The sequence below is a fragment of the Marmota marmota genome, unplaced genomic scaffold (genome assembly GCF_001458135.2).
Source record: "Marmota marmota marmota unplaced genomic scaffold, marMar, whole genome shotgun sequence".
Taxonomy (NCBI): domain Eukaryota; kingdom Metazoa; phylum Chordata; class Mammalia; order Rodentia; family Sciuridae; genus Marmota; species Marmota marmota.
In genome coordinates, this window is record NW_025999853.1 from 32,223,344 (window position 1) to 32,295,432 (window position 72,089).

A 72,089-nucleotide genomic window follows, 5' to 3' on the forward strand; every position below is an offset into this window, starting at 1 on the left:
ACCCTAAGAGTCAGCAAATGTTCCATTTCATACCACCTTCTCAAGTTGATGCCACTCAGCCAGGAGGTCTTCTGTTGGTCTTTCTTGGGGCAGTCTCCTTATGTAGGTGCAATCAGATTGTGGTTTGCATCTCTGTGCTGCTATAACAAAAATGCTGAAGCCTGGGTAATTTATAAAGAAAAAAATTATTTTCTCATAGTTCTGGAGATTGGAAAATTTAATATCAAGGCACTACCTGGCTTGCTCTTTGATGAAGCCCATCATGGCTTCCAAGATGGCTCCTTGTTGCTGCATCCTCTGAAAAGGAGGAATGCTGTAACCTCACATGGAAAATGGTAGAAGGACAGAGGAGCTGAATGCTATGTGAAGCCTCTTTTTTATAAGGGTTTTAACTCATTCAGGAGGTGAGGATTCCTCATGACTTAATCACTTCTTAAAGGCACCACTTCTTAATACCATTGCATGGGCCATTAAATTTTAACATTTGAAATTTGGAAGGTTCTAACCATGGCAGGCTGCAATAATCAGTAGCCCCCTTACATGTCTGGAACCTTTTCAGGGGTGATTGGAAGGCTGGGCTTGTTGGTCTCTTTCTTTCTTTCTTTTCCTGTTTGTAGGATAGGAAAAATAATTTCTCTCTACATTTCATAGTTCTTAGTCGGACAGACTCCTGTAACAAAAGATAGTAACAAGAGAAAAACAGAAGTTTATTAACATGTGTATTTCATATTACATGTGGGAGATATGCGGGAAATTAGTACATTTCAAAGAGGTGAATTTGAGTTCAGGCTTAAATATCATCTACAAGTGAAACAAAGAAAAAGGCTGGGCAGTGACAGGGAGTCCCCCAGGAAAGCATTTTAAAGCAAGGTAAGTTTATTATACAGATTCAAGTCAGAGCCTTCTCTAGTGATCTAGAGTTGTCCTTCTCTTCATGATACAAGCCAACTGTAGCTCATTTTATTGTGCTTTGCTTTATTGTGCTGCAAACCAAACACAGATGTTGTGTATTTTCCCAAGTGAAGGTTTTGCCACACGGACTGGAGCAAATCTATTGGCACCATTTTCCCAACAACATGTACTCACTTGTGTCTGTCACATTTGGGTAATTCTCACAATATATCAGACTTTTATATCCTTATATCAGCTATGGTGGTCTGTGGTCAGTGATCTTTGATATGACTTCTGTAATTTTTGGGGGGATGGCATGCATGGTATCCATAAAACCATGAACTTAATGGATAAGTGTGGTGTGTTCTGACTGCTCCTCTGACTGGCTGCTCCTGTGTCTCTCTCCCTCTCCTCAACCTCTCTATTACCTGAGATACAATATTGAAATTAGACCAGTTAAGGACCCTACAGTGACCTCTAAATATCCAAGTGAAGAGAAGTACAAATGTCTCTCACTTCAAATCAAAAGCTAGAAATAATTTAGCTTAGAGAGGAAGACATGTTGAAAGTCAAGATAGGCTGAAAGCTAGGCCTCTTTTGCACATCAGTTGGCTAAAACAGCCTTGTTGCTCTTATGGAGAAAGCTCAATGGTCAAGACAGAAGATCAAACCAGCCACAATGTTCCTTTAAGCCAAAGAATAATCCTCAGCAGGACCCCAACTCTTTTTAACTTTTCAAAAGCTGAAAGATCTGGGTGTGGTGGCACATGCCTGTCATCCCAGCGGCTCAGGAGGCTGAGACAGGAGGATTGTGATTTCAAAGCCAGCCTCAGCAACTTGGCTAGGCCCTAGGCAACTCAGTGAGACCCTATCTTTAAATAAAATATATATATAGTAAAGGGCCTGGGGATGTGCCTAAGTGGTAAAGCACCAATCCCTGATACAAAAAGAAAAAGAAAAAAGTCTGAAAGGTATAAAGAAGCTGTAGAAGAAAAGTTTAAAGCTAGCAAGTTTTGTTCATGAGACTTAAGGAAAGCAGCTGTCTCCCTAACCTTAAAGTGCAAGCAGGAAGTGCTGATGTAGAAGCTGCAGCAAATTATCCAGAAGATCTAGATAAGATAATGGATGCAGGTGGCTACACTAAACAACAGATTTTCTTTCCTTTTCTTTTTAAATATTTTTTTTAGTTGTTGATGGACCTTTATTTAATTTATTTGTATGTGGTTCTGGTAATCAAACCCAGTGCCTCATACATGCTAGGCAAGCGCTCTACCACGGAGCCACAACCCCAGCCCAAGATAAGAGATTTTATACATAGAAGAAACAGCCTTAAAACGGAAGAATTTTAAAAGCAGAAAGAGGAGTCAATGCCTCAAAAAGTTGAGGCTGACTCTTGTTAGGGGCTAATGCTACTGGTGACTCTTAAGTTGAAGCCAATGCTCATTAAACATTTAATATTCTCAAAGTCCTAGGGGCCTTAAGAATTACACTAAATCTACTCTGCCTGTGCTTTATAAGTGGAAAGACAAAGCCTGGAAGATAGCACATCTGTTTATAGTATTACTGAATATCATAAGCCCATGTTTGAGAACTACTGCTAGAAATAAACAATTCCTATCAAAATATTATTGTTCATCGACAATGTGTCTGGTCACCCAAGAACTCTAATGGAGTTGTAAAACATGATCAATGTTTCCCTTCTTGCTAAAAATATCCATTCTTTAGCCCATAGACCAGGGATAAATTTCAACTTTCAAGTAGTATTATTTAAGAAATATATTTTGTAAGACTTTAGCTGCTATAGACAGTGATCCATTTGATGGGTCTGGAGAAAGTCAAGTCATAACCTTCTGAAAAAGATTTTGTAAGCCATTCATGATTCATGGGAAGGAGTCAAAATATCATTAATAAGAGTTTGGAAGAAGTTGATTCCAACCCTCATAAATGACTTTGAGAGGTCTAAAACTTCAGTAGAAGAACTAACTGCAGATGTGGTAGAGATAGCAAGAGAACTTGATTTAGAAGTGGAGCCCAAAGATGTGACTGAATTGCCACAATCTCATTATAAAACCTTAACCTTCAAGGACTTACTTCTTAATGGATAAGCAAAGTAAAAGGTTATTTTTTTTTTAAGATGGAATTTACTCCTGGGGAAGACACTGTGAAAATTGTTGAACTTGCCACTGGAGGAGGGTCCAAGGAGGTCCCAGAGAAGGAGAACTCAGCTCAGGATGATGGAGTCTGAGATGGAAAATTATTTCAGTATGCATCAGAAATTGAGGCACAGAGACTTATTTAGGAAAGCAAGGAGCATACATTCAAGGAAGAACATAGGATATCTCAAGAATGAGAAGCAATGCCTTTGTCTGGGTCTAATATTTATGGTGGGACAGTAGCTATGGAGCTGAACTAGGGTGGAATTACACAATTTCAGGCCAGTGTTCCTTGGGTTTGCACAATGCCCCCACATCATGCTATCTGCAGGCAAGGGCCAGAGCACAAGGATGTGACCTGGATTCCTTGGGAGTTGCTTGTTTTGCATTCCAATGGTTCATGAGTGTTTTCTGCATCTCAAGGATTCATAGGCTCTTCTCTTAAGAATCAGAGTATCTTTTCTTCCTTCTTCTGTATCCCCATAATCCTATCTCAAAATGACAACAAAGGATGTAGAATGTTACATAATAAACTCAGTTGATCAAGCAGTGGCAGAGTTTGGGAGGACTGACTCCAATTTTGAAATAAGTTCTAGTGTGGGTAAAATGCTGTCAAAGAGCACTGCATGCTACAGAGAAATCTGTAGAAAAGTTGATCTGTGTGGCAAACTTCATTGCTATCTTAAGAAATTGCCACACCTACCCCAACCTTCATCAACCGCACCCGGATCAGTCAGCAGCCATCAAAATGGAGGCAGGACCCTCCACCAGCAAAAAGATGATGACTCATTGAAGGCTCAGATGATGGTTAGCATTTGTGTCATTTGTGTGTGTGTGTGTGTGTGTGTGTGTGTGCGTGTGTGTGTGTGTCTGGTACTGGAGAGAGAGCCCAGGGGTGCTTTACCACTGAGCTACATCCCCATCCATTTTTATTTATTTTAAGACAGGGTCTTGCTAAATTGCTGAGGCTAGCCTCAAATTTGCAATTCTCCTCCTCAGTCTCCCAAGTGACTGGGATTACAAGTATGTGCCACTATACCTGGTGATTGCAGGATTTTTCAGTGATAATTCTTTAATTAAAGTATATGTGTGTGTGTGTGTGTATACACACATATACATATATATTGTTTTTTAGATGTAATTCTTTTGCACCTTTTATATAGTACAAAAATAACTTTAACACGCCCCCCCCAGAAATTGAAAAAATTGTGTAATTCATTTCATTGCAACATTTGCTTTATTGCAGTGAACTGGAACTGAATCCACAATATCTCTGAGGCATGCCTATACAGAGAAGAAGACACCCTTACAAATGTAGGGTGTAGATATAAATTGTCCTTACAAAAGGGCACTTCTACTTCTAATTTCTGAACTTCTTCTTTTTCTGTACTTTCTCAACATAATCAGCTCAAAATAATACAGATAGGCTCCTGAGGTAGAACTCTTCACTTCTTAAGGTTGTTGTATGTCCTGTGACTAAAGTAGCAACCCTTAAATATCCTCAAGGGGGCTGCTGAAAGTAGATGAGATCCAGGCTGAGGAGTTTGCCATATGATGTCACTGAGTGGGGTGAGGCAAGGAAACCCTGTTTCTGGGGACTTGAAGTGAGATGGGAAACAACTGGGTTTAGTGATGAAACTTCTTAGGGATGTGAAGCAACCAGCAAAGGGGTGAGGTGGAGGGAGTCATGAGGGCCATCCTAATCCTAATCCTAATCCTAATCCTAATCCTAAACCACGAGAACAGACCAGGAGTTCCTCAGGTACAGGCAATGGCAGCCACCACCAGCAAGATGTGCCGCTGAACAGACCCGCCCCACCTTGGTGGGCACCAACCTGCCACACCCAAGACAGGATGGGTGGCCTGCCATGGAGACAAAATAAGAACAGGTAGCACACCTGCCCCATCCCCAAGTCCCCAAGTGCCACTAAGATGCAGACCTTCCTCCACACCGAGATGCCATCTTGTGGACAGAGAGGGAAAGGAAAAATCCAGCTCTCGTAGGGAGATTTTTTTTTTTCATTGATAGAATACTCAGCCAACATAAAGTATTTTAACTCAAATACACAATTGATTAGAAAAGTTAAGAAGCTTTTCCTCATTTCTTCCTGTATGGTCTGCTTCCCAGTGGGGTGGGTGCTCATGAGGAATTGATTTGTTATAGAAAATTTTTAAAAGCTACATGTTCCTTGTGCATTTGAGTTTTAGTTTGTGTTCAATTTGTAGCTTCATTCTTCACATATTCCTAAAAAAAAAAAAAAAAGACACGTTTTCTAGGGAGAAGAATTCTGTAGCTCCCCTAGGATGCAGAAATACTTGCAATTAATTTTTAAAGCAAGCATTTATATACATATATATATATGTAAATAAATTATATAAATATATTTCCTCCTTTCTCTGATGCTTTATTTAGAAACTGAGAAAACACAAACTTTAGGTTACTAAGTAACTTCTGGCATCTACCCTTTGAAGAACTTGACTATCAGTAGGCACTTGTCTCTCTAGTCACCTTTCCATGTGGTTTGCTGCTTGTCTGCAGGAGGCTGTCAGCAGCTCTGGCTGCACACGCTGTGCAGAGTGGCCCAGCTGTGTTGGGATCACATCCCAGCTGCTCCTATTCTATGATCTTACCTAGGTTCCCATCTGTCTCAGTCTCAGGTAACTGTCCTGCTGAATTTAAAAAAAAAATAAAAAGAGTAAAGTTCCTCTCCTTCTTACTTCAATAGAGAGAATGTCAGAATTTTTCAAGAGATATTTCTAGTGAAAAGCTAAGAAATAATTTTTAAAAAACCACCAAAGTATAAAAACAAGGATTTGGGGGACTATGATTTATGATCGTAAAGGCGGGGGCCGGGTGCAGGGGGAGCCTCAGCAGAGATTGCCTCAGATGCAAAGCTTCTAGGGCATTCAGCCATGATTTCCTTTTCCTCTTTTTCATCCCACCAGGGAACTCTTGTCCCAGATTTAGAAATATCCCTTCCTCCTTTAGTGTTTTTCAACTAGTGGACACTTAGGCCGTCTGGCCCCAGTAGACATTTGACAGTGTCTGGAGGCACTTTAGTTTTTCACAGCTGAGGGAGGTAGAGGCCATGGATACTTCTAAACATCCTCCAATGCACAGGAGAGACCCCACAACAAAGAATTATACTGTCTGAAATGTCAATTGTACTGAGGTTTAGAACCTCTGCTTTAAGAAAAAGCATGTGGAATAACCTCATTTCAAAATCAGATCCAAGGCTAAGGAGGTAGCTCAGTGGTAAAGTGCAGCCCATAGAAGGCCCTGGGTTAGATCCCTAGCACAGCTTCCTACAAAAAAAATAAATAAATAAAGTCATATCTAATATAACAGTCGCCTGCTGTGGTCAAAAGATGACGTAATTCATTCAGGGGAAGAGAAATAATCCCAATTCTGTAATAATCAATCTGTTCATTCACCTACTGAATGATTATTGGTGTCTACTCTGTCCATGGCACTGCTAAGCAATAAGCAAGGCCCCTTAAGGACAGGGGCAAAAGAAGGCCATTAAACATAAAACTTACACAAATGTATTATTTAGTTATAATTGTGTTAAATATAATTAAAAAATTATGGGCTGGGATAAGAATGTATGGTGAAGGGAAAGTTAGCTCCTCCAAAATCAAAAGAACTTCATAGTTTCTAAAAAATAAAAACTCCACTAAAAAAAATCTTCAGTGTTTTAATCTGTTGAATATTCATTTTGGTGGTGTTCAATGACATCATCTCTTTAGCCTTAGTTTTCTGAAGGAGAACTGTAACTCCTATTTTTTTTTCCAAATGCCAGTTTGAATTTCTATTCCAGGGCAATAGCCTATTGAAATTTGCTGCAGAACACAGTCTTCCCTTCACTAGGGATGCCAGAGTGATCCTGGGAAGTGATGGGGGTTGGAAGGAAATGTGGGACTTTTCTAAGACTAGAGTTTGGAATCAAATGTGATAACTGGAGGTGGAAAGAAAAAGCTAGATTTTTCCGGTGGGCCCGAAAGACCCACAAGTATATTATAAGGGGCGGCAGAGGGAAATTGGACACAGAGAAAAGAGAGGAAGGCAGATAAAAGAGGAGGAGGTAATGTGACCAGGTGGAAATTGGAGGAATGTGGTCACAAGTCATACAGGCAATCACCAGAAGGACAGGGCAAAGAACCGGTTCCCCCTCAGAGCCTCCAGGGGGAGTGCAGCCGGCTTTCCAGGTGATTTCAGCCCAGAGGTAGTCATTCTGAACTTTGGGCTGCCATAACTAGGAAGGAACATATTTCTGATCTTTTCAATCACCAAATTAGGAAATTGTTGTATTTACTTGGCCTTCTATGTATTTATTAATTCAACCTAAGATAGATGCATATCTCAACACATTCTAAATCACTCAGTGCATTATTAATTTTGTCTTAGAGCTTTTAGATCTCTATCAGAGCTTCAATCTACTGGTGAGTCTGATTCACCAGTTTTTTGGTTTTGTTTTGCAGCACTGGGGATTGAATCCAGGGTCTTGCATAGGCACTCAAGCACTGAACTATATCCCCAGCCCATTTTTAATTTTTTTTTTTTTTTGAGACAGGGTCTCACATGTCTGCCCAGGCTGGCCATGAGTTTACAATCCTCCTGTCCCAACCTCCTGAGTCACTGGGATTACAGGGTGCACCACTATGTCTGCCTATTAGGTAATGAACCAGATAATAGAGGAGACGTTGAACAGTGTAGATCAGAGATGCCTATGTTTCTCTGAATTGTGGAGAAGGTTCTAGTTTCCGTTTTACTTCAACCCCAAAGACTTCCTCCTGATCTAAGTAAACCTTCTCTTGCCTGAACACTTGTATTTTAAAGGTTCACTGTCCTATACTGAATAACTGATTTAGAATTACTAGTACAAAAATTCTGTTTTCTTTGTTCTTGTTTTGCATCCTTTTCCAGTTTGTATTCTCTAGCTCTGAATATCTTTATTTATTTATTTTTTTTTGAAGAATGGATTTATATGTGTTTCTCTCCCCTCTCCCTCTGCTTGTTCTTGATCTTAAAAGTTACGTAGAGCAAGCCGCCTCTTTTTACTCTTCTTGTTATTTCCTTCGCTCAGCGGTGTGGAGCTGTGCGGCTGCTCGCCCCTGTTTGAAGCCACCCACACAGTTCGAATCACACTCCCAGCCGCTGACAACACAACCCAATGCCAGTCACAAATGCTTCCCTCCTGAGTTCCACAACCACTATGAAAATGAGGCCATGGGATGTAAGAAGAAAAGAAAATGATGTTTCGTGACTGGAATTTTTAAAAATCTGAAAAATAGGAAATAAAGTAGGTCAGATGATTATTTTAAGATAATCAGTGGTGACAACAGGAACTCAAAGCAAATCTATATCAGAGAATCTGGAAAATCAAAACAAGCCATGTGAGGTCCTTTTATGTAAGTACCTCCTAGTGCTTCAGGGAGAAATGATAGCGAGGACTCTGGAAGGACTGCCAAGCAACAGTCACAGGATCCCAGGTGAGAAAAATGTACTCAGGGCTGTAACTTCATCAGAAATATATATTTGGTCTCTGCTCCCAGTTCCAACTCAGACCCCCTAAAACCCTTATATATCCTGAGTGATAGAGATGCTTGGAGCATCTTTTGTTCTGATATTTGGTCTCTGCCTCTGGTCCTGACAATAGCTGTTAAGCTCCTTGGAAGTTCCTGGGTGATGAGAGCACTTTTGGCTCTAATGAGGGACTCTTGGTGGGCTCCTAGATAGCTTCAAGATGGGGACTGGTCACCAGAAAGCCCAAGCCACAGTTTAAAGCTTGGAATTCCTCCCTCCCTGTCCTTCAGGGTGGAGACCAGCTGAAAGTGAGAGGCTGTCTTGTGGGAGGGAGCATTTATGGGTCTGTGCTGAGTAGTTAGTATCTTAATTGAATTTTAGGACAAGCAATAGATGTCCAGAGAAAGTTGATTGGTATCAAGAAAACCCCCACATTTTTGTTATCAGAAGTATTAAGAGTATATAAAAAGGAATTTTTCTTTAAAAGATTAACAAACTGTCCCACAGATCAATTCTGGCCCACCACCTGCTTTTGTAAATAAAGTTTTATTGGAAAACAGTCACGCCCCTCCATGTGGTCTATGGCTACTTTTGCATCACTATAGCAGAACAGAGTAGTTGTGGTAGAGACATTTGGCACACAAAACCACCTAAAGTATTTACTATTCAAGCTTTTACAGAAGCTGTAGCAGCAATATCAGGTGCAGAAAGTGAACTCCAGCAGTGGGAAAATAGCAAGGAACTCCAAGTATACTGGTGTTACTAGTTTCCTAGGGCTGCCATGACAGATGATCACAAACTGGGCAGCTTCAGACAACAGAACTTGGATACTTCACTCACACTTTGGGAGACCAGAAGTCCATAATCGAGGTTTCAGTAGGGCTGGTTCTTTCTGGAGCCTCTAAGGGATAACCAGTTCCTTGCCTCTCTCCTTATGGACACATCAACCCTGTCTCTGCCTCCATCTTCACATCATAATGTGCTTTGTCTTCTGTGTCTTCTGTATTGCTATCTTTATAAGGACCCATCATTGAAATTAGGGCCCCCCTCCTCAATTCAAGATGAGCTGTTTTGAGAGCTGTAACTGAACTTTACCTACACAATTCAACTTATTGCACCAAGAAAAAAACATCAGCCACCTTGGGGGAAAAGCAGACAGCTCAAGGGATTTGAAGAGACATTGTTATGAATGTCACCCACCCACTCTTCAATGTGGCTCTAGAGACAGTGATTCCAAAAATATTTGCCCGATTTTTGTGTACAGTTTTTACATTTTAAGGAAAACATTTTTAAATCCACAGATAACCCTCTATATTTTAATCTTATACTTTATATTTTACTTTTTTCTCTCTTTTCATTTTGTCTCCTTCACAGTTTTACGGTCTACCTGCATAAAGCCTAGGGGATTTAGGATGTCATGGACCTAAAAGTAGCAAAGACGACAAAAGACTCACAATAAGATCAGGAGAAACTTGGAACCAGAAAAAGTGGTTCTTGCAGCCTCCCTTGGTGACCAAGACAGGGAAGTATCATATTGCAGAGCTGTCAGATAGTGGCACAGAGGGAATCCAGTGAAACCCTTTCAAGTCTGCACAAATCTCTTTCATCTCATCGGGACAGTTGTTTTTTTTAAATTTTCACTTGCAATTTGAGATCAAGGAGGTGTTGCTGCCCTTTGTGTGGCTCATCTTGTCCTTCATTTTGTTTTCATTCCCAGATTCCAGACTACTAATATTGTGCAGATGAAATGTAGGGAGGATTCCTGCCTTTCCCCCTACCAGTATGTACCACTATGACCAGAATTCATTAGCAAGGAAGGGAAGAACCTGCAGTCAAGTTGGCACTCTTGGAGAAATGTCTGAGTGGAAGTGACAGTTCCCCTTTAGGGACTGTCCTTGATTGGCACTAAATCCAACCTAGAGAGAAGGTGTCAGGGAAATCAGAACTCTGGTCTCCCAAGGACCACATCCTTGAGGATGTGTCGATGGAGCCCTAGGCATGAGAGAGGCAAGGCAGCCTCAGTGGTGCCAAATCAGAAATGCCTCATGTTGGTTGCAAACATCTAGAGTAGGTCCTGTTTTCCTGTGTGAACTTTTTGTCTATTAGCTCCAGAATCTGGGACAAATCAAGGCTCTGAGATTTTAAGATTTAGAGATTTTTCTAAAGATTCACTTTACCCAAAGCACACTGTTTCTTCATACTTTCTTCATGCATGACAAAGTTTCCTGTATTTATTAAATGTGACTTGCATTTCTTAAGCTGCCCAAGCCTAAGTCAAAAAGATGTCCATAATCCAAAATAATAAGACAGAATAATGTGCTTCCCCCCCAAAAAAATGTCCATGTCTTAATCCCTGCAACCTGTGAATATGTTACCTTAAATGGCAAAAGTGTTTTTTGCAGATCTGATTACGTTAAGCAACTTGAGATAGAGATTTTTTTCTGGGTTATCAGGCTAAGCCCAATGTAATCACAAGGGTCCTTTGCTAGGGAGGCGGCAGGCCTGGGGAAATGAAAGTAGGTATAAGAGTGATGTGGCCATGAGCCAAGGAATGTGGACAGTTTCTAGACACTGTAAAGGGGAGCTCCTAGGGGAAAATTGGCATTGTGGATACCATGGTGTTAGCTCTATAAGAGCCGTTCTGTACTTCTGACCTCCAAAGCTGTAAGATAATAAATCTCATTGCTTAAAAAGAAATGTACATGGCTGAGGCTGTATTCTGTTTTTTTTTTTATTAGTGCATTACAGTTTTACATAATGGTGGGATTTGTTGTTACATATTCATATGTGCACACATATAACAAGATAAAGTAGGCAATATCATTCCCTAAGATTTTTTTTGTTTAATTAGCATTTTTCTGAATGTACCCACCTGCTCTTCTGAAACTGTGATTCCTCTCAAATTAATATTATGGAGTTTTAGTGTATTGTTATTTATAGACTTAAGAGAAAAAAGAAGAAAAAACCTGTGTTTATATCTCAGTGTCACTATTGCTATCTAAATAACTAGTTGGCTTCTCTTAGCTTCCTTTCTTCATATATAAAGTAGGGATAAAAATATATATTCTTTTCAGAACAGTTAACAGAGTAGACCAAGACTAGTATTTTGTAAAGGCCTGATTACAAGGTTGGTCCTTGACTGGTATCTAGGAAACTAAGTTTCGTGGAGGGTTCTCATTATTCTCTAAATGACACAAGAGATTCATTATGCCTAAACCATAAAACAGGGTGGTTTATGCTGAGCATCTACTTTCATTCTGAGGGTATGGGATTTTGACAGATGCTAGACAGAGAATGTCTAGCTGACGAGTCCCTGAAAAATCCCTGGGCACTGAATCCCTAATGAGCGTCCCTGGTGGGCACTTCACATGTGTTGTCCCAAGTCGCCAGAGGAATTCAGCTCACCCTGTATGCCTGAGGACTCACGGGATCTTGACTCTAGTTTCCTCCAGGTTTTGCCCATGTGCCTATTCTTTTTGCTTCCTTTAAGTCGCATTCTTTACTATAATAAATCTTAGCCTTGGGTAAGACTATATTCTAAATCCTGTGTGTCCACCCAGTGAATCATTGAAATAAAGGAGTTTGTTTGAGGACCCCCTGACACTCCTTTTTGGTAAGGTTCTTGTAAGGATTAAATAAAGTAGATGAGTGAACAGAGTGTCTGCCACACATAAGAGCTCCATGAGCATTGTTCTCATCCATTCAACAGATGTTGAAACCAATCATGGATCGCACCCTGCCCTCTACAGAGTCTCCAACAATAACCAGAAGAAATAACCTTGCCATCATGCAGCTTTCATTTACTGGGAGAAAAAATTAATAAATAAAACAAATAAATAAAATATATAGAGTGTTTCAAGATGATGAATGTTGTGGATAAATATAAGGTCCAGAAGGGGAATACAAAAAATATTTGTTTGAGGGTTTTGCAGTTTTAAGCTGGGTAATCAGGAAAGATCTCACAGAAGAGGTGATTCTTGGGCAAATATGTGAAGGAAGTAATGAAGAGGCTGAGCCACATGGACATCTAACAGGAAAGGGATCTAGCAAAGGGAACAGTAAGTGCAAAGGTCTCGGAGCTAGAATATACCTAGTATGTTTGAAGAACATTGAAGAGGCCAATGTAGCTGAAGCAGAGTAGGTCAAAGGAAAGTGATCAGAGTTCAAAGGGGTAAGGCAGAGAGTTGGGGGATAATATTCAATAGGACTTTGAAGACTATAGTAGTAACTCAAAGATCATTCATGATGGTACCTTTCCTTCAGAGTGATAGGAATTCATTGACTGCTATTGGAGAATCAAATATAGAGGGATGAGAGCAGAAGCAAGGAGACCAGTTAAGAGGTTATCCCAGCAATTCAGTGAGACAGTGATGACTCCATTATGGATGGTCCATTGTGACAGCAGAGTATGGAGAAATGGTCAGACTCTGAATATGTTTTAAACGGAATTTAACAGGATGGATTGAATATAGGGTACAAGAGAGGGTTCGGGATGAGTCTAAAGTGTTGCTCTGAGGGGCATCACCCCTTGTGTTTCTCAATTCGTGTGCTATCTACTCCCTCTTTTCCAGTGGCTTTCTCTCTTTGATGCCTCCACCAAAGGATCATTGATAGCAATATGGCTCCTGGTCTCCATCAGTGTCTACAGAGGTGTAAAACATCAAGGGCCTGGATGTGTGAGCTAAGGTACTACCTCCTGTTATGACCAAAGCAATAAAAACTGCAGGAGTGTGCTGACCTCTGCTCCAAGCTCTCTAGTGAGTGCTATGCTTTTTTTGGTCAATTTTCTCCTGCTCTAGAATTCTGGTAAAAATCTAAAGTCAAATCTAAGTGACAGATTTTGTGTAAAACTCAGAATCACTCCTCTGACTTGTCCATTGGTCTTAAATCCAATTTCTCTCCCTCTTTTTCATCTTATGTTCTTTTCTACCTAGGAAGTGTCAGGGTCACATATAAAACTCAACCCTCCCAAGGTTTCCAGATGTGCCTGAATCCTGAGATGATGAAGTAGGTTGGGGAGGGAGACATCTGTTAGGGACATTCTGGGATCTACTTTACCAGCACTAATTATCCTAACTCACTTCTGTGATGGAAAACAGTTGCATTGCTTTATAGCCACACCAAGGGAAATATTTTAGCAACTGACCTTTTAATGGCAAAACATTGGACTAAAGAAGACAGTACACAATGTTGATTCTCTTCCAGTACTTTTTGAATGACAAAAATAAATCACGTCTACAATTGCATTTCTTCTCATTTTTAACACACATTATGGTGTTAGTGAGTGAAATTGTATAAATATAGTTCTTCCTCTAAGGGATTGTGAGAAATTTCTGGATCAATTATTTAGAAACTTTCACCTGTGGTGAGTTAGAAGTAGCAGCTAGAGCCCCACGCTCTGAAGCACTCCAGAGCAAGAATCAACAAAGGACCTATAAATGTTTCTTTGTCCTTGTTCTGATGAACTATGGATTATGACATCCATATCATATACAAGGCATAATGACAATGGAACAAGACTGGGTTCTATCAAGCAGACCAGAAATCAGGGTTGTTTAAACAAATATGTATTCAAATTATAGAAAAATCACTCTTTGATTCAAATGTATGAAATGTCAAGATCATTGTACTGTCATGTGTATCTAATAAAAAATAAATTAAATAAATTTTTTAAAAATTCACTCTGCCCAACTTCAGGGCAGAGCATAGTCAAAGAAATTTTAAAATAATTAAAGTTGTTGTTCTCCTTCTCCTTCTCCTCCCCATCTCCTCCTCCCCTTCTTCTCTTTCTTTTTTCTCAGTGCTCTACCACTAAGCCACTTCTCCATCCCTCTCTATTTTTTAGTTTGAGACCAGGTCTTTAAGTTTGCTAAGACTAGCCTCAAACTTGTGATCCTCTGGCCTCAGGCTACTGGGTTGCTGAGATTATAGGCATTCACCATCAAACTTGACTAGAATTCAAGTTTTTTACACCATATTCCTGAATGCATTGAAGGAGAAACCAAGATGGCAGAGGGAGATGCTCACACATTGTAGCAGCTACTCAAATGCCCAGGAAAACTCCTCCTTAAGCTATTGTTTCTCTTCTTTATCCTCTTTATCTCATTATTCATCAAAAAGGCCCAGGGCCTATTTGCTGTAGGAAGTCAAACAGATCATGTCAGAATCCTTTTTGGCACAGAGGAAAAGGGAAATGATGAGGAACTGCCACAATTTCTCTTTTCTTTATGTGTCTGAATTAGTGTCGTCTGTTTCCAAATAGTTGCCTTGAGAGACTCCACCCTTTATCACCAATGCCCAATAATTTGGGGATATTAAAAAATAAATATCCATTGCATCCCTTTGAGGTCATATTCTGTGAAAACAGCCCCAACCTGGCACCTGTGTGACTTTTAGGACTTCCATGTCTTTGTTTCAGCCTCCATTGTTCTGAGTGGAGAGAGAACCAACAGGCTGATACCTGTTAGGGGGAACTGATGATACTGGAGACAAGAACTTCTGATTTGGTAATGGTAGGAAAGAGTCTGAGCCAAGTACATGTGACATACACAGGCAAGGCTTTAGCTGGGGCTTGAACTGAAGAGAGATAGCCCTGATGGACAGGGACCAGGCTATTCACCAAACAAAGGAAGATGTAAGCTTTTATTGATTTTTCTGGGGAGGGCTAAAGTCCAGTAATTTTTCACTGGACAGAGGCACAGTTTCAAAAGATATTTTCTTGTGCTGTGGTGTGTTTTCTTGTGCAAACATGTTGGCCTTGAGGATTAGGTAGTTTATCCCAGGAACCAGTGAATGCCATCATTCTACACAAACCTCTTGACCTTGTGGTGAGGTTGGGCTGTAGCTGCTGAGAGAGCCTATGGATGGGGTGGAAGGGGTTTGTCTTCTGTCCTTTAATGGTGATTCCCAATAGTCTCATTCTCTCATTTAGTTTATTTGTGGAAATGTTATGGTAAAGGCATCATGGCCTTTGGGATGCACCTGGTCTTGCTAGTCAATAAGATAGTCTGGGAGAGTAACAGGATAGGAAATTACACATTCCATTCTTTAAATGGACAACATGTCATGAGTTAAGGCCTCAAGAGTTTCCCTCCCTGCCTTTTGTCCCCACAGTGGTCCTAGACTGCCTCACTGGGACCATTCTATAGGACTCTGGTGATGATCAGCAGTACCTGGGGATTCATGACTGTGGGTATAGGTAGGTGCAGGATGAGGGTAAAAGAGGAAAGAAGAAAAGAAAAAAAAATATAGAAGAATGAGATCAAGAGAGTAAAAAGAAGGCAAGATAGAACAGAGGAAGGAATTAAAAAATAAAGTACTTGTTGAAACAGAAATGGATTATGACACTGATTCTCCAACCTCTCAGTGTAATGAAGTATGTGGTTTACAGTAGATTGCCAGCCACTTAGGGAAAGGAGATGGTGCAAGATTAGGGGAACAGAAGGCAGAAGGCTATGAAGAGGGACTACCTAGAGATACTCACTTTAGGTTTTGTTATACACCAAGAAGTTGCCCTATTAATGATTAAACTTTGCTTTAATAAAGTTAGAATATGAAGAAAGCTACTCAGTCTATTAATAAGGAAATCAACTTCTTTCTTTTAAAAGTTCTGATGTCACAAGCCATTATCTGTGATATGGCAGTTGATTATAATAGAATTAATTGTCACATCACAAATGGTAGCTTAAGGGGTAATTGAGTGGACTGAGTGGGTGGATAGGCCTATTATAACTGAGAATACAGTTTGATTAATAGAAAGAAAGGCTAGGGAACAAAAAAATCAAAGAGAAGAGACTTCTTTTAAAAAGAGAGAGATGGGGAGAAAAATCAGTATGGGGAACTCTAAAAAATAGGTTGAAATAATGTATATCATTATACAAAAATGAAAAAAAAATCTAGTTTTTGCTTCAACCCCACCTGTAAATTTAACTGATGGAATAGGCAAAAATTGCCCCTATATGTGGCTGATGTATGTATGTGTGTGAGTACTTTAAAAAAAAAAAAAGAGTCCTGGTTCCTAAACAGGAGCCCCAAACAATAAATCAGCATCCCTCAAAGGCAGAACATGGTATTTTTAAGGTACCCCAGATGATTCAAATGGTCTGTGGAGGCTGAGATCTAGCAATTTAGATAGTCATCCATCAAAACCCACTTTAGTGGTCACCTCTGTTAGAATCCTTCCCTTGCATTACAAGAAGAACACATAGCAAATTGTGTCATTGCAGTTTATGTCTATGTTTCATTGTCTTTTAACCTTCATTACCTGATTGATGGTAAATTATGGCTGAATGCATCGTCATAGACATTTCCAGCCAGGGTCATGGGGAGGGGCTGCCACCATTTTAAAAACAGCATATTCATATGGCACAAAGAGAGATGATGTGACTCATTTAATTGCATTACATAGCTCTGAGTCACCTGGCACTGTGCCAGTCAAAAAAGTTCCAGAACCTGCTGTTTCAGATCTTCAGCCAATAGACATTTTTATCCTGGGAGCCAGGACTGAGGATGCAGCTGACAGAATTAGCACAGGGCTTCTCTCAGGGAAGTCGCTGCTGCTCTGTGCTTATGTAACCATATGTTGTACAAGCATGACCCATGGAATGGGATCCAAACATTGTTCCAGTTTCCTTCCATTGCTTCCAACTCTATTCAGTGGAGACAACTTCTCCTGTCCATGAAGAAAGTCTTGGGCCACTCTCAGTTTGAGTCACTTTTTAGTTGTAAAGCCATCTTATTATAGAAATAATATATTTAGTCTCATATAATAATTAAAAATACAAACTTCAGATCAGGGCTAACCCATCACTCCTTCTCCAGACCTGGCCTGCTTCAGTAGCTTGTATGGGAAGGGATCTGTGGCCCTTCTGCTCTTTTTTCCTATCTCAGCCATGCTACCTGTGATTTCCTCTCTGGCTGAAGTCAAAGTAAGGAAAGGGATGTTGCTGCTCCTCGTCTGAATCAATGAAAATCCCTGGCTGGGACCAAGAGATGTAGCAGATCATTTTCTCATGGGAGGAGGGGCTTTTGTGGGGTCTTCAGTAGCTTCTTGTTGGGCCCCTTACTTTTGCAATTCCCTTGACCTGGGACAATCAGTCCTATTTTTGGTGATATAGGGGGAAAGAAAATGCTTCCTTCTGCCCTTCTAGGTTTTATGGCCAATCTAAGTATTAAATCAATATAAGACAGATGAATAGGAGAAAAACAACTTGAGTTATGTACGTATACATGGGAGCCACACAAAAATATGACTCAAGTAAGAAGCCAGATGATTGAAACTTACATATCATCCTGAGCTATAGAAATGCATAGAGGTCTGGGAATTCTGGGGTGGTTGGTGGAGACAAATTAGGGGAATGGGAGGGAAGAAAATGCATGTTGACTAATATTTGCCTTGTTGTGTAGATAGAAATTTCTCAGGTGATGACAGTTGTCTAAGAGTAGCTCTCTTCCTGATGCAAATATTTTTAGTAATGAAAATTCCATTTATACAAGTAAAATTCCTTTAAATGGGAAAAAATATACTTTATTTTAGCAGATGCTAAAATGAGGGAGAGGCAGAGCTTTTCCTGTGTTGTAGAAATCTCAATTGCCTTTAGCTCAAAATAATCAATGTGCTACAGAAGAATATTTTGGGTGGCACACTTGGAACCCATTCAGTCATCATCTATGTCACCTCCTTCACCCTGCCTCTTTTAGCTGAGGTCTCTGTGTCCCTTCAGGATAGTCTATTGGAGTAGGCAGAGTCCTGACAAAGATTCTGTCCTTTGAGCAAACTTTGAGGTTCCTTTGAATCCTTTCTGGCTAGGCCCAACCTTAGGCTTTCCTCTTCATCCTGACAGATTCCAGTTTGGCAAGAACCCCGCTAAGTCAGTTTGGTGGCAATCCCCCAGCCTTGGAATCTGACTACCCTGGATGTCTTACCCTGGCCCACCTTCAGCAAGTCTTCTGTTGAGCCAGTCTAGCAGGAATCTCCCTTACCCCTGATGCTTCTTCTTAATAATTTTCCCATCCACTGCCTCTCATCTTATTCCTTGACTATGAATCCCTATCCTTTTTGCAGTGAAGTAAGCCCATTCTCTCTCCTCCATTGTAACACACCATTGCAGTGGTCCTGATACCTATCCCCGTGGCCTCTCCCAAACACTGTCTTCTTTATCATCTTTAACAACGTTTGTGAATAATTTCTTTCTTTGATACCCCACACTGCTCTTCTTGCCAGTGACACTCCATGAGAGACACTGATGGTGGCCTTGCCTCCCTATCATTTGAGGTCAGGTCCAGGCCCATCTCTATGGGGCAGCACCATTCTGGCTTCACTCCTCTCCAAGGTGAGAGTCAGACACCATTCACAGTGAACGGTACCTTTCTCGAGCCTGAATGAGACTAGTTCTTTATGTCTCTGGATTTCAGGGAGAACCTCACACCTCTCCATGTCGTTTCCCTGAAGTCCCCATCTTCCAGATATATCATCACTGTCTGGAAGAAACACCTCCACTGTCACAGAGATGCACAAGAGCGACCTAGGCAGACAGATCCAGGCAGACGGCTGAAGAGAGAATGATCCGGGCCACCCTGTCATCCTCAGCAGTCCAGAGCCCTTCTTGCAAACAAAGGCCCAACCCCCACTTCAGCGATACATGCCAAAGGACAACGTGTCAACACCCGACAGGTGGCACAAAACAGCTGCCTCGGGCGGAAACAATTATGACCAGGCTCACAAATTGAACAATTATTTTGGAAGTTTTAGTGTGTGATTGATTGGCCCCATTGTTTTGGGTACATGGCAGAGCACAACCCTCACCTCATGGCCAGGAAGTAAAAGAGAGAAAGAGGAGGAAACCGGGGAACTACAACCCCCTCTAGGACACTACTTCCATGACCTAAGGACACCCACTAGACTCTACCTCTTAAAGTGTCCACCTCTTCCCAACAGCACCATCCTGGGGACCAAGCATTTAACATGGGTCTTTGAGGAACATTTAAGATCCAAACTATAGTAGTTAGAATATGAAATAGTTGTCAAGACTGGCATGACAGTAACGATCCAGGGCTGAGTGGTCATGACAATCTAGTTTACTATGTCCGATCAGTTTAAGGTACATATGTTACCTGCCTATTTCCTATAGGTAACTTGATTTGTGACATATCAGGTTAAGGAATTTTTTCCAGAGTCATATAGCTCGTGATAGACTTGGGTAGGAGACAACTGAAAGTTGATAGGCACTGGCAAGAAAATCTTAAAGGGGCCAGAACCTTTACATCTACCCTGATACAAAACTGGTGTTGAAACAAATTGGAATGGGCTTTCGGCCAGGCTGGCAAAACACAGGTTTGGTGAGTGTGATGAAGGGACAGGTGATGAATGGTCATCAAAATCAGTCAACAAAAGTAAGGATTCAGGAAATTAAAAAGAATATGATGACACAAAATCACATGACAAACCACTGTTGGTATCAGAGAATTTCATCATGAAATCGCAAGATCCTTGCCACAAGGCTGGCAGTCAGGAGTATGATCCCAGTCTTGTTTGGAGGGTTGGCCACTGGTCAGAGCAAAGCAGGACTCATCCTTGAGAGAAGAAGGGGGATATCAGATGAGATCAAAGGTCTGGGATTAATAAATAGTAGGACTCAGTAACATTAATAGAACAGTGTTCTAAAGTCAGAGCAGGTGAAGGAGGTGTTTGGTTGTAGAACTACCTGGGCTTTGTACAGTCCTCCTTATGGGGGTCCTCCTGGGGCCTGGGGCCTGAGGGTGTTACATACCTAAAAGCTTAGTTAGGGACAGAGGTGTGCCTCAGGGTCAGAAAACCAAGCCCAATGATGACATTCCTTTCTCAGCCTTCATTGCCAAGCCACCTATCCACTGTCTTTCACCTGCAAATTCGACCTTCACTTAATTAAAAAAGAAAGAAAGAAAACAAAAACTGACTTAAGCCTGAGTCTCCACTGAGTCTGTTCTTATAAGAACTAAGCTGGAACAGAACAAAGGGAGAATTCTAATTCTTCAGCTTGGCAGCAGGTGAACAAATGAGCCCACAATGCTGTCAAATGCTGTGTGAAACAACAATGGCACTTGTCAGCTGCTACTTTTAGTGGGCACTAAGTTTGATGAAATAGCCCAGTTGTACAAAAATGGGAAAAATAAGTGACAGCTATGGAGAAGGATGGTAATAGACTTGAGTCTGCACCTCTAGATATAAAGTTTCACTGAAATACCATTAAAGGTGACCTTCTTAGATAATTGTGCTTCACTATGAACTGCTAGTTTCTAGGGCATGTTCCTTTTTGTTAAATCGTGAGAGAGATCAATCAGCTAATCTGGGCAATTAAATAAACACCAAAAAGGTCAGCCTGGCTGAATGCATAATAATTACCAATATTTTCTGGACCCCTGCTAAGGGCCAGGTGCCATGCTAGCTGCTTATGTCTCATTGAATTCTCACAACAACTCTAAAAACTAAGTACTATTATTTTTCTATTTGCATGTGAGGGACCCGAGTCTTAGAAAGTAAATTACGATGCCCAAGCACAGATCACTGGTAGGAAGTATAGAGTCTGATTCAGAGCAGCTATGCTTGTTCAAGAGGCAAAGCATCCAAGTTCTCACCAATGAAGCAAGCCAGGCTGTGGTGATGTTGCTAGTTGACAGCCCAATCTCCCTTCACCCTGTCTGTTTTAGCAAGAGAATCCCATGCTCATTCAGGGTAGCAGTATGAAAGAATTCCCAACAATCAGTGTAGTTAATACACTCTATCAATGGCTCTAATTAATGACTTCCCTGAGCCCATTCCCTCTTCAGTGAGACCTGTAATAATAACCATGATGTTCACCAAGCATAAAACTGGCTAACATTGAATCGGTGCTTACTGTTCTGTCAGGTACTATTCTAAGCCCTTTGCATGGATTCTGGCATTGATCAAGTTGTATAATGGTTTCAGTTATTTGCTTCTTTAAAAATTGGTGGTATAGAACTTATATTTTTCCACATAAACTATATTACCATATGATTTATATATTTGTGTGTATAGTTGAAATGTACATATATATGCTGAAGTATGAATTATATATATACATATATAGATAGATAGATATAGATATATAGATATAGATATAGATATAGATATACACACAAGGGGACATGTTCAGAGAAATGCATTGTTAGGTGACTGCTTCGTTGTGTCAATTTCAAAGTGTACTTACACAAACTAAGATGGCCAGGATATCACTAGGCAATATAATCCTATGGGCCATCACTGTTTATGCAACCTATCGTTTACATCACTGTTATGTAGTAAACAGCCACATATAATATTTATAACCTGAAGTTCACATAGAAGCATACATAATCCATAACCTCATGAAACCAATATGCTAATAAGCTTGAGGTCCTATGAATAGAGAGTCATTTGATAAAGCAAAAATAAAAGGAGAGAGAATACATTCACTCTGGGTGACTTTGAAATAGGAGAGTTGGGCTTCTAAGTTTTGTTCTCCTTCTTTGTGTCTCTAGTCTTCCCCCACTGGAGACTTCCCCAGACAGTCCCCAGTGCCCATTATCTTCATGTGGCCCAGGTCCTTCATTGTGATACCTCAGCCTTGATCCAAACGTGCCCATGTGATTCATGATTCAGACCCCAATTTCAATCAAAACTTGCCTTGCTCATGGTAGAAATTTTCAGATAGGAACATTTAGAAGAATATAATCTCTAATTAGGAATTTGTCCACAGAAGTAGAAGAGTACAGATGGTTGGGAGAGAGGGAGCATGTTATTTGGAGGTAGGCATGGCTTCCTATGAAGGTAGCCGCCTCTGGCTCTACACCAAAGCTTCCTCTGGCTCCCCTGAACCCATCCCACTGATCATCAATCTTCCCTGTCCACTTTCAAATCCAGAAACTCTCTAAATCCAGCCATTAGGAGAAAAAAGAAAAAGGAAACAGTTTCTATGGAAGCATCGGATAGGAGGTAGTGATTATTCTCCCTGTTTACAAGTCAGTCTGAGATGGGGTAAAGCATGAAAAGATTTTTAAAACCTGTACACAATTTGACCCAGCAATTTAACATTTAAGGGCTTGTCTTTAAGAAATAAATGAATAAGGTCTGGGGATATAACAGTGGTAGAAAGCTTGTCTAGCATGTGGGAGGGCCTGGGTTTCATACCCAACATGGCAAGAAAAGAAAAAAGTAGATAAGCATATAAGGATGTTTGTCCAAGTCTTTTTTAAAATGAGGATTGCTGGAGATTTTCCCAAAGTGTGTTGTTTAGAAAACTAATTTCTAGAAGTTATTTTTAAAACCCAGAGGAATAGTTGGGGGAACTCTTATTTTTTAAAGAGCATGCCACATGTTTGATGGGGCCTTGTCATTGGTTTTAGACCATTGCTATGGTTACCATGGAGTTTAAATATATATATGTAAGCTCTAAAGTAGCATATTCTATACTTATCCTTTAATGAAAGTTGTATTTATGTGGAGGTTAATGAGAACTTGGTTATACAGCCCCTGCTTTTCATGAAACCCCCCTCCTCATGTGTGCCTCCCTCCCAGTGCCCCACGCAGAATCTGCTAGAAAGAATCTTGTGAGAATCCCTTTCTGAAGGTTCAGAATCATCTGAACTGGTTTCAGCTGCAGTTTGATGCTCTATCTCCTGCAGTACTATAGATTTCCTCACTAAAACAAGATTTGAAATAAACAATTGCAGCACAGTAACTTAAAACAATGAAACCCAATTTAACTTACTTCATTCCAACGTTCTCTATAACCCTTCTGAATCTGTTGTTTGCATTTAAAATTTTAAACAGTGATTAAAAGAACAAGATGCAAAATGTGATATTTTTGTTTGGTAAGTACAAGTTTTAGTCATGTATGACATAGTTTACTGAATTTAAAGTAATAATTTAAAAATGGAACTTCATTCTTCATTATTAATTTTAAAATGAAAGAAAAACTCAAGAATTAAAATTCCTAGTTATTGCGTGACTATTAATAAATATAACCTTATCTTATGCAAGATGAAGGTGTTAAAACCTAATCTGCTTCAAGTGTCAAATATACTATATGTGCTGCTGCTTGTGGGGACAGTTCAGTAATTTGAGTGCTACTAAGTTTTTCTGAGACTTGTGAAAATTGTTGGTGGTAAATCAATTTGTCACTGCATATGTTAGTTCTTTGGGAAAAGAATATCAGGGCAGGTGGATGTGCAATAATAAGTTCAGTCTTCCACTTTACAGTTTGTTACCAATAACCAGGAATAGCATCCAGTTACTGTCATAGGAAATAGTCAGAACTCACAAGAATTCTCAAAACTCTGTAGTAACCAAATGTCTCAGAACCTCAGTTGCTATGCTAAGGATGGTGAAAACATTGAGAGAGCCATGGAATATAAACAATTTTCATGAGCAGATAGGACTCAAAGCAAACTGTTGAGGTAATAATAAGGCATTCAGGAAAAAACCTAAGTTTTAGAGAAGACTTAGACTTTGGCCTGGGTGCTATCAAAATTATTTGGTATTAGGTCATTCAAAATATTTACTGATTCTCCACTGTGTCAGCACTAAGAGTACAAAGATATTTAGGACAGGTTGTGGTCCACATGCCAAAGGAAGGAGACTCCTCACTGGCCCTCAAAAAAAAAAAAAAAAAANCCCACAGTAAACATTTACTTTCATTAAAAAAAAAAAAAAAAAAAAGTAAACAGGTAAGTGGATGAAGCACTTAGTTGTTTTATGTGCCATAAATGAAACAAATGACTTTTCATTATTCCTAGGATAAAGACCAAAATTCTTAATATAGTATATTTGTCTTCCTATAACAAAATACTTGAGGCTGGATACTTCAGCAGTAAAGAGGTTCATTTGGCTCATGATTCTTCTGGCTGGAAGTTCAAACAGCATTGTGCTGGTGAGAGCCCCTTTGGCTATATCACAACATGTCAGAGAAGCAGACAGGTCAACAGCTGCATGCAAAAGAGACCAAGCAAGTGGATAGCTTTACATATTAACAACTCAATCTCTTGAGAACTAATTCACTCCTGCAATTGACTCATGTGAGACTCAACCTACTTTTCCAAACCAGCATTCATCCATTCATTAAGGTAGAGACCTATTATCTTCTATTAGGCTGCATCCCTCAACAACACCACTCTGGGAACCACACTTAGCACAGGAACTTTTGGGGGACAAACCATCTCCAAACCATTCTCTCCAACCACAGCTTACACTTCTCCCTTGCTAGTGCTATCTGTGCCAGCCACAGTCCTCTTTTAGTTCCTCAAATGCACCAAAGCCTTCCTGTTTCAGGGCCTTGGCATATATATTGGCCACGTCCACTTTTACGTTGCTTCAGTTGACTCCTAATGTACCCTTCAGATCTCAGAACAAATATGTTCACTAAAAGACATACCTGATGTTCACCTACCTCCATATGCACGGGGCAACCCAACATATCCACTACTAATGTCCACATCAGACATGCCCATAGTACCCTAGCTTTTTCTTAACTCTCACCACGGCTTGTAATTAGTAATTTGCCTATGTAATCATTTGTTTTTCTGCTTTATTCCACTGCCACTACACCATAAGCTTCACGGGGCAAAGTCTTCTTTGTATTTATATTGTTGAATTCCCAAGTCTTTGCAAACTAAATTTGTGGACTGAATGAATGGAGGCATGCATAAATGAATACATAAGCAGCTAAGAAACCTACTAGTAGGGATGTGCCTCAAGAGAAAGAAAAGCCTGGTCTGTCCAAAGAGCTTCCTCATTCTTAGTTTCATGAGCCTGGGCCGGCTGGTCAAGTTGTTGCTGTTATTTTGAATTTCTGTTTTTAACAGCTCCCCTACTTAAAACCAACAAAACAAAACAAACAAACAAACAAACAAAACAAACCCTTCCTTCTACTTCTTAAATTACACTTTAAATTTTTTCTTTAATCATTTGGGTTTTAGATCCATCTTAATTGCATAGCTTTACATTCCAAAGCTTTCATCTTTTATTTCACTAGCCCTCAATCTTTTTTAAAAAAATGATAAATATTTTGTTTTATTCTGCTTTTATCAACTCCTAATCTTAATTTGAAATACTTAACCTGAGTCTTAAATCCTTTTTGTCTTGCTACTTTCAATTTTTATAAATCCCTTTTCAGCTCTGATTTTCAAATAGGCATAATTTATCTCAATTCTTTTTAATCTATTAATTGACTTATTTGTAATTGATTAATAGATTTAAGCATTCACTAAGCATGGAAACTATCTTTTACTTGCTCTTTTACCCCAGTTGTTCTCGTCTCTTTCCCTTTCTCTCCCTCATACCTCTCCCTCACTCTGCTTCCCCACTTTGTATTTGCACTGGCCAGAAAGAAGTCAATAATGCAAACAGTGGAGAGAGTATGCTTTATGAGCATGGAAAGCTGGCGTCTATCTTTCCCCATCCATTTTCTCTGCATCAGCTTCTTAGGGCCACTTCCTCATATTATTCCTGATTTATTAAGGATGGTTCTCCTGAGATCTCATTGCAGAAGATTTGTTGAACTCAATTCATTCTCTCCAGGGAAACATGTGGTATTTTGCAGTTTAGATATTAATTTGCTGAAACAGTGTTGCTTGTTAATGTCCTTTACCATCTAATCCTTATATGAGTAATTTGGGGGAATCTCTGCCAGATGCATGACCAGGAAGAACTGAATAGAGAATAGGAATCTCAGTTCGATGCCCTCCAGGTCTCAACCAGGTGAGATGCTGACACACCTCTGAATAAATACTTAAAGGATGTTTCAGAGTATAGAATCCCAGCCAGTGTCTTGACACCACTAAGACCAGCTTCCATTCACCACTCTTCCGAAGAGGCTTTCCTTCCCTTCTTGGCAAGTTGAGAGAGGGGGAGTCCTGGGCCCTTGCTGCCCTAAAGTCTCCTTTTTCTCCAGAGGGCCTTTCGAAGCTAAAGAGTGTGGAGCGAGGGCAGTCTCACAGAGTTCTTTAAAGAGGACTCTTTGTTCCTTTGCTGCAGGGTTAGGTCTACTCAAAGGAGTGGATTTCTCGGAGGTAATGGAGAATTCCAATTCCTTTGATATTGGCTCACAGGACATGGCTCTCTCCAGGATGCCAAGAAAGTCTTTAACTCCAGGGATTTTGGCTGAGTTAGTGGGACATTTTGCTCATCTTTCCAGAGGAGAGCTGGATGCCACTGAGGGACATGAGAATACCTATGAGACACCCTGGTCAGTCATATCCCACCTTCTCTCCTCAAATCTAGCATTCTCTCCTCAAACCTACACTTGGAGGTTTCTTACTGTCATATAGATTCTTTTCCTCAAAGAGATCTGATCCACTTCATATTAGTTGATTGGATTAAATGCCTTCCCTCCCAGTTTCAGGGAGAAAACCGCACTCACAGAGTGGACCCTCAGACTCTCTGATCTCACTGTCTTGTCAGACCTAACAACTGTCCTTTGAGAACTGTCCTCTGACCTCTTCACCATCTAACTCCATTCCAGAACCAATGACTCTGATCCACTGGTTCACCTTGGCTTCCTCAACTGTAAAATGGGGTTAATAAAATCCATCTTTTAGGATTCTCCCCAGGAATGCATGACACATTTCCATAAAGCAGTTAATGTAACTATACCAGTGTCTGGTATATATGAGAAGTGGGTAGTAAAGGTGAGCTAGTTTTACTTGACTTATCTTCCTCTTTCCTTTTAAAAATGGATTTGATTCATTTAACAGTTTCTGGCACAGGGAAATGTACTTAAGACACCTGGATCTAGAATCTTTTAAGGGGCTGAGCCTCTAATTGTTTAAAATAATTTGATTGGGATGTCCTGTATTTGTATAAGCATTGAATTTTATTCCCAGTCTGACCCAATGGGAATTATTCTTTATTTCTCACTTCTTGAGCCTAGATGGGCACCCTGCTAGCCACTGGCCCTGAGACAATCCCAAATGTTATGGTGGGACTTACATAACCTTGCACATAGTGGCCCTAGAACATTTCCTATGAGAAAAAATGAGTCATTTCCTGTACCCTAAGCACAGCTAGGTGAGAACAGTAACTTGTTACCTTTCTTACCCAATAGATACCCTTAGCTTCTGCCTCAACCTAAAATCAGATTGGTCATGAAAACATCTACAGCCTTAATTTTTTTTTCTTTTGTGGTGCTAGGGATTGACCCCAAGAGTGCTTTACAACTGAGCTACATCCCCAGTCCTTTTTATTTTGTTTTCAGACAGGTTCTTGTTAAGTTGCCCGGGCTGACCTCAAATTTATAACCCTCCTGCCTCAGCCTACTGAGTGGCTGGTATATCAGGCTATGTACCACCACACCTAGCCCTACAATCTTAATTTAACAGTTTAATTTTATTAGGGAATGCGGAATTATAGTGTTTTATAGATATAAATTAGATACATACTTTTAGGGAACAAATTGCAGAGAAGTCAACAGCTACTTTTCATGTTATATAAGTCTAAAACTGTTAGGGTCTGTAAACAAGTCAAGATGGCATCTGGCATATTGCCAGAGGGAGTGGTTTGTGAAGTAACGCCAGCGAGCCATTAAGTGTGGAGATTCCTTATTTGTTGACTGCTGTATCTAGTTTATGTTAATTAAGATAAGCTGTGTGTAATGTATATATACCCCTCCTGTCCTACAATAAACGGCTCCCACTCCTGCTGTATCAATGTACACAAGTTGCTCGTCACCACCCCCCCCCCGTTATTTTGCCCAGCCAGCTGGGCTGCGGCATAAAACTACTCTAGATCAATTTGAGTAAAGTAGGCCTAAAATAAAGGATCATTTGTAGATGACTGAGATGGCTTTGGAATCATGGAGAAACCCAATTAGTTATTAGAGATGATAATAGTTTCATTTATTGAGATCTTATTAAGTGTCAGTTCAGTTGTTTCCTGGTTGGCTAAACTGACAGTTTTGGTATCTTGAATTCAGGATATTTGTAAGATGTTCTATATTATATTTAAATATTATATTAACCTAGCAAAGGAAATAGAATTAGGGACCCAAATCCTTGTTCTGAGCTGACCACATGTTTGGAAAGGTTGGGGAAGATGCACGTTTGCTAAAGGGCCACTTAAAAGACAAGGTCCTATTCCATACATTTAAAACCGACTGATTTATTACAAATGGACACTGAGTGCAGTAGAAAGGACAGAACTTTAAGTAAGTCTGGTCAACAACGAGAGTGAAAGGCAGGTCACAAAGTTGGAATCAATATTTTTTATACTTATATCCAGTCAGTGACTGGAAAATAACTACTAAAAAGTAGCTAATCCAATAGAAAAATGGGCGAAAGATTTGGACACACTACAAAATGTAATAATCAAGTTTCATTAGTTACAACAAAAGGCATCAGAAAAATGCAGATTACAATGTGATGAAATACATCTCACCTAAATTATTAAAATTAAAAAGATAGGCAATGACCAGTGTGGGAGATGATGCAGAGCACATAAAATTCTAATGGAAAGGCAAATTGGTACAATCACTGTCAAAAACTATTTGGCATAATCTTCTAGAAGTGAACATACACATACTCTATGACCCTGAAATTCTATTCCTAGGCATAAAAACATGTGCATACCTATGTGCACTAAAAAAAATGTTTAATATTTTCATAGCACTACTATTTCTAATAGCCAAAATTAGAAATAACTCATATGTTACTCAATAGAATTGCATTAGTCCGCTTTTTTGGGGGGGTAGTGTGGGGGAGGGTGCCAGGGATTGAACTCAGGGACACTTGACACTGAGCCACATCCCAGCCCTATTTTGTATTTTATTTAGAGACAGGGTCTCACTGAGTTGCTTAGTGCCTCACTTTTGCTGAGGCTGGCTTTGAACTCACGATCCTCCTATCTCAGCCTCCTGAGCCACTGGGATTAAGGTGTGTGCCACCACGCCCCGTGCATGTTTTTCACTACCAAATAAATACTTGAGGCTGGGTAACTTCGTAAAGAAAAGAGGTTTATTTAGCTTCAGTTCTAGATGCTCAGGGGCTTCAGCTCAGCTCTAGTGAGGAACTTATGGTAGACAAAATGTGTAAGAGCAAGTGATTACATTGCTAGACAGGAAACCAAAGAGGTTTTATGAGTCAGGCTCTGGCTTTTATAAAAATTTGTTCTCATAAAACTAACTCAGGGGTCCCATGAGAACTACCTAAAACTCTTCAGATGGTATGCCCTCAATGACTTTAGGATCTAATTAGTTCCCAATTTTTAACATTGCCACATCATCTTCCATGATAATATGGCTTACTTCAGGCCCAGAACAGTGAAGCCAAGTACCACAGACTCTGAAATTATGAACCAAAATAAGTCTTTCCTTGTCTGGATTGTTCTTTTCAGGTACTTGGTCACAGCAATAAAAAACTGACTAACAGAGGACAAACTCAATCATATCCAAACCATAGTAAGAATGAATTGACCAATGGTGCTATGTTTATAAACTTTAATACTACCCACGAATGAACACACACAACTACCTGCAACAACATGGTTAAATCTTATAAACCTAACCATTGAGATGACATTTGCTCTAGGTGTCAAGGAATGAGCAGGAATTTGTGAAGTGTGGTAGGTAGGGAGACAAAGGACAGGGGGATCATTGTAGATGAAGAAGGTAGCACATGCAGGACATAAAAAGAATGATGTGTTATGCCCAGAAGGGAATTTGGCATTAATGGGAAGGAATGGAGGAACGGGAGATTAGACAGGAACTGAAGCCCTAACGTTTGTGACTTTGTCCCCATATCATACGTTGTTTGCAGATACAGTTGTAGCAAATGCCAAATGTCACTCATTGCATCAGAATGTATAAATACAAGTCCTAAAGTTTTAAACATCTTTTTTAAAAATCTGCTTAATAGAAATAGCTTGATTTTAAAAAATAATGGTATCTACATTAGCATACTGGAAGCCCTGAAGAAATCAGCTTGAAATAAAAACAATCTTTGTAGAATATTCTCAGGCTCTAAATTATTTAAGTTGACCAAAATCCAAGCATGAATATAATATGTGCTATGCCAACTACCAAGGACTTTCAAAACTTTTTGCCCTAGAATTAGAGAATAACTTGGTACCTACATCAGCATCCTTGCATGAAACGAGTTTTTAAGGAGGGGAAGTTACAGTCAGGAATACCAATATTATAAGGAGACACCTATTATTTTGATGAGTAGCTGCAGACACAATGTCTGTAGCCTCTCAGAACAGCTCTCTAGTTTGCCAAAGAATCACTTAAAAATGCATAAATGTTCTCTTTGTACTAATGGAACAGATCTTTGCAGTGGTTTCAAAGAGGAGAGAAGGGGGAGAGAAGGAGGGCCATTCCTGTGCCACTTCCCATGGCTTCCACACCAAGATAACCAAATGAGAAAGGCTGCTTGCTCTCCCAGCAGCACCAAGCCAGGAGGGAAGAGTCAGACCACCATCCACTCTGCCTTCCCACTTCTAAATTACACATGACAGTGGAGGCAACAGGGCATGCATTCAAATGCACAAGCTTGAGGTTGGCTCTGGGAATGAATTCAGTAGTGCAGACATAGCTGTGTCCAGCAGGTTACCACACTCCTCTAAGTGACCAGTACAGGTATGAATACTGTGCCCACTCAAGATACTGCGGCAGAATAGGCTGTTGCTGCTTTCAGCTTCAATTCCTGCCAAGGAAGCAGCAGAATGAATCACTTTGGGGCAGATTCCGGACTGCACCAGAGCTATAAATTGAATGCTTTCAATTTATTTATTGCTTTCACTGGCTCTGACATTAGCAGAAAGAGCTGAGTAATCATATAAATGGAATGAAAGAAGAAAATGGAAGGGAATTAATATTGAGCATCTGCTCTGTGCCAGGCACAAACTAAGTCTTTATTTGTTACAGAGGCAGCATAGTGTGGTTGATTCTACATCTACCATTTGCTACCCATGTGAACTTGGACAAGATCCGGCAACTCTCTGAACCTCTGTTTTCTCATGTCTACCATTTAAGGTTGTACAGGAAAGAAAAGAGAATCCATGTTCATGTGGCAAATAATAAATACATTTCAAAAGTAGGTACTTTTAGTTATTGTCATTACTGTCTGGATCATTTAATCCTCCAAACAGCATCATTACCATTTTACAGATGTGGATACTAAGGTTCAGAGAGGTAAGAGGGTTGTCCAGGGAATAAAACCTTGGAACTGTGATTCCAATCCAATCTCACACCAGAACTCGTCTTCCTTACTTCTCTAGACCATTCTACCTTTATCAATCAGTTGTGAAAAAAAGGATTACAGAAATAAGAAGCAGCAAAAATGGGCTGGTTCTCAAATGCGAAATATCCATAAGACAAAAGTTGGAGTGGTGTATTAGTTAGGGTTGTCCAAAGAAAAGAACCAATACGATACATATGACAAATACATGTTATATATTGATTGCATATTATAATATGTAGTATATATGTAATATTATAATTTAGCACAGTGATATGTATACTATATATATACATATATATATAGTATAACATATAGTACACAACCAATATGTAACACAAACACAACATCTACATATATATCATATTGATTCCTCCACAATTGCATGAGCCAATTCCTTAAAACCTCCTGTCTCTCACTCTCTCACTGATGTCTATGTATTCTATTTGAAGCTTGTCTAATAAATGTATATTTTATATGTGTGTGTATGAGTGTACATGTGTGTTTAAAAAAGGATTTTAGGCATTGTCTTACATACTTGCGGATGCTGGCAAGGCAAAATCTGCAGAGCAGGCTGGAGACATGGGGAGAGTCTGAAGGCATTTGGCCCATCCTTGGGTGAACTGTCTTTTTCTCCTAAGGCCTTCAACTGATGGATGAAGCCTACTGGGATATGGAGATGTAATCTGCTTTACTCAGAGTTCACTGATTTAAATGTTAATCCCTTTAAAGCTCGTTCTCTCTCTCTCTCTCTCTCTCTCTCTCTCTCTCTCTCTCACACACACACACACACACACACACACACAGAGCAACATCTAGGATGTTGTTTAACAAGCATGTAGGTACTGTTACCTAACCAAGTAGATATAAAAAATTAACCATCCTAAGCAGGGGTGGTGATCTGTGACAAATACAATACTCAGGACAGAAGGCTGGTGTCTAAGAACTGTCCTTAATTGACTTCAGGTATCAAACTACTTAGGTTTTTTTTTTTTTAAACTGGATATTATTCCCAATTTCTTAAAACCCACCTGCCTTTAGGCAGTTTTGACTATTCAGATGAACTAAGATTACTGTTATTTTTAAATAAAGCAGCGAGGAATGCAGGCTTTCTTAGCAACAAAGACATGTTCCACATATGACAAGAACACAAAACATAAATCAATGTAAGAGGTGGGTAAGTGGCTTGTAGGAGCTAGTGTGGGGAATCAGATCTTGGCTGAGATAAAAACAGAACTTCAGGAAGTAAGGTCCTTTTACCTAATCCAAGCTCCAGGGTGAGCTATTATTTTCAAAGTACAGAAAAAGCTTTACATGTCACCTCTCTGTTCCTTGTTGCTAAGCTATGCGACTTATTCATAGCAAGAGCAGAGTCATTAAAAACATTTATTAAGATATTTTTAAAATATAATGATTAGGGTTTTTTTCCTGAAACAAATAAATGAATAGTTTTGTTATAATTATTATATTATAATAATTCAAAATTATTAACTTCTCAAAATAACATCTGCAATAGAATAAATTTTCTGCTTTCACCTGTGAAGATAAATCTTCTGGATTCTCACATGGTAGGAAGAAAATCCAGAGCTGGTATTGTGGCCTTACAAAGAAACTTTATGAAGAAGTTACATTGTGTTTGACTACTATCCACAGGGGTACCTCCTAACTCACACATGGCTCCCCTCCCAGCACTCTTTCTGGCTTCAAGGTGTTGGGAAGCAGAAGAATTTGTTTTAATCCACTTTCATTCAATCACCAGTCCTCATACTGGGAGAAGCCCTGTAGGATTAGGGAAGTGACCTTCAACCAAGGAATCCATCCAAGGCAACTAGCATGACAGATGGTTGTCTCCTTGACATCCATCTCTCCTTTCTTCCTAGTAATAGCAATGTGCCCAAGTAAAGAACAACATTTCCTAGTTAAAGGAGGGAGCAGTTCATTGTTCCTGGAATAAAGACATAATAGTTGGCATCTTAGCAGTCATTACTGAGTTAGGAGGTACCCTTGCGAGTAGTAGTCAAACACAATGGACCTTCTTCATAAAATTTCTTTATAAGGCCACAATACTAGCTCAGGATTTCCTACTTTCAGAGTCCCTTTATGTCACAGAAGAAATCCTTGTGTGTTTGAACAGTAACAGCCAGATCTGTTTCTTGTAGTACAAATTAGTCCTTACTGAATTATTAACCCTGGTAGTGATCAAAAACTACATACACTTCTGCCACATGCTTCATTGTAGAGTAATAGACCAAAGACTCAGTATTTTTTTAAATCCTTTGGAGTTTGATGCATGGGACAATAATATAAATGATCCAAACAATAAGAAGAAAAGGGTTTTGCTCTCATTATATTTAGTCATAAAATAAAAACCTGTTAGAACTGGAAAAGTACCTTAGAAATCCTTAATCTATCTTTCCACCCCATTATTCATTTTACAGATGAGAAACCAGAAATTCGGTGTTTAATCCAGCAAAGATACTCAACAACTAAGCCAGGGGATATGAACACAAGTCTTCCAAACACCATGGCTATTTTTTTCTTCTGGTTCTATAAATGGGACATAATCTTTACATAATCATCAAAGAAACAGGAAACTTGCACACATTTGAGTACTGTTCATCGGAATACTCTTGGGGTACCCTCTAAAACAGAGCTGCCCAACATGCAGTTGCTCAATTTACAGATGGAATAATCTGAGCTCACACCATAGTGCTCATCCCACACTCCAACATCACGTAATAGTCCCTACCCAGTGTCCAAAGCCCTTTGTTGTCTTACTTTTGGTTTTCAGTGCCAGTTCTTGTTAGCTGAAGGCAAATTACCTACAAGCCTAGCAAAGAAAGGGGCCCATTTGGCAACTATTCATCCTCCTCAGATTTGTGTTCTGGGAAGACATTTTAATTAAGCAGTGGGAGAGCTACTACATTTAGAAGCAGCTCCTAATGGGAAGCAGGGAATTTCAGGACCAACTGAAGTTCTTGGTGCTTGTGTGGCTTTACCATTTAAAAGACAGCCAGTGAATTCTTCTCTGGCACTCCTTTAGTACTGCAGGCTTTGTAAGATTCAGAACGGTCGACTGGTTTCTTAAGGCTCATTCCTCAGTTCTCCTTGCACCTCAGTGCATGCTTTTCAGACAGAACACAGGTCCTTTGATTATTGTCTAATTAACTCAAGCTGTGTACCATGTAAATGGTCACTGTTTTGATTATTACCTTTGGTTTTTCCAAAAATGCTAAGAGACAATTCCTTTGGAGGGATTTTTCCATTCATGAATATTAAGTGAATTTTATTTCATACAAGCAAAGGAATAAACCAATAATCAATGTAACGCTCTATATTTGTTATCTGCTTGCTCTCGAAACAACTGAGCAGTATCTGAGTTGAGCTTCATTGTCTATTTGACAGAGGGAGATGTCACCTGGTTTGTGAAGGGCACAGCCAGGACTCCAAGCTAGAAGCCAGATAATATTATAGTATTGTTCAAATGAGAAACAAACAGTTTTCATCTTCTTGTCCTCCAATTTGTGTCAAACACTTAGCAGTTATTAATAATACCTTGTGAATGAGCATCTTTTGAAAAGAAGTTGCCCAGTTTAGATACAGAGTGGGAAATGGCATGCTAAAAGAACACCAGACTAGAAGTTAGGACTGGAGTTCTGCTCTCAGCCCTACAATTGCCACCTGCTGTGACCTTGAGCAAGGCCCAACACATCACTGATCTCACCTACAACACATTGTCTTAACATCAGAAGGATTTCATAATTCTCACTGTATAAAGCAAATAATAGCAGAGCACCCCAGTGCAGAAGGGGCCAAAGGGTCCACCCTGAGTCTTGCTCCTCCCTGGGGATCAATAATGCCAAAAGCCCCCTGTATAAGCTTAGGGCACTGATCCACATAACTGTATATTCCCTTTCAAAAGTTGTGTCTTAACAGTTAGTTATTCCCTGTATCCTAGGCTTAACCAAAAGGAGAGAAAAATGGAAAATGGAGAGATATATGGAGAACTCAAGCAACAACCCATTATTTATCATCCCTTAAACCTTGTTTTGGCTCAGAAGACACCAGGCAAAGCAGAAACTTGTTACATTTCAGCAACAATATTTCTTCAGTGCCCATCTAGGAGCATCCACCCAAAGTGACTGACAGCTGACAGTGAATGTCTATTTTCATTTTATTGGCTTATAGGAAGAGAGAACTTCATGAGCCATTTGGGGAAGTAGAGAATATTATCTGAAGGACCACAATTCCCAGAACCTGTTTATCAGTGAGGAGAAGAGAATGAGGTAAGTAGAAAATGTCCCCAGTAAAACCTCATTATAAACAAGGAAAGTACCAAGGAAAATTAAAAATAGACCCATGTTGCATTAATGTCCATGCTCATTAGAATGACTGCCTTTCTCAGGTTGAAGGATTCTCAGACATTATTACATAATTTTAAAAAATGTTTTTCATTTTTAAAAAATGTGGTAAAAAACAAATTTGTAACCCAACTTGTGACTTACCTGCTGCTCTGACCTGCTCTATGAATCTGTTGAGTTCATGCTGAGACTTCTTCAAAATAGTACTGACTGCTGCCCCATGCAAATGTGGCAAGGACTAACAAACTGTCATTCAAAAAGAATCCAGGCCTCCTTGAATGAGGTAGAAAGGACAAAGTATTATTGCTGACACAGTTAGAAACAGTGTCAATGGTTTCTCCATTTATAGAAGGCGGAGAAAAGCCTTTTTAGGAAAGAGGATGGGCTGGTCCTGCAGCCAGAGATGGAAGTAGAGACGGCAGTGGGTGGGTTCAGGAAGCACATGGAGGTGTATAAGTGTGTGAATTTCAGACATGCTCCTATTTTTAATGTTGGCTATATCGGTATTTTAGTCTGTGTACCTTATTGGGATATGGTGAAGATAAAAGCATAGATACAACATTTGCATCTCAAATCACAAACTACCCAAAGATTTTACTTTTCTAACAGCCTGCTAGCTAATACTTTTCAATTTGTAACCAGGCAAATTGTAAATAGTTTCACTGAGATTAAAATATTTTACTCATTTGAAATACTTCCAAAGAAGAAAAGATTATTAAACAAATCAATATTTTTATGAATCTTGATGACTCAAAACTGTGTTTTTTGGGGGAAGAAATTATTCTCTCCCATCAGAACTCAGTGTTAAATATTCCTTTTTACAATCTGTACTGGTGAGTCCCAAACTCTTTAATCATCAGAGTTCCTAAGGCACTTTCCAAAAACATGGAAATATTGGCCTTACTTATGGATACTCTGATCCACTGGAAAGTTGGAATCTATATTTTCAAAAAGGTTAGATAATTGCCTTTATTACTTTTATTTTGGAGATGAGTAAATTAATATTCAGTAAATAAATTGCAGTAAACAAAGCATATTAATGTTAAACCTTAGTAATAGGGGAAACTAGGTGCAGGATATATAGGAGCTATTAATTTTTGCATTTTTCTTTCTTTTTTTTTTTTTTTGCAAAATTGCTGGCCAGTTTTGAGCTACAGGAACAATCCCATGCACTCAGGTTACTTCCTTATTCACTTCTCTTTGAACTTGGATTTTTGAACAATTCAAAAGAGGAGAAGAATTCTTTCCACATTACTGGCATTACATTTTTGTGGCATATACTATTTTCAACATTCTAACCATATGACAAGTAATTCCTAGCCATGCCATCACAGAAGAAAATACCAACATCCTGTGGCTTTCCCCAACTCTTACGTGCTTAAGAATGTTAAATCCTTCACTCAGGACAACTGGGTACAGGTTATCTTTTCTTAGTGGTTGCTTTCTTACCACGCATTAAGTATATCAGAGTCTGGAGAGAATAGATGTAGATATGAAGAGTGTAGGCAAGAAGAGGTTAAAAAAGAAAGGAATCTACACATCAAGGAGAGAAAAATTCTTTTAGCTTCCTCTAAAAATATTTATCCTTCATGTAGAGAGACACTTTAAAAAAATTTTCTATTAGCATAGCATAAGTAAAAAATAAATTCAAAGGTAAGAAAATAAGAAAGGCCAAGAATCCTAGAAAAAAATAGTTATTATATGATGGATACGTTTGGCCACATACTGATGCCATATTGATATACCTCTTTAAGAGAAGATTAATTATAATAAAATAGATGGTTAGTAAATGCCATTATAAAATACCTTCTTCTACATAGATTTGGTCCATTTTGGGTCAAATCCTATTCTTTATGTGCTGTGATGCAGAAGGTTTTATGTTGTCTGTCCTCCAACACTAGTGCCATTGAAATTTTTTGTGGATGTCTGTGAGTTGATTTGCACAGCATCTATTTTCCATTTTTCTGGTAATAGCACTCAAATATTTTTAGGGGAACTTTTGGAGGACCCTTTCACTCTCAATCCATGTGCTTTAGATGGGTCATCACACTTTAGCCCCAAGGGTAGCATGTGTCCTTGCCCCAGCCAGCCAGCACATCCCACTCTTCTAGCTCAGGGTTTGATTCAGTGAGGGCTTCATGACTGATTTAACACCTATGAGGTCAACTGAGAACCCAAGAGAAATGGTTTCCTTCTCCTAAATATGGAATTTGGGCAATCTATGCTTGACAGCAACAGTGACCACGACCAGGGATGGTCAGCCTGACATAAAATCCAACAGGGGGTGGCAAAGCTGAGAAATAGTGTAAGAAAGACAACATTTTTAAGCTCCTATATATCCATTGACATAAAGGACACTAGTCTTTTCAGTTATTAGAACCAATAAATTTCCCTTTCCTTTAAGCCTGCTTAAGTTGGGGTTTCTGTCATTTGGAACCAGAAGAATCTTGACTAATAACATGTTTAACAAGTTATTTGTCTATCATGTAAAACCATATTTTAAAGGAAAAAAAAGTAGATCTCTTGGATGGCATGAACATCTTTGCAAAATAACTCTTCCAGCATCTCAGAATTAGATCAAAGAATTTATCTACTGAGCTCATTTCGGTAGCCATTCCCAATATCAGTGGCTTACCGTGTACCAGGCACATGCTTAGGGATGAACTTAAATTTCTCTCATTCCAGCCTCACAATCAGAATCTCTGTATTATAGATGAGGAAACTGAGGCCAAGAGTCAGAATTTGAGCCTGAGTCTGTCTCTGTTCAAAATCCATGGCCTCAATCCACTCTCCTTCTGGATAGAGTGTGTGTTTTTGTTTTTTGTTTTGTTTTGAACCTAGGGCCTCCTGCATTGAAGTCAAGCACTCTGCCACTGAGCTATGTTCCCAGCCCCCTTTAATTTTTCTTTTGAAACAGGCTCTCACTAAGTTATCCATGTGGGCCTTGAACTTGCAATCCTCCTGCCTCAGCTTCTAGAATAGCTGGGATTATAGGCATGGGCCACCCTGCCCAGATATATATTATGTTTTATTCTGGAATCTTATAAAAATTCATATTGGAAACATAGCTTGGTTGTCAGTTTAATAATAACTTTTTAAAATTTAGATTTAAAAAACAAGTAGAAATACTCAGAAGGAATTAATTGATCCTTAAAATTATATATCAGTGTCAAGTAAACTCAATCCCCTGCTCTCCCTTTCCTGTCCCTGGCTGTGGCTGCTCCCTTCTCAACCTTGCCTAGCCTGCTTGTGGACTCAGCCCCCCTCATCAGGCACTAAGCACCACACATGCAGTCTGTCCTAGGGCAGGTTATTATAGCACATGGTTTTTAGCTAGCATGGTTCTTTTTAATTTCTTCAGCCACCCCTATCCCTGGAAAGCTCTTTCTGGTTATGTTGCATTAAGTCTGTACATCCCAGCCTTCTCCTCAAGTTCTAAGCCTCCCGAATCTCCCAGCCCTTGGGTTATTTTGAAAAACCAAAAAATTCCCAATATTTGAATAGTTTAGACCTATCTCAGTTTTTCCCATTCAGAGCAACCCAGGGCTTTAACAAAATATTCACAATACTTTCTCAAACAAAATGATCCTTCTAGTGGATTTCTATCCTTAGTAATATGGAAATCAAGAAGAATCTTGGAATGATTTTTTGCTGTCTTATAATTGTAGTAGTACTAAGAGTAAGTGATATTTTATCTGTCTCAAAATAAAAAATTAAAAGGGCTGGAGATGTAGCTCAGTGATAAGGCACCCCTGGGTTCAATTCCCAGCACCAAAAAATAATTAATTATTTAAAAAGTAAGTGATATTCTGAGAGTTTGCCTCGATTTTTCATAGTACTTATTGCAGTCGAGAACATACAGTAAGAAGTTAATGAACGGTTGTTAATGGACTATCCACTCAATATCCAGCTTCTTGGAAACTGCTCTCTGGGGTATGTGATTTGGAGATCAGCTGAGTTAAATATTGTAGTTTATTTAAAGTTCTGAGAGATGTAAGCTTAGTGTCTTAAAGAATACTGACAACTTGAGGCAATCCAAACGATAAATCCCCCGAGACTAAGCAAAGTTCAACCCCGTCTTCACCAAAGAGGTGCAGGCTGTGGATCCTCATTCCTACTGAGCATCCATGTTTTGTGAAGTTTTCTTTGAAAAGATCCTGATCCTCACTGAATTTTCTAGTAGCATTTTACAGTTCAAATGTTGACAAAGAAAGAGATATTTACAAGTGTGCTTATTTCTTTTTGTGGGAAATGGACATATAGGATCTTCTCTCTAGCTGTTGAGACAGGGCCATTTGAAGAGAAACCAGACTTTGATTGCTTAGTGCTTTGGGTTCTTGGGTAAAATATATTTTTAGATATTATCATTAATAATTTATGAATGAGAAACCTTTACCAGACCTAAGAGATTCAATATTTTTGTTTGTAACATATCTTTGCATTTTTTTCAATGCCCTTCAAATGCAGGTCTACCTTGAATTTATTTTGAATGATTATTAGAAATGATCAATGACATCCTAGTGCTCCATGAAAAAGGTCGATGGTAGTACCCCAGCTGTAGTCTGTGTCTGCCTCACCAGGCCTCATCTGGATGCTTCTACTCACTATATAATGGCCTTTTTAACTAACTGTATTAGATTTTTAACATGTGGGTATATATTAATACACTTGACATCTTTTTGTCTTTCATTTAAATTATTTTATCAGGTGATGGGGAAAAGAAAGAACTAATTTGTCTTACTAGTGTCTGTGATGGTGATGGAAATTCATGAACAAAGTGATTTACTCTGCTGTTGATACAGCCAGATGCCTTACCTCTAGATCTGAAGGTAAAATAAAAGACTTCTCTCCCTCCCTGTGAGCTTTAAAAAATCAGAAACGACTTTTCTTTCCTGGAGTGTGATGCCTTTGTATATGTGACTTCACGCTTTCTGAGAGCGACGGCTTTTTGGAGGTGGTTAGAATCATCTGGAAACTTTTTCAAATACGTGTAGAGTCACATGCACCTCACTCCCTTGGTAGAATGCCAAGTCCTACCACCTGGACATCCTTCAGATAAATAAGGCCAGCTGAGCTGACAGAATGCTGGGGGCATTCTCTGCCCCGTGTTGTGATGGGAAGGGTTAGACATGGGAGGAGGGGGCTGGTCCTGCAGGGAAACCATATCTGCAGGAAGATGCTGTAGAACAAGGCTTCACTTGGCTTCTTTCATTTCCCTCAAAAAGAACCTTACTAGCTTTCTGCCCAGTTTATTTGACCAGTAGTAATAACATCAATAATAATAACAAATTCTGCTTCACCATTGGTTATGGGGAAGGAGAAGAAAAAAAAAGTTAAAAAAGAACATTTCTAGAGAGGAGGAGCTTGATAATCCTGGGAACAAGGATTTCTGGCATGGCTTTTTTGATGTTTTTGGCTTATGAATCCTAAGAAAGTCAAACCCTTTGGGCGAGTAGCTTAATTGCTTGGTGTCCTAGTTTTCTTTTTTATAAATGGGGATGATCAGATAAGTGGTTGTACTATGCTTATGCTGTTGTAGGAAAAAAATGGTGCAATAAAAACAAACTAAAGATGCCAGCTGAAGTTTTCTGAGTGCTTGCTATGACCAGGTACTGTTTTCAACAATCAACATGTTTGAGTTGACTTAACTCTCACAGCATAAAATGAAAGAGTACCCAGAAGGTTCCAGGCAGGTCAGGGTGTATGCCAAGTGCTCTTTAATTGTTAGCAGTTGTTCTGGAAAATTCGGAATAATAATATCTATAGTTAAACCCATTCTTCATTCAGACGGATAGTTAGGTTTTCTTGCCATTGTCATTCTCATAAACAGGGCTTCGTGAACATCCCTGTAGGTTTCTCCTTTGTGCATGTGCAAGGATTTGGGGGTGGGGGTAGGAGGCTTGCGAGATCAGGGATGTCTACAAGCACTTGGCTGTCCTGTATTCAGCCTGTTTCCTTCCTTCTTAAAAAAAAAAAAAATCCATAGAATATTTTCCTTAACCTTTGAAGAGAGGTATAAATTTTTTTTTTAAATTAAAGATTCCTTTCTTTAAATATTGGTTTGCATTACGGTGTGCTGCACTAAGCAAAGTGTGATAGCAGAAGGGCTACTAGCAATTCACTTATTAATTTGCCAATCTGAATTAGAAGCTAAGTTTGATAAAGTATTGACCAAATAGAGAAAATCAATTTGGGAAATTTATAGAAGGTACTGATGACTAGTTTCGCTGCCTAATTTTTGTTGGTTTTGTTTACTGTTAAATTGTTATTGTTTTTGTCTGTCTGCTTCAGAGATGGACATTGATTGCTGGCCTGACGAGACAATCTTCTTTATTTTGAGCTAAAGGACAGTACTCTGGGTTTTGTGGCACATCCTGGTGAGCTATGCCAACTACTGTCCGACCACTCTTGCACTCTGTTAAAAATAACAAAACCAAAAACATGCTGGAGAGTTTAACAGGGCAGGTCCTGTCAACCCTGGACACCAGGGAGAATTAAACCCCAGGCTGGGGATGTGGCTCAGTGATAGAGTGCTTGCCTAGCATATTTAACATTCTAAGTTCAATCCGCAGCACCAAAACAAAAATGAAACAAACAAACAAACAAATAAACAAAAAAACCCAGACCATGTCCCTGATTGTCTATTACCCTGGAACTCTTGATTTGCTATGTTCATTGATTTGCTATTTGCTATGTTTTGTGCTTCTTGGATATATTGTGCCCTTGGATATTTCAGTAGCATAAAAAAGATTGTCCAAGGAGCCAGTCCTAGAGACGATATGCCTCAAAGACTAAAATATTGACAGCAGAGCAGATTTTAAAAATCTCTCCCTGTATAGTTGGTACTACCCAGGTGAATCAAAATGTGGCCATTATTGTTTGGGGGAACCTTCTACCCCAGTGTAATTTTTTGGAGGCTATATATTGGATTATATATAGATTGTCACACTTTGCTTAGTGCAACACACTGTAATCCAGCTCAGTGATAGAACATTAGCCTAGCATATTTGAGGTCCTGGGTCTGATCCCCAGTCCTAAAGAAAAAAGAAAAAAACCAGAGGCTGGGGAGGCTGAGGTGAGAGGATCACATGTTCAAGGCCATCATAGACAATTTAGGGAGACCTTGTCTCAAAATAAAAAATAAAAAGGACTGCGGATGTATATCAGTGGTAGAACCCCCTGGGGTCAGTCCCCAGTTTCACATTAAAAAAAAAAAGAATGAAAGAAATAAGGAGAGTCTTGTGAACTATAGCATGCTTCTTTTAAAAGCAAGCATGCAATGTTGGTTTTTTTGTTTTTTTTTTTTTTTGTAGCGGGGCGGGGACCAGGGATTGAACTCAGGGACACTCAACCATGAAACCACATCCCCAGCTCTATTTTGTATTTAGAGACAGGGTCGCACTGAGTTGCTTAGTGCCTCACTTTTGCTGAAGCTGGCTTTGAACTTGCAATCCTCCTGCCTCAGCCTTCTCAACTGCTGGAATTACAGGCATGCACTACGCTACCAGGCCAATGGTTTTTAATTTTAGTTTTCATTCCCCTGGCATTAGTAAAGAATTTATTCATACTGTTCATTTGTACTTCTTCTTTGTTGTTTGTTCAGGCTCTTTGACCATTTTAAAACTGGAATGGTTAATGTGACACTGATTTCTAGAAACTTTTTGTATAATGTGGATAGTTATATTTGTGAATATGTTGCAAATCCTTTTCTTTCTAATTTGTTGTTTGTCTACAAACTTTATTTATGGTTTCTTTCTTTCTCCAGGCTGACCTGGAGCTCCTGGGTTCAAGAGATTCTTCTGCCTTAGTCTCCCAAGTATCTGGGACTATAGGTAGGTGCCAAAGCACCCCACAGGTTACTGAATTTTACCAGGTGATTTTTGTAGTAGCTATTGAGACTTACTGTGAAGTTTTCTTTATTAATATGCTAATTAATGAATTACAATGATGAATTTTACTAATGATGAACAAATTCAACCAAATCTAGTTAATCATGTTTTGTATTTTAATACATGGCTGAATCAAATTCATAAATACTTTAATTAGAATGTCTGAATATATATGACCATAACTGAGACAGCCTTGATGTTGAATTGCTTGTCTTTTTACCATTCTCTTTTGCTTTTTGCTTATTCATTTGGATACTATAATTGCTCTGGCTTGAATATCAAGGTTATGTTCATTTCATAGAAAGTATATTTCTTTTTATGCCCTTGGATATTTTAGTAGTATAAAAATTATCCATTTATTGAAGATCTAAATGAAGTTTATTAAAGCTATATGAGCTTGGTGCTTTTTTTAAACATAGATGCCTATATTATTTATCTATTACTATGCAAGAAATCTTCCCTAAACTTGATGGCCTAAATCAAAAATAACCAATTTTACTTCACTGATTTTTATTTGCGGATCAGGAATTTGTGAGCAGCTTAAGTAGGGGGTTCCAGCTCGAAGTCTTTCGTGAGGTTGCAGTTACATACTGGCAAGGGCTGGAGATAGTCAAGGCTTTATTGGAGGTGCAGGATCCACCTTTGACTTGTCTCACTAACATGATGGGCAAGATGGTGCTGGCTGTTGGCCATTGACTGTATTCTTCTCCTCCTGGGCCTTCCACAGAAGGATTCGATTGTCCTCACAGCCTGGTGGCTGATATCCCCCAGAGAAAAAAATAAAAGAGAGCAAGATAGAAGATGCAACTGCAACGTCTTTTATTGACCTAGCTTTGGAAGTCTCATGCTGTCACTTCTATTGGTCACACTGGGCCAACCCTGATCTTCCCTGATTCAGGAAGGGACTGGACAAGGGCATGATACAAGGAGGCAAGGATTATTTGAGACCATCTTGTAGGCTGGCTTCCATACGCTCTCTGAAACTTCTCCATCATTTAATGATTATTGCTCTTGTTAGGTTTTACCTCTTTTGAATCCCTTCAGTACTTTATAGTTTTCAGGAGATCTACCCTGTCCTATAGTTAAATATTCTACAAGATTTTATCAGAAAGTCCTTTCTCTCTCCAAGCATACATAAAAAAAAAAAATTCCCTCTAAACTTTCGGAACTTTCATGGTTTTATTCTAATTACATTATTTTTTCAAAATTTAAATATTTGATATAATTGGCTTGTATCTTTTTTGTGTGTGTTAGATATGCATTCAACTTCATTTTTTTATAGATGGCTACTTAGTTGTTCCAATACAGCTAAATGAATAAGTGCATCTTTCTACAACTGATATTACCTATATCATATATAATAAATTTTGATAAGTAATTGGTATTATTTCTAGTCTTTATTATTTTTGTCCAATACACTATTAAATAACAATAATAAGCCCAGGAGTTTAAAACAAACTCCTTAGTTTTTCCCATTGAAAATTATATTGGTATTTGGTCTCAGACAAACATAACAAGGAATTATTTTTTTTATTTCTCTTATTGAGAGTTTCCCTTTTATTATTTAGGATATTTGTTAAATTTTGTCATAGGTCTTTTCATGATTATATGTTACACAATAAATACTACTGGATTTTCAAGAGTTGAACCATCTATATTTTCATGGGGGAAAACCTTCAGAGTTACAAATTGCCATTGGATTCTGCTTGTTAATAGTTATTTAGTATTGACAGTAATTGAAAGACTAGCTTATACCTTTTTTTAGTAGGTGTCGTCAGATATATATTTTATATTTCCTTCATAAAGATAATTTGGAAGTGCTTCTTATTTTTCTCCTTTCCTCCCCCCAACCTCCTCCTCCTCCTCCTCCCCCGTCTTCTTTTTTTTCTACAGAATAGTTTAAACAACATTGAATTATCTACTTTTTAAAAAAATTGGTAGCATTCCCCTGTGCAAAATCTGGCTCTGACACTTTCCTTGGGAGGAAAAACTGTTAATTTTTTTTTACATTAAACTTTCTCATATAATCCAAGTATGGGATGGTGTGACATAAGAAGATATATATTTGGTTCCTGTAATCCCCCTTTCCTGGCAATCACTGAAGGGATACATGTATTTTTGTATGCTAATGAGATGACTGGTACCTGGGGGTAATTGAAGAGCCTTAGGGTGGTGGCTGGTTTCCAGGGGTACCAACTATGTGTGGGAACCAATCAGTACCTCTGACCTCCAGGAAAGATGGACTAGAGATTGACTTGATTACCAGAACCCAGTGATTCAGTCAATTATGCCAATGTAATAAGGCATTTATAAAAACCCAAAGCTCAGAGAGCTTTCCATTTGCCAAACACGCGGAAAGGCTGGGAGGTTAAGCATGCCTGGGGAGGGATGGAAGCTCCACACCTTTCCATCTGGCTTTTCCTGAGTTGTACCCTTTTTATAATAAACCGAGTAAACTAGATTTTGTGAGTTCTGTGAACCATTCTTGCAAATTATTAAAACTAAAGGAATGGCTATAGGAATTTCCAGTTAACAGTTGATTGGACAGAAGAACAGATGCTAACTTGAACTTGGAATTGGGATCTAAAATGGGGCATTCTTGTAGTTCTGTGTCCTTTATCTACTAATTTCACATAGATAGGGTCAGAATTGAATCAAACACATTTAGTGTCAGAACTGAAATGGAGTGAGTAATGTAAGTTGAATATAGCGCAAATAAGAGTTGTCCTTTCAGATGGGATACAACACTGTGGGGCATCAAACACAGGTGATGGCTTGACGTCATGTTCCAGAGTTAGAGGACTTGCTCAGACTTACTGACATCTGCAGAGACATTGCAATGCTAATTTAGAAAGGCAGAATTAATAAGAAGCAAATAAGGAGAGCTTTGTGGTATAAGAAGAAAACAATAATATAAGAGATATCCAATGGAAATTTCCTATGTTTCCAAGGAAAACAATGAACATTGCTACTTTATTTTAATTTAAAACTTCTTGGAAACAGCTGGTAACCTGCCTTCATGGCCTACATCTATTGTATTATAAAAATTTAAATCAGCCACCAAAATTAGCATGAATCATAGACAGGACAAAGAAGGAAGCAGGTTAGACTTCCTGAAGGCAAGAATTTGACTAAAAGAGAAAAATATCAACAGCTGAATTATTTTTATTTTCGGTCTGCTACTGCTGCATAAGAATGCTATGTCTTTTTATTATCACCATTTGATGAGGCTTTTTAAGTTATAAAAATAGAAATTCTTTTTAAAACCATCACTGAAAGTATACTTGCTTTAGAGATTAAAAAGTTGAGGGAGGCATTTGCTTTAGATAAGGTAAGAAACACATCTAGTATTGCCTAATCTCACTGTTTTTAGCCTAGGCAATAGGTATTGTTAATAGAAACACTTTTTAAACACTTAGATGATTAATTCCTTGCTAAAGGAAAACTAGCTTAAAATTCAACATAATATTAAAATAATTTATTTTTTTAAATGTTATTTTTAGCCAGGTGCAGTGGTGTACATCTGTAATCCCAGCTACTCTGAAGGCTGAGGCCAGAAGACTGCAAATTCGAGGCCAGCCTCAGCAATTTAACAAGACCCAGTGTTATGGTTTGAATGTGAGGTATCCCCCAAAAGCTCACATGTGAGACAATGCAAGAAGATTCAGAGAGAAGTTATGGGGTTGTGAGTGAATTAACCCCCTGATAGGGATTAACTGAGTGGGAACTGAAGTGGTAGGGTGTGACTGGAGGAAGTGGGAAGTGGAGGTGTGATTTGGGGGTATATATTTGTTTCAGGCAAGTGGGGACCTCTCTCTGCTTCCTGATCATAATATGAAGTGCTTCCTCCCACCATACTCTTCCACCATGATGTTCTGCCTCACCTTAAACCTTGAGTTTATGGATTGAGACCTCTGAAAACCATGAACCCTCAAATAAACTTTTCTTCCTGTATGGTTGTTCTGGTCAGATCCTTCAGTCACAGCAGCAAAAATGCTATCTAAAACATCCTGTATCTAAATAAAGGATTTTGGAAAAGGTCTAGGGGTATAGCTCATTGGTAAAGAGACCCTGGGTTCAATTGCCAGTACTGGGGGGAAAAAAAAGCAAGAAAGAAAGTTAAATTTTTAGCAAAATTGTATTATGAATATGTAGATGTATATACTATATATAATATACACATTTATATGTATTTATTATATACTATATACATTTATATGTATTTAAATATTGTTTCAGGATCTAGTGAGTAAAATTCGTAAAATACCAATTTTGTTTCATTTTAAATTTTAAATTAATGTTGTGAATGTAGAAAACTGCAGTCTTTATATAGTAACAAAAAATGTATATGAAACTGATTTTAAGTACTATGTAGGAAACCAGATGAATTTATTATTTGAGATGGAGGAGTTAGATGAGTGGGCCACAGTTTAATGGTGCCAATATTAAATAATACTGTTCACTCACTTCTGAAAATCTGAAATTTTGGCCAGACTACTTGTCACTGACATCACTGCTTATAAGAATTAGATAATTATGCTTTAGATCCTTACTGATATAATTTTGAACTGCATCTAAGAATATCATGTTTCAGTGACTCTAAGTGGAAGACCTCAGGTCTAAGACTCCCAAATTTTGTCAGAGATCTACTTTGCTAAAGTTTCACTGTATTCAAGGAAACAAATAAAGCTGATTCTCAAGTATAATTGTTTCTTTACTAAAAATCTTTTCATTAAGTCTTTTATAATTTGACCCCAGACCACCCTCTGTCCTTCTTCTGATTTTCGATTTTTTACATTTTATTCAACTTCATTTATACCAACACAAAATGTTAAATCATGCTCAATGGTTCTTTTTGCCCTGAATGCTCTTTCATTTGTTAATGTGATAAGTTATTTCACATCCTTCAAGATCTAGCTCAAATTTTGATATATTCAAGTACTCTACATGACTTCTCAGCAAACTGACTTCTCAGTAAATTAGCTTCTACCTTATTCTTCTTGTATTACATAGTCTAACTGTATGCCTCTCCCACTAGCCCATGGTCTTTCCCACTAGACTGTGAGGTCCTTGGAAGCAATGGCAATGTCTCATCCACTTTTTACATTCCTGTCTGTATTGTGATTTCCTCACTGGACTGCCCAGCACAATGTCTGGCATGACACATCTTTTATGGATGAGTGGATGCTAAGTCAGTATGATCCCTGGTGGCTCCAGAGTGCAATCTAAAGAACATGATATCAGTGTGGTTAGGCATGACACAAAATTATACAATTTAAACAACAACAACAAAAAACTACGTGTAATTTAAGCCAAAATTTTTATTCAGGGAATAAAAATTAGAAAGCTAAATATTTGTGGTAAGTACAGAAATGAAATGTAAATCATTGGAAATTTTCAAAGGACACAGTGCTTGGAGGTGGATGTAAATCTTGTTTCCACAGGTGCTCAGTCTATAAAAACAGCAAATGATTATAAGCAAATAGCTCATTTTTATACCTACTATGGCTATTTTTCCAAAAATAGTTTATATACGTGTCTAGATTGTGTGAACGATCTTGCACCCTTTTTAAAAGCAATATATAGTCACAACAATTTGTTTCAACAAACAAAACAATGTTTATCGCAAGTCTGTGAAATGTCTGTAACCACTGCAGTGAACCAGCCATAAGGGGAAGTGTGACAGGGGGTGCTGGAATGGAAAGATGTGATGATCCTAACCACTGATGATTAAAATATCTAGCCTTTGCAACTTTACACTACCATTTGACCATGTGAATACATTGGTGGGGCCCTCCTGGTGCCTTGAAGGGGATCTATACCAAAGACGGGCCCCAGAGCAGAAGTACAAGTGAAAGGAAAAAAAATTATTCCTTCCTCCTCAAATAGAAATGAGAATAACAAAGGCTGATGGCAAAGAATGTTGTCATAGTTCAAAGGTTTGTTTTGTTTCATGAAGAAAACAGACCTTTCTTGTTCCCACCAAACAGGAAGGAGAACAATTCAGAGGCAAACTCAAGAAGGGAGCGAGCAAAGGAAAGACCATGGTTTTGTACAAAAATATGATTTATAAGACATGGATTCTGGGAAGAAAGTGACTTTGTGAGTTAGGAGATATTTGGAAAAATTTGATTTTCTCCTTTCTAAAAAGTTTATATGGTTTTAGTTGGGGTTGCAAAATGACAAAACCTAAGGGTAGGTTTTATTTGGTCTGTAAAATGTCTTCAGCTCTTAAAAAAATGAGCCAATATATCAAATATGACCTAAAAATACAGCATTCTGGCTACATCAACCTTCATCTCTCTATGGTAACATTCAGCTGGGCTGAGTGATGAGCACCTCTTTTAGATATAGTACTGATTACTACTGTCCTCACATTTACACATTTATATAAAAGCATTTATTTCAGCCCATTTTTTTTTTCAGAAATTTCTAGTTCTTGCCTAGGCATGATTATATTGTCTTTATACTTTAGGGAGTTCGTATTTGATCCAACAGGCACAGTGCACACTTGTGAGGAGATCACGAAGGGACCAACTTTATTTGGAGAGGCCAGGTAGATGGTTGATGGCACCACCAGATGTAGAGAGACTGTCCTATGGGTAAGAGGCAGGGGATGACCACATTAATGGGTTCCTCCCAGAACACTATCACAGATGGAAGGAGTCAAAAGTTGGGAAAACTATGGCCACAGGGAGAATGGAGCAATCCTACTAGGAAAGAGAATAGGCTATTATCACTAACTGTGTGCAGACGATGGGGTTTTTAAAGGTAGAGAGAGATTCACACAAGACATCAGAGAAAGGAAGGACTTTGGGGAGAAAAATGCAAATTTGAAGGCAAAAGAAGCAAATTAGGAGCAGTGGGGAAATCCAAAGAGTATCACCATGTGAATATCTTAAGTGGTTAGATCTCTTCCCCTTGGTGCTTTAAAAAGCCATTTTTACTTTAAGAGTTCCTCTCCTAGTGTGCAACTCTCTTCAGTTAACCCCCAAGTGAAGGAAGCCATATAACCACACCATATGTACAGCAGTGCTCAGGAGCCTGATGGTCCAGGGTAGTAAAGGAGAAGGATGATCTAACCCACCTGCTGATTCACTAACACCTGCAGAAGAAGAGAAGCATCCAGTGGGAGGAACCACATGCCCAGAATTGCTAGGTGTGAGCAGCTGTAAGGTGAGTACTCTTGAGTATTGCAGGAAAGAATATATGGTTTTGTCAAGTTCATTTCAAGTAGGCCAAGTTGAAAGACTTCGTAAATCCTAGTTTCTGGCACAAAGGAAGTATCTAAAAATTTTAGTCATCCTTGTCATTTTTATTATCTTAAAACAAACAAACAAATCTGCATTCCTGCTCCTTTGGAGGTAGGGGTCCCAAAATGGCATCTCAGAAGCTACAACTGGTCCACAGATGTGTTTTGTTTGAAAATGTATGGTTAGCCTGCCTCGTTTCCCAGACCACACCACTTCCTGTTGCTTTACATCTCACTAGTTCCCTTTTGCAGATTAGCTGATGACCTTTGTAGGCAATTGAGTTTTGGCGTCTATTAAACTCAACCCTGTGGAAGGGGAAGGGAGGGTTACATAGAGACAGGATTCTGCTATTTTTTAAAAGAGGACAGGTAGTAGATGACTTGAGGAAAGGGACTGGTTCAAAGGAAGAGTGGTCTGTGAGTGGATAGTTCTGGATTCATGTTAAAGTAGGTTGGTAGAAGTAAGAGAGAAGAGCAGGGTAAGAACTGGGTTTGGGAACTGAGGTTGTGGCTTAGTGGTAGAGCACTTGCCTAGCACGTGTGAGGCACTGGGTTTGATCCTCAGCACCACATAAAAATAAATAAAATAAAGTTTAAAAAAAAACAACGCAGTTATTAAAAAACAAACAAACAAACAAAAAAAAACCTGGGCTTGGGAATTCCAGCTTTAGATATTTACTGCCTGTGTGACCTTAGGTAAATACCATACCTTCTCTAAATCTAATTTTCTTCATATGCAAAAATGAAATTATTAGCCTCTGTAATTATAATAGGCAAAATAAAATGGGTTACACATGAAAAGTTATAGCTTCCCATTGTTTCCTTATTAATTTTTTGGGGAAAGGGGGGTACTCAGGATTGAACTCAGAGGTACTCAACCACTGAGCCACATCTCCAGCCCTTTTATGTATTTTATTTAGAAACAGGGCCTCCCTGAGTTTCTTAGTGCCTCACTCTTGCTGAGGCTGGCTTTGAACTCACGATCCTCCTGTCTCAGCCTCCCAAGCCACTGGGATAACAAGCGTTTGTCACTGTGCCCAGCTTCTTACTAATTTTGAGTTAAAAGAATCACTACATTGATCACTACATTGTTAAACAATATTTTAAAAAATAGAGGTATGAGTTTATTAACATAATGCATTTGAAAAACAATTGAAAATCTTGCTTTTTAAAGATAATGATGATAAACTAAACAAGTAATATTAATGTGTTTTTTTTTCATTATTGTCTGTCTCCTCTAGGGACAGAAACTTGGTGTAGATTGCTCACATCGGGGCATAATAGATGCTCAATAAGTCTTTGTACAGCGAATGCTTGTATGAATGAAGTTCATTTTTTTCAAAATAAAATTATTCAGTCCCTGCAGATGTCACAACCCACTTGAATCTGTCCTGTGATCATAAAGTCTTGCATTTTAATAACTCTTGAAAACAATAATGGTGTTTTCAATTGGTGATTATGACAAATCTATGAAATAGATTTGAACACTACTATTAACATATTTTGACTGCTGAAAAAATAAAGGATCAGAGAATGTCATAAAAATAACTATATGAATTCCCTTAAAATTATCATGTCTAAATTTATCTATAGCCATAGTAAAATATTCAGAACATATTGTCATTTGAATAGCCAGTACTAATGAGTATATACTATAACCCCACTATAGTAGTCTGTTTTGTGTTGCTTTAACAAAATACCTGAGGCTGGGTAACTAATAGAATAAACTTTACCTGGCCCACAATTTTGGTGGCCAGAGGGTCCAACAGCATGGCACTGGCATCCTGATGATGATCCCTGGCTGCTTCGCAACATGACAGAGAAATAGAAAGAGAGCCTACTGCGTGCACAAAGGACCAAATGTGTGACCTCGCTTTATAACAACCCACTCTTATGAAAACTGACTCCATGAGTAAATCCCTTTCAAGGCAGTACACTCCTGGCCTAATCAGTTAAGGAACTTCTTAAAGATTCCTCTACCTCACACTGCCATACCGGAGACCTAGCTCCCAGGAAGCATATGAACTTTTGGAGGATATATTCAAACCACATCCAAACTTTAGCAAGCATTTTCATTAAAAATTTAAATATATATTGTATATTTATAAATAAAAATAGGTAACACATATAAAATATCTAAAAAATATTTTTAAATCAATCAATTAATCTATCTATACACCTGAGAGCTGGGAAGACTATATACCAAAATAATAACAATGCTGACTGTTGCTCAATGATAAAATTTCATTGCTATTATTCATTTTCATTGCTATTTCATTTAAATTTTTAATGTATCTATATTTCTATTTTTTCAAATGCACATATATTGTGTTATTTTATAATTATGAGACTTGTTTAAAAGATGAAGTTTTTTTTAATTAATGAAGAACTATTTAAACATAGATTAAGATCCAAATTAGCTGTCACCAGGACATTGAAAAATGTATGGTATTAAACAAATGCCTATTCTTGGAGAAAAAAAAATTTTGAAAGAAGAGACCTCATTTGAAAAGAAACTGATAAAGATAAAGGGTTATAAAGAGAAGGAGAATTAGGTATAATCTAGTAATATCACCAAGTGATGAAAATATTTGAACAGCATTTATGATAATAATTGCTACACTGTTTAAAAATTATTTACAGTTGTAAATATTTCTTCTTAAATTTTTACCACTGAAAAGGAAACAGTCACAGATGGTAAGTTAATAAATAAACACACTCAAATTTATAAGTTAAAAATAAAGTTTTTATGGATTTCAGATCCAAATATTTTATAAAGAAATTTATTCTCCTGATGTTCCCACATCATGTCTTCCAGTCATCCAAGTTTTGTTAAAGAGAGGAAAAGTGAATTATCCTCAGAGATGACTAATTTTTTCTAGGAAATCCCTCTAGAGAATGTTAAGAAGGAAATTGCTTAGCATCAGAATTTTAAGCTGCTAAAAGGTCACCATCTGGCCAGGTACTGTTTTATCTCTTTATGTGGTATACCAACATCCACAATATGAAAAATCTTAAAGCCCTTTATAATAAGCATCCACACAAAAAGGACAATGTGCAGCATTAATGAATACACGTTAGTAGAACAGAGATCATTTTATCTTTGAACTGTTTTGGATTGTCTGATGTACCCTGTCATCCCTGAGGATGCAAAGAAGCACAGTTGGAGTCCAAGAAAAGCTCTCAGACCCAGGGGGAGATCCCGCAGGCAGGTAAAAAGAGGGTCCTTGAGGTTTGTGGTTATCTTCTGAGTAACAAGTGAGCAGATGAGGCTCAGAGGGGAGAATCATCTGGAAACTGATTTTATAGGTGAGATGGTATTGGTTATGGCCACAAGGGAAGAGCTGTCGCAGTCACAGAATGATAGAAGCCATTGCCAGAGGGAGCAAAACTGGTTTTAAGCAGCAACTCCAAGAGTGAGGTATAATTGCAGCAACACTTCATAATAGCAAATCTAATCACACAAGTTAAGTAACTTTATGATCACAGTTACATTCACGTGAAAGTATGAGATGGCAATTCCAAAGGTTTTAGTCTTTCCTAGCCTGGATTTGGATAAGTTTCTTCTTCTTTTCTATATTTTCTAAAAGCTACAATATTTTATATATATATATATATATATATATATATATATATATATATATATATACACAATCAGTGTATACTCAATGTAAAAAAAATCAAAATAAGTGAAAATAAAAAATGAAATCCATGAAAATTTCAACTCTGAAGCAACTATTAGCATTTTCGGAGATAATATTAAACAATGTTCTCATAGTAGATATTATTTGAATGTGAAAACAAATGGAATTAAACATTTTAAAGGGTTAAAAAATGATTTGTTAATGTCATTTGGTCAATTCCAGATTAGATTTGATTAAAATCATGTTCTTCTGAATTACCATCTAGTATTAGTATGCACATATTAGAGTAGTATAAGTGGGTGGAAGAGAAAATTTAGCTTTTGGTGATATATTCTTATTTCTTCTTAGACTCATGATTGGGAGAACTGTCCTTTATAAACAAATGGCTGATGGGTATGGATATGTTCATTAAGGATACCCATTCCCCAAATTTGACTTTAAAATTGTAATGGGAAAGGAAAGTAGAAGACAGAAAAATAATTTCACTGATTTAAGCATTTTTAAATCAGTGAAAGTGAAATGACTGAGGTGACTTAATGCATCAACCTTGTAGCCTCTGAAGATGCTTGTGAAGCTGGTGCTTCCTGGAACTTCAAAAGAAAATAAAACTGAAGGTGAATGGGAAGATTTGGGGATGAGAGGGAAGAAAAGGCTGTTTATGAAACCAGAGTCACATATTAATGGGTTAGGTTTTGGGTTTTTTTTTTTTTTTCTGTTTGTTTGTTTGGTGGAGTGTGTTGGATATTTATTTATTTATTTTTGTTGAGGGCCCGGGAGAACTAAAAAAAGAGGTAGCATAACCTCTGTCCTCAGCTGGGTTTGAGCCCTTGAGATGAAAACAGATAAAAACAAACAAACAAAAAACCAGAAAGCCCAAAACTGATGGAAAGTGATTTCATGCTGTTGGTGAGGTTCTGGGCAAAATCTAAGGGTTTAGAAATTATTAAACCAATCCTTCTTGAGCCTTGGGATTCTGGCTTACATAGAATGCAGAATGCTTCCTTTCCAAGTGGCAGAGTGTAGCCTGGAGCTAGAGAGGAGGCCACTTGCAGCAGCTTCCAGATAGAAAGTGCCACTCCTCAGATGCTCCCATGACCCGGGAGACCATGCCAGACACTGAGCTTGGCTTTCTCACTACAAGCACTGTCAAGACTGCCAGGGTGAGGCTTCTGCTTCTGCTTCTGCAACAGGTGGGAGACGAAAGAGGAAAGCAAGAAAAGGTAGGTGCTTGACAGTGATCACAACACCCATCCACACTGAGGACTTCCAGAAACATTTGGGATACTCTGAGAGGAGCAGGTTTCCTGCTGGGTCAGATGAGAAGGGAGAGCAGGTGGCGAGACAAGAGCCCAGGCTGCTAGATGAGCAGGAAAAGCAAGTGTGATTTTGTTTTACAGCGAGATTAGTAAGATCTGCTTGAATGAGCAACATACAGATGTGCTTGAAATCCATTGCTTTTGTGACCACTGACTTTTGGGGATGTTCATCCTATAAAATGTTTTCTCCCCTTCCATTTAAAACCACTGTTTATTCACCTTCAGCACTATCATTTTAGATTGTTGTACATGTTCGTATCAAATGGTTGTATCATGTTTGATTTTAGGATCTTATTCTTGGACATTTAGGCTGTCTGGGGATGTGCTATATCAATTATGATACAATGAACATTCTTCTTGGTAGAGATTTGAGGGTGGCTGTTTCCTCTTAGAATAAAGAATCAGAAGGAGAATTTCAAGGTCAAAGAACATATGGTCTGGGGGGATTTCAACAGCACTACAAATTATCTTCCAGAGGATTCTTCCAATTTATACTCCCACTGGGAAGACATAGGTGCTTGCTCATGTCCTTTTAATAATGGGTATTATTATGGTATATATGTTATGTTCATATATATGTTATATGTGCTGTATTCATCTTTATATAAGTGACTATTGCTTCTTTATCCTATATTTGATTATTATTAGTGAAGTTAGGTGCTGTCTTTTATTTGTTGGTGATATTATTTTCTAGTATTAGAGATTGAATCCAGGGCCACTTACCACTGAGTTACATACTTGGCCCGTTTTAAAATTTTTAATTTTGAGACAGGCTCTCAAGAAGTTACCCAGGCTGGCCTCAAACTTGCAATCCTTCTGCCTTAGCTCCCTGAGAAGCTGGGATTACTGGTGTGAACCATAGCACCTGACTTCTATTTATTTTTACAAATCACTTTTTAAAAATTTGGCTGACTTTTAGGACATGGAGGTCAAAAGCAAATATTAAGTCCTAAATTAGGAAAGAAAACTCAACATGAATTTTGGTGTACTTTTATATGTTAAAAAAAAAAGGAAAGAAGAAGAGAGAGAAAGGAAAATGATAGTACAAGTCCTGTCCTTCCATCTCAAAATTACCTTTCTTTAAACGTTTCTTTCTGAAACTTTGCCTTGCTGTGGGTATGTGTGTAGCACTCTGTGTCAGTGTGTGCACACACTCCCTTACACAATTGCCTGAGATTTTAGTTAGGAATGCCCACAACTGGCCTGCAGACCCCATCGCTGTAGCCAAGTGCCCTAGAAAAAACACTCTGCTTGGTGACAGGGCTGTGTTGACACTTCATATTTTTCTGTCTTCAGTTTGCAGATATAATATGTTGGTCTTCAACTATGGACTATTGGTTTTCACATAAACATTATATAACTTATCCCTATCTACCCTGTCTACCTTCATTGACTAGGAGGGTAGGCAGGGGTGATTTAGGGTGACTTTTGCTGCTTTCTCCACATATCCCTAATGGAAGGAAAGAGACTGGCACTAACTGAACATTTATCATTTATTCATCACAATTGCTCTTAGAGGTTGGTGCTTCTCATCCAAACATTTTATGGTTGAGAGTTATGAGGCTAGGGGAAAGTATGTGAATAAATTCATCCAAGCTTCCAGGGGCCGGAGCGGAATGCCCTCAAACCAAGAGCACTTCTCAAAGCCAGTAACTCCTAAATGTCAACCATTCACATGCCAGCTTCAGATGCTTTGTTACTTATGAGCACCACATTAATAAACATTTCACATCAAATCAATTCATATTTTAACTTAAAATATTTATTTAAAAAAGAAAGTTTATGTTAGTACCATAAATGGGAATCCAGTATTAATAGTCATAAACAGAAGGTGTTATAAATATATCCTTCAGCAAAATGCTGGTTTTCCAGCTGTCCTGAGGCTGTTTCTACCAGCTTGTGATTTTTAAAAGCCCCCCTCCCTCTTTTGTTTCTGGTCCTCAACCTCAATTTCCCATTCAGCCCCAATCTTTCTAAGAACTGAAGGCTGTTTATCAAGTAATTTTGAAGGCCATATGCCTCCACACTTGGCCCCTTGAGGAGCCCTTTTGCCCCACTTCCAAGAATATAATATTCACCCTTTTGCATAGATAAGCATACACATTTTGGGAAACTTCTAATTAGGGCACTTCCCACCCCTCCCTTCTAAGAAAAAATTACTAAACCTAAATATTGTTGAGGGATCAAAATACAAATAGCTCAGTTCTGATACATGTAAATTGCCCTAGTCACTGGATAATGACTTTGGAAAAATACAAAGGGCTAATGGATCCCTTCTTGGCAGATAGCGTTTCTCTTCTGGAGCTCTCCACAGTGACATTTGTTTATTTTTAGAGTCCTGTGGCTAGCACACTGGGCTGGGGCATGATTGATCTATTCATTTCTGCTCTCTTTAATGTTGAAAGTGATTGCTACAATTGAAAACAGTCATGAACCAAACTAGCGGCCACCAACACAAGTGATTCAGTGGTGACTTGGGCTTTTATTTTGTGGGAAAGCATCGTTTCTCTCTGGTTCCATTCAGAAACTATGAGGAATTTTTTTTTTTTTTGTAGCTGTGATGAATTTTATTTGGAGCATACTTTGTTAAATGTTGGTTCTCTGACTGGAAACCTCCTTAGGTGATGATGCTTTAGTTGCTAATTATATCTTGCTCCATTCAGATATGATCCCAATTCTAATACTAGTCCCTTTCCTTCCATTAGTGGCAGGTGTCATTCTTAAACACTCCTTAAGTGGCATCCCCCTGGAACCTACTGTTCATGACAGCCAAATTTTCAGGTTTCTTGTTCTTTGCAAAGTGTCATTTATTTTTTCTTATAAGGGCTTTTACTAGTGTTAAAAATTCTTCTTTGCAAGTGAAAATAGAAGCCAGAAGGAAAGAGAATAAAACACTAATTCTGAGAGGCTCAAAATGTTGGGCTAGAGATAAGAGGGGAATGCTTCAGAAAACTGGAAAAGAGGGAAACATTAAGTACGAATTACAAGCTTGAGCTGATGCCAACATATTGATCACTGTAAACAAACATCTATTTTCCATGTCTGAAGATCCCTGGATTTTTTTTTTTTTTTTACCTAGTTGGTTGCTTGTTGCAGAATTTAAAATCTTTGAAGAAATCTTTTTTTTTTTTTTTTAAACCAGCTTGAGAGGTAAGTACATGGGGAGTTGCTAATGAGGAAAACAAGATATTTTATGATTCAGACATGAGCCAAAATTAAATGTGAATAAATGCAGGATAAGTGCCATGGAAGTGATGGGATGAGTACACCTCTCAAAAAGCAGAGAAACTGTTGAGAAGTCATTCAGTGGACAATATTTAAATGGTAAAGATACTTTAATGTGTAAGCTTGTGCCACAGGTATTACATGAAGAGCTATTTATCAATTTTATGAGAAAAGCTGCAGCAATTGAGACTGCTTTGAAAATAACAGCTGAAAAACTTTATGCTTTAAGAACTCAAAGTCCTATTAGCAGAAGAGTTTTTGCTATCTTAAAAATATATATTTTTTATTTTTTTGCTTTTAATTGTTGGTTCTCTGACTGAAAACCTCCTTAGGTGATGATGCTTTAGTTGCTATTTTTACTTTTGCTTTGAGTTATCCTTGTAAACACATTTCTGTCACTTAATATTAGATTATAAAAGCACTCATTGGCCTGGTTCAGTGGTGCATGCCTGGAATTCCAGCTACTCAAGAGGCTGAGGCAGGAAGATCACAAGTTCGAAGCCAACCTGGGCAACTTAGTGACACTCTCTAGCAAAATAAAAAATAAAAAGGGCTGGAATGTAGCTCAGTGATAGCGCATTCAAGAGTTCTATCCCCAGTACTGAAAAAACAAACAAACAAAAAAACACTTCTTGGCTAATATTTCTAGGCATTACTCTCTCTCCCAGTTTAATCGGACAGGGATTCTTTTGCTGGACTTTCTGAATGCCTCTTCTAGAGACAGTTTTTACCTGTTTCTGTGCTTTTACTACATTTCCAGGATCTGGACTCAGAGACTATTCCAAAGCCAAGGACATGTTCTATCTGAAAGAGCCCCAATTGTCTTTGGTTTCTCTGGGTGCCAGCGGCAATTTGTACCTCAGGAACCATTCCTGAACTGTTAATCATAGATCTTTTTTTTTTTTTAATTTTTAAAAATTGAGATGGGCACAATACCTTTATTTTTTATTTATTTATTTTTATGTGGTGCTGAGGATCCAACCAGTGCCTCACAAATGCAAGGCAAGTGCTCCACCACTGAGCTACAACCCTACCTCCTCACCATAGGTCTCAATGACATCTCCTGTTTTTTACCCCAAGACAGGCGAATCATTTAAAAATGTGTTAGATCTTTTTACAATTTGGGATCAGTCTTACTGCTCAGCCCACTCTATCTCTTAACTAACCTCCCTCCATACACATTGCACCTTCTTGGAGCTGCAACAGGAAAACCTATAGGCTCCATAGGTACTGTTCAGTTTCCTCCATTGAGGAGCACAATTCATTCAAGTCTCTGAGTCTCTGCTCCCAAATTCAGCTACAGGACCCCAAAGCTGCTTATTAAGAGCCTCTCTGATTCAGTATAGACAAGATTGTCTTCCTCTAGCCTGTCCAAGGTAGGGGTGTTTAATTCTTTCACTTTCAGTAGAAAGGTTTTGTGAATTCAGGGAAAAAAAATTCACCAACTATCATGGTCATCATGCACAAAACTTGTTCAGTCCTGAAGAGAGCTAAATTAAAAAATGCCTTCAACACATGGGGAGCACTCAACCTGCAAACAAAAGCCAGTCCCAAAGTGCAATTTGGTTGTTTGCAATGCTAAATGTGTTTGTATTTATACAAAGAATTGTTGAGAACCTATTATGCAAAACACTTTTTCAATCAAAATGATAGAATGAATATTGTTTAGGTTGTAGGACTAGCTCATTAAAGCCATTTTGCCTACTGTTGAATAAACCATAACACAAGCTGTACAAGTCATACCTTTGTGAATTATGAATGGCAGGCAATGTGATAAGAGGGGAGAGAGAAGAAGCCTGTGTCCAATCCCTAGTATTTAAAAAAAAAAAAAAGTTATACCATCATGGGGGACTCATTCTCATGACCTCATTTAATACTAAATATCTCCCCCAAAGCCCCATCTACAAAAACCATTAGCACGTGCATTTGAGGATTCAATTTCCAACACGTCAACTTTTGGGGGACACATACAAAATACAGCATCAATATTGTAAAAGAAATGGAAGCCTTCTTTATAATCAGATTTCTATTACTGTTAATGTGCTGATTTCTGTAACTGCTATTTACTAGCTGACCCATGTGAAAATTTACATTTATCCCCTTTTAGGGGAACTCTACCTAGAAAATTAAGCATTAAAATTCGTTTCTATAAATTGTGATTTCTAGACTAGAAATACCCCTGATGGTACTTTTTGTCTTAGTTTTTAATGATGACAATGTACTAAAGCCTTCAAAGACCAGAGAAACTAGTTTTTCTTAGTTATCTTTTGGGTATAACTTCCTGAGGCAAGAATTAAGTATTTCACAAAGACATGATCTTTGCTTCTTAATCTTCTTAATGGAAGGCTAGGACCTTATTAGTCTTTGTCTACTTCAAATTAATAACACAGATGCCAAAAACAGAGACATCATTTCAACTCAATTTCCATTTTTATTATATTTAAGTTGCTTTATGTATTTTTCAGAGGAATTTTAAAGATGAGAGCTCTAGTGAAAGAAAAATAAGTATAATTATTGAGTACAATCCCTGGTAATTAAAAGGAATTTATGCTTCTTACTTATTTTTATTTTTTATGATGTACTTATAATGAAATTATATGCAGTGATATCAGCACATAATAGAATTGCTGATTAGATCACAAAGTTTGCTTTCAGAGTTTCTTCCTATTAAGTAACCCATTAAGCTAGGCCTATTGCCTGGTCAGATTATGCCATCATTCATTTACCTTTTATGGCTCTTGTCACATTATAAATCTCCTTCCCTTATCCAACTGTGGGCTGCCTTAGGAACTTGCTATCATTTTCAACAGTATATTCTGTACCCCCTGCACCCCATGCCCATTACTATAGTCCCTGGCACACGATGGACCTCATAAACTATAATAACCATATGTTTTAGTAAACAAATTATGTCAGTAGACACCCGAGATAAGTTCACTGTGATAGCTGAGCGACAGATTTGGCAGTTTCTTGGCAATTAAAGCTCAAGGGAAAATATACTGAGCTATATGATTTTTGTTCTAACTAAAAATAGCACGCACATGAAGAGACAGTTTTCTTGAACTGAACTCAAAAGTGCTGAATAAGAGAAATGACCTTATCTGCAGTTTTGCAGAAAAAAAACAAACGCTATTTGAAGGAATATATTTTATGGGCTCTCCCTAAAAGTTTATATATAAATAATGAGAATTTTTTTGTGTGTGGTAGTAGGAATGGAACCCAGGGTCCCTCACATGATTGGCAAGCACTATATCCACAGCCCTTGATGAGGATATTTTTGCAGATAATAGATTATATAACCCAAGTATATTGATAACAATTAATACAGTGTAGTTTTGTGTTTAATTGTTTAAGCTTTCTGTCAGATAGATCTGGATTTTTATACTAGGTGTACCATTTCCAGGCTTTGTGATATGAGAAATTTACTGAGACTTGGTTTTCTAAATCTGTAAAGTGCTATGCTGTTTCTTAGTCATAGATCTGTGTGAATTAAGTGAGACAATTTACATTATCCTCCAGGTAATGAGTAAGTGCTCAATAATTGATAGCTAACAATATTAATTAAAACTAGGGTGATCTAAAAAAATTATTGTGTATTCAGTAGCCACCAACCATATTCGGATACCTAAAATTAAAGTTAAATTGAATAAAACTAGATTTTCAGTTTTTTGGTCACACTAGCTACATTTCAAGTGCTCACAGGTGGCTAGTGGCTATCATATTAAACAGTGAGATTACAGGACATTTCCATCATTGCTGAAAGTTTTATTGAACATTAATATTCTAGTTTGATTAAAATTTCTGATGCCAATTTGGGTTGATTCCTGGAATCATACAAAATATTAAGATCCTTCTAAGGTGGTAGAGTTGAAGGAAGTAATATGTCCAACTATCAATGGAAATCCATACTTTCATAATTCCTCTTGCCTTGTCAAATGCAATTTTGACAAATAATATCATATCAAAAGTAATTTTATTCTGACAGCTGAGAATAGTCTCTGATTCCAAAAATAATGCTACATTTCCAGGTTTTCTACTAGGCACGATTCAGGTTTTCTCATTAAATCTACACAATAGTCCCAAGAGGGAGGTATTATTTTCAAAATGTATATGAGAAAAGTAAAGTTCAGCATGATGAACTTACTTGTTTCCAATAATTTGGATGGTAAAAGATAGAAATAGAAATTTAAAACCTGTTCTAATTCCAAAACCATATTCTGCAGCCTCTCTATTAGAAAACACTAATAGTGCTTCTTATGTATGAACCACTTTAGATATTTTGAGCTAGACTCACACTTACTACCTGTGTGAACTTCAGCAAACTATTCAATTTCCTCATCTGTAAAATGGAAATTGAGGAGATGCCTCAAAGTGTTTCTGTGAATATTAGGTGAGGCATATGTGAAATATTTGAAATAGAGTATATTATGTGATAAGAGCTCAATAAATGTTTGCTATTATCTAACTCAGTGTTTTAAGAAGAGCTTTTAATAGTTTTAATTGATTATAACTTGGTATGGAAACATTTTTAAAAAATTATACCAATTTGTTTTTCAAGATATGATACAAAGAGATTTTGACCAAGACGTCCCTCATCTCAGTTTCCCAAAAGGTGGAAAAGTTTGGCTTCAACCAACCTTTTGATTGACATATCATGAAAGGGGAAGGATCTTCAAAAAGTCTGATAACAGTAGCAGAAAAATCCTCAGAGCTCAGGAGTTTGCCCAGAGGCTGAGTAGAATCTATCCTAACACTATCTTTGGAGAACACAAAAGAGGGAGAGAGGAGTGAGAACTGTGGATGGAACATTATCAACTAAAAGACCCGGTGTGAGCTGCTATCAACTGCAGATCTTACTTATTGGTCTTATTTTTTCAGTTATCAATCTCAAAATATTCTAGAAGCTTGTTTCCTGCTAGTCCCTGTAAGGTGAGAAATTCATAAATACTGGGGGAAGTTGATGTGTTTCTGGAGAATATGTTTCACACACTGGGGCATAAAAATGAAAAGTACTGAGGCTGAGCACCCCTTTATCATTTAGGGTGAGGACTCTGCATTTTATGTCTAGAAAAAAGAGTTAAAACAAACTGCCTGCTAGTGCCTGGTTGTAGCAGTAATGGTCACACATAAACAATCACCACCACCATCACCACCACCACCACCACTGACTGCTACCACCTTCACAGGCAATAGCAATATCCCAGGCCTGAACAATTTAACTAGAAATGGGAAACATTTCAAGTTACAATAGCAGGAAAACAACCCCCCAAAACCCCCAAAACATACCCAGTAAAAAAAAAAAAACATCCAAGTCTCCTTCCCTTCTTATATATTTTATAGCAGTGACCTTCTAGAGTCAGTTACATTGCCTAACTCTTAGAATAGTTCTATTGAAATGATGTGGGAGCAGGTTTCAGACCCAAGAACTGGAATATCCTCCCACCATAGGCCAGTAGAGGAGAGAGAGAATTTCAGATAGTTGCAATCTTCTGGCAATGCTGAAGTAACATTTCATTTTGTGTAGGGCTAGTCCTCATCCTAACACCTATTCTGCAGATTCAGGTGTCTCAGGAGGAAAGTAAGACCTCAAGAAAGAAATCAAAAGCATCACCCAATGGTAGAGGAATCACTTCTTATTACACAGCCTCATTTAATTTATTATGAAGTCAGACAAGACTTAGGAACAAAAACAAAGAAATGATATTTCTTTCTAACTACTTTTTCAGTTTTCTCCAAACCTATTATTTTAAAAAATTAATAGGATTTCTACTTCTTTCTCTATAAATTGATCTGCATTTTGTTCATTAAATAAAGCAATAATGTATTTCTGAATTCTTTTTTTTTTCTTTACTGAATTCTTGACATGTCCTGGGCACTGTGTGAGAAACTTAGGATATCATTTCATCTTTCCAGCCCTTGAGCAGTACTGTTACTCTTATGGTTTGGATATGAGGTATCCTCCAAGAGCTCCTGTGTTAATGCAGGAGTATTCAGAGGTGCAATGGTTATGTTATGGAGCTGTAATCATTCCATCCTAGTTTTAATGAACTAACTGGGTAGCAACTGTAAGCTAGGGGGTCACTGGGGACCCTAGAAAAGTTCATCTTCCCTGCAGTCCCTTCCCCTTTCTCTCTCTGCCTCCTGGCTTCCATGAGGTGAGCAGCTTCCCTCCACTGCACCCTATAGTCATGATGTTCTGCCTTACCTTGGGCCCAGAGCAATGTAGTTGGCTGTCCATTGACTAAACCTTTCCTCCATTAAGTTGTTCCTTGTCAGGTATTTTGGTTACAGCGATGCAGAGTTGACTAACACAGTTAGGAAAAGGCAGAGATGGGATTACAAATCCATAGCTCTCCACCTTTTATCCAGGAAACCCTTCTGCCTGTGGTATGTAACTCATTAGGCAAAAGTGTAACCTCCATACTCACCCCAGTTGCCATCCACACTGAGGTCCTATACTACAAAGAATAGAAAGTTTGCTTTCAGAGGTTTTGCCTTTGAACTTTATGTCAGCATGGGAATTTCCCATCATTTTAAATTCAAACAAGACTCTCACCACTTCTCTTTTCCCTCCTCCTCCTCCTCCTCCTCCTCCTTATCCTCCTCCTCCTNCTCTCTCTCTCTCTCTCTCTATATATATATATATATATATATATATATATCACACACACACACACACACACACTCTTTGATGTTGCTCTCCACCCAAAATTCTTTGAGAGCAGCTGCCTCTGGACCAATGCCTTCAAAAAAATGAAGGAGGTATTTCTCACATTTTTTATTGTCTCAGATTTATTCTTCCCTACATCACATTAAAGCCAGCTTAGTTGTCTCAGGCTTTACCTAAAATCACCGTTACTAAAAGGAATCATAGGAGTTAGGGAAAATATTTTTTTTTCTTAGCAGTACTGGGGATTGAACCCAGAGGCACACTACCACAGAGCTCCATCCCTAGCCCCATTTATACATATATTCATTTATCTTGAGGTAGGATCTCTCTAAGTTGGCAAGCTGGCCTTGAACTTGTGATCCTTTTGCCTTAGCTTACTGGGTAGCTGGGATTACAGGTGCATAACATTGTGGCCATACGAGGGAAAGTATTTTTAAACTCTATGTTTTATAAAACTATTCTCATAGTCTAAACCAGAAATTGCATACTTTTTCCATAAAGTGCCATATGCTAAATAGGCTTTGTAGCCATATGGTCTTTTTTCCAGCAATTTAACTCTGCCATTGTTGAATAGTGGGGAAAATAACCTCAAATGATATACAAACAAATGTGTGTGGCTATTTTGCAAAAATACTTTATATACAAAAGAAGGCATTAAAACTGGGCACAGTGGCACATGCCCATAATCCCAGTAATGCAGGAGGCCGAGACAGGAGAATTCCAAATTCAAGGCCATCCTCAGCAACTTAGTGAGACCCTGTCTCAAAAATAAATTTTAAAAAAAGGAAAAATAAAAAGGTTTTGGGTGTAATTCAGTAGTAGAGTACCCGTGGGCTCAATCCACAGTAACAATAAAATAAAATAAAATAGGCATTGGGCTGAATTTGGCCTGTGGTCTACATTGTGATGAACCCTGGTCTATCCCAGGACTGAAGACTGTCCAATAGAAATGTAAAGTAAGTCACAAATGTAATTTAAAAAAATTCTATTTTTTTTTTTAAAAAAAAAAGGAAAAAGGAACCAATGAAATTAACTTTAACAATATGTTTTTAGTCCCATATATCCAAAATATTAACATTTCAATGTATGATTTATATCAAAAATTTCTAATTAAATATCTTTAATTCTTTGTGTTCTCTGAAATCTAAGTGGATTTTACACTTCTAGCACATCTTAATACAGACTAGCACATTTCAAAAGTTCAATAGTCCATGTGGTTAGTGGCTACTATATTGGATAGGACAGCTCTAGACTGCCCTATTTCTACTTCCTCACCTTCTTCCCTTCTTCTAGGTCTACCCATTTCCTTCCACTCACAAGGCCTATTCCAGTATCATTATTCCTTTCCTGCATTTAGGCTATTCAAGGGGATTGCTCTGGAGCTGCTTATCATGGCCTTCATCACTGCAAGATCCATAGAACAGTGTGGAAGTCTATGGGATGAGGTTGTAGGGTGTCCCAGGAGAAAGAGCTAGCAATCCACTTTCTGAAAGGCAGGCAGATATGTGTGAATACTGATAAATCCAGTAACTTTTGAGATTTCCTACCAGAAGGAGTTTTAGAACCTCCTCTTTATTTTTCCTTCATTATTTAGAGCATGTCAATTAGTTCTGGAGTTCCTCTTCTCTGTCTCTGTCTTTGCTTCTTTGTGTCTCTCAGAACACACACACACACACACACACACACACACAGGCAAAATATGTCTTCCATGTAAATGGGGTTATATATTGACAAAAAACATCATACCTCAAAAATGCATGTAATACATCTAACCTACTGAACACCATAGCTTAGCAACAAAGTATGCTGTAGAATATCGGTTGTTTCACCTAGTGATCACATGGGTAAGCTGGGAACTGAGACTCCCTACTGCTGCCCAGCATCCAGAGTGTAGTACTTCATACTGCTAGCCCAGGAAAAGATCAAAATTCAAAATTCCTAGTATGGTTTCCATGGAATACTCAGGCTTTTACACCATCATAAAGTTGAAAAATTATAAACCATCATAAGTCAGGGACCATCTGTATTATTGTTATACTGCCTGACCAAAAGAATACTAGTTCTTGAAGACTAAACCATCCAATAAATTTGTAAAGAGGAAGAGTAACATTCCCCCCCAACTGCCCCTTAATTTGTAATGCTGCCTCACTCACTTTAGAATCAAAGCTTTATGATGAATTATAGAGCAGTATAAATTCCTTTCCTTCATCTTTTTACCTCCCATTCTCCAGTTTCACCTGCCTGGGTTTGCTGAGAAGCAGACTCATCACTGAGCCACATACTTCTTATGGCCATACCCCTGGTTGCATGAAGACACATCTGGAAACTTGTGAAGGTCCAGCTGAATTCTTAGGTCATGGCTGTATCAACTTGGATGGGGCCAGACAGCTGCAACAGAGACCCCAACTACAGCGTCCTAAACAGTAGAGAGTTTGTGTCTCACCATATAACCATCATAAAGAAGGTAGCCTAGGTCTAAAAGGCAGCTTTGCTCTGTGAGACTATTTAGGAACCTTTTCGTTATGTTGTTTATCACCCCATGGGGCTTGTCTTCCTCTGCATTGTTGAAGACTGCTAGCCACCAAACCATTCTGTATGATATAGCTGGAAAAACAGTGGGAACATGGGAGCAGGCATTTGAAATGCTTTAAAATTGAACCCTAGAAGCAGCACACATAATTTCTGCTCATACTCTATTGGCAAGATTTATGTGTCAGCTTTTAGTTACTGTGACAAAATACTTGAGAAAAAAACAACTTAAAGGAGGAACAATTTATTTCTACTCATGGTTTCAGAGATTTCAGTCCATAGTTGCTTGGTCCCATTGCTGTGGGTTGTTGTGAGGCACAGCATCATGACAGGTAGCCTGAGTTATGCCATTCAAAGGTACTTTGAGTAGAACCCCTTGCTTTGACTAGAACCCCACCTCCTGAAATTTCTAAACCTACTAATAATCCCTTAAGCTATTAATTCATCAATGGATGAATCCACTGGTGAGATTAGAGCCCTTGTGATCCAGTCACTTCCCCAAGGACACACCTCTGAGTGCTGCTGCATTGAAATCAATCCTTCAACACATGAACTTTTGAGGGACATTTTAGATCCAAATTGTAATAGCTTAGCAACACATACATCTCAATATGTGAAAGGCTAAGGAATGTTGTCTAAGAAGACAATCATGTACCCAGGAAGGAGGAAGAGAAGAGTGAATTTTGGTGGGTAAATAATAAACTCTGTCAAAGGGTATTTTTCCCAGGCTGACTGGGCTGTGGTTGTATGGGGATCATTCTTCCAATTTCAATTATATCATCTTATTTAGTAATTTTAACAGTCCTATAGAATAAATATTATTATCTCCACTTCATAGACAAGGAAATTGATATCCTAGGTTATTTTACTTTCATAGAATAGTACTTTTTTTAATAGTACATTCTTCCTTTTACTATACTATATATAAGGCATATATAACAATATATCCTCAACTAGATTATACAATTGTATCCCCAGCATTACAAAATTCAGCATCTAAACATAGCAATTGCTTAGCAAAATTTTGTCTAGTGAATGAATGCATGAATGACGAACGTGTATTTATGCACAGACATTAGATACTGAATATCAAACTCCAAATCAGGATACACATGACCTTCTCCTGGGGTCCTAATTTTATAGGATGACTCACAGAACTCAGGGAAGCATTTGCTTACATTCACAAGTTTATTAGATTATTAAAGGATATAATAAGAGAAAACAGATGAATAGCCAAAGACATATGTGAAGTAAGGTCTGGCAGAAGGGGAGCAGAACATCCTTTTCCAGTCAGCCATCTTGGGGGCCACTCCAGTGTGTTGTCAGTTTGGAATCTCTCCAATCCTATAGTTCAGGGGTATCTTTGGAGGCTTCCCCATATTGGCACCAACTCAACTGTAGCCCCTCTTCCTTCCTGGAGTATGGGGCAGTAGACCTAAAGTTCCAAGTTTCTAATCATGGCTGGGACTTTCTTAGTGACCAATTTCTATTGAGAAACTCATAGAGTGACATCATTAGAGCAAGAGACAGTCTTGTCACCCAGGAAATTCTAAGGGATTAGGAACTGTCAGGTACTAGGATCAAAGACCAAATATCAGAACAAAAGATTCTTCCAGCACCCCAATTGCTAAGAAAATTATAGGGGGTCTTAGCAGCTGTGTGCTAGGAACTGGGGAAGAAAAACAAAAATTATATATTTCTTAGCATAAATCACAATATCATAAGGGGTATGAAAGATGGCTACTAATTTCTTAAATAATGCTGAGTCATGGGATTTTTGTTTAGTTAGGTCATCAGTTTAGCATTAACAAAAACACCAAACCAATAAAAAAATCTAATTTCTTTTTTTTTGGGGGGGGACGGGTACTGGGGATTGAACTCAGGGGTATTCGACCACTGAGCCACATCCCCCACCCTATTTTGTATTTTATTTAGAGATAGGGTCTCACTGACTTGCTTAATGCCTCACAATTGCTGAAGCTGGCTTTGAACTTTTGATCCTCCTGCCTCAGCCTCCTGAACCGCTGGGATTACAGGCATGCGCCACCATAGCCGGCTAAAAATCTAACTTCTTAATGGTTCAGTAAAACCAGGTAGGGTCAGTCCTTAGACCCAGAAAAAAAAAGAAAGTAGCCAACACTGAATTCGTATGTGGTACGCATTTTGTGTCCTTCCAAAATGTTATTAGGTAAATAGCATATAATTTTTATTTATTCAGAATGAGATTCAGAAAGATTAGATTATTCATTCAGGTTTAGTCAGGTAGGAAGTGGAGGACTATGGGATTTCAATCTCTACCAGCTGGCTTCCAAAGCATCTTCTTATAAAATGTAAATATTCAGAAAAATAATCTGATTTTCCTATTTAAAAGTACTGAAATAGTAGTTTCATCCCAAATAATAACTGTATCAAAATTCATTTGTGAAATATCTCATTTGATCCTCTAGGTGGTATACAGGCAAGACTTGCTAAACTAGTTTAGCAGTGAGACTACTAGGATAGGAAGAGTGGGTTGGTAACATTGTTGCAGCCATGTTCTACCTTCTCCTGAATCTTTTTTTTTGAGGGGGGGCTATTTCATTGTTGCCTCTACTCAAAGAATTAATTTTAATTATTTTATCTCATTTAACCATAAACCTCTGAGGCATAGCTTCCCAGATTAGTATGAAAATCACTGTTCTAAAATCACAAGGATTTGTCTGGAGCACAGGTTTAGTTCTGTACTAGCCATGGGAATGTGACCCTGGGGATAAAAGAAACTGTACTTCAAAGGAGATGAGGCATAGGGAGCGCTACCAAACCTCCTCCATGTCCCTGGTGTTAAGGACTTCCTCAACCAGTAAAACCTGCTTTAATTTTCCCCTCTCAATTGTTTAACTCTAAGTCAGACGGAGTAAGTGATTGGGGAGTTTGGGGAAAAGAACTGGGCAGGCAAAGCCCAATCTCTTTTTGGGTTCCTTTTTCTTCAGAACCATTCTACATTCTGCTTTACCAGGATAGTGATGGGCTTGTATTAGTAAGAGAAGTCTTAGCAAGTCCAGCCCTCTGCACCTATAAAGCCATGTTCTCCAACCTGCCTTATCTGTAAGAAAGATGATAATTGGATCTCTATTTGTCTGCCTCCTGATTGCTCTCTCAACGGGTTACAAACTCAGGGAAAATGGACTTTATGTACTGGTTACCTTGGAACTCAAGAAGATAGTTTTTTGTTCACATGTTGTTTGTTTTTATTTTTTAACCTTCCTTGCTGATAGAAGTGTCTTAAATTAACTATAAAGTTGAGTCTAAGTTACAAATAAATTTTGATGTGTGAGTCGAGTGTTAACCTGTGGATGTGAAAAACTTTTCTATGCAATTATACACCTAAATAGGTATTACTTTCTCACAAAAATCAGTTTTTGTTATAGGCGGTTCTGACAAAATTCGGTAT

At 38.3% G+C, this 72,089-nt stretch overlaps 1 protein-coding gene and 1 long non-coding RNA gene across 3 annotated transcripts in view; both read left to right on the plus strand.

The window, feature by feature from the left end:
• The first annotated feature begins 7,781 nt into the window (after positions 1-7,781).
• On the plus strand, positions 7,782-40,964 carry LOC125617260. Its single transcript, XR_007348203.1, has 3 exons — positions 7,782-8,537; positions 35,962-36,059; positions 40,842-40,964. It is a non-coding gene; the product is annotated as an uncharacterized LOC125617260 (long non-coding RNA).
• A 10,040-nt stretch (positions 40,965-51,004) lies between these two features.
• Positions 51,005-72,089, plus strand: part of Nap1l1 (nucleosome assembly protein 1 like 1) — a 66,592-nt gene continuing 45,507 nt past the window's right edge. The window contains exon 1 of one of the 2 annotated variants that reach the window (XM_048804827.1): positions 51,005-51,199. The gene's annotated coding sequence lies outside the window, so the exon portion shown is untranslated. The remainder of the gene's footprint in view (positions 51,200-72,089) is intronic. The other variant, XM_048804867.1, reaches the window with a different exon arrangement.